The 60,948-nt window shown below is 35.0% G+C and overlaps 2 protein-coding genes and 2 pseudogenes across 2 annotated transcripts; 3 read left to right on the top strand and 1 right to left on the bottom strand.

Annotated features, from left to right (window-relative positions):
* Positions 1–11,266: 11,266 nt before the first annotated feature.
* LOC128173201 (uncharacterized) lies at positions 11,267–12,747 on the bottom strand (annotated as a pseudogene).
* Positions 12,748–14,519: 1,772 nt separating this feature from the next.
* On the top strand, positions 14,520–35,813 carry LOC128174462 (uncharacterized). The gene is made up of 7 exons (XM_052840014.1): positions 14,520–14,535; positions 16,128–16,175; positions 16,256–16,366; positions 17,360–17,417; positions 17,811–18,010; positions 18,311–18,415; positions 33,121–35,813. The coding sequence occupies exons 1-7, from the start codon at positions 14,520–14,522 to the stop codon at positions 35,655–35,657; spliced, it is 3,075 nt and encodes a 1,024-aa protein (XP_052695974.1). The 3' UTR covers positions 35,658–35,813.
* Positions 35,814–46,584: 10,771 nt separating this feature from the next.
* LOC128173188 (integrase/recombinase xerD homolog) lies at positions 46,585–50,873 on the top strand. Its single transcript, XM_052838910.1, has 2 exons — positions 46,585–46,925; positions 49,469–50,873. The coding sequence occupies exons 1-2, from the start codon at positions 46,594–46,596 to the stop codon at positions 50,487–50,489; spliced, it is 1,353 nt and encodes a 450-aa protein (XP_052694870.1). The 5' UTR covers positions 46,585–46,593; the 3' UTR covers positions 50,490–50,873.
* A 6,258-nt stretch (positions 50,874–57,131) lies between these two features.
* Positions 57,132–58,012, top strand: LOC128174460 (uncharacterized; annotated as a pseudogene).
* The last annotated feature ends 2,936 nt before the right edge of the window (positions 58,013–60,948 follow it).

Genomic DNA, 60,948 nt, shown 5'->3' with positions numbered 1-60,948 from the left:
CTAAAACACAGCTGTTCAGATATCTCCAAAACGTTAAACAATTCGTGAATACATGTGAACAAAATATGTTTTTGTGAGACCTTTTATTTGATATAAAGAAAAAAGGGCTGGCCCCTCCAATTAGGGGCTAAAAGGGCTAGTAAGTCTTTTTATGATAACCTTTTTGTTAAGCGATAATTTGATATCCTTCATTTAGCAAAAACAAAGAAATTTTTTTTATCTTAATCTAACGCTGAAATTCGTTATAAAATCGGACCATGCACTACAGAGAAATTGGGATTCAAAATTTGATTTTTCCGGAAATTTTGATTCCGCGTTCTTGGTTTAAAAAATAGCGTGAAATTAATTCGTACCAAAAATAATCGTGTCAAGTCGTACATGAACACATTCGGGTTTATTTTGTTAAGACATTCTTGGAATCGGAAAGGTTTTTGTTCAGTCATACTTAAAATCATTCGGATTTTGTTAAGTCGTACCAAGAATTATTCGATTTTTTCCTTATTGTTTTAGTTATTCTTGTTCTTGGCTTAAGAACTCTGCTTCTTACAGGTACCTCTAGCCTTTCTCTGGACATTAACGGAAGACCCACTCGTTGCTTTGCAACGAGCTTTGCTCTAGTTATTATTATTTTTCTTTTTTTTCTTACAAATTTTGTGCATGCGATTTCTCAGAAACGACCCGACCGATTTTCATGAAACTTTCAGGTATAATAGATAGTGATCGGAACATTATAGGTTTTTTATTATATTGATGACGTCACTTCCGTTTTAGAGATATTGACGTTTTAGCGTTTTTTAGAGGGGTGGCTTGTTACTCTAACTTCTCCTAAACTATAAAAGATATTGAGTTCAAACTTTCAGGGATAGTAGACAATAGATTGTAGATTTGCAATTTCATTTTCATTTTGATCTGGCTTGAAAGGCGCCGAAGCTCGCCTGGACCTGAAAATTGGTATTAAAAAAACGTCGTAATTTTTTGTGGTTTTCCTTAATTATCTCTTTTCTGAAAAATATTTTGTTAAGACATGTAACGTAAAAATAGTTTCTATTTACCAGACCTTTCTTTTAAAATCAAGCAAAAGGGGCTGGCCCCTCAAATAAGGGGACCAAAGGGCTCTAAACTCTTTAATCTGTAGCCCTTTACTGAACGATATTTTGTGAAATGTTATAGAAGCAAATATGTTCATCCCACAGTTATGTATCCAAGTAATGTAATGATTTTATTATGTGTTACGTAATTAAGGGTTTTTAGGGGCCGAAAGTCCAAAATTTTGATCACCCATATCTCAGAAAAGAAAAATATTTTGTAATGCAGTACAGAAGAAAAGTTGTTCAAAATGATGTTCTCAACGATATGCAACCTTCACAATTTCGTTAAACGGCCCCTATAAGGAGATAAGGGATCGGCCCCTTAAATCTTCTTTCTCATATATCTCCAGAACGGTAACAAATTTCTAAACAGTTATTGAACAAAATGTGTTTAGAATTACGTGACCTTTTATTTGATACCAAGAAAAAGGGGCTGGCCCCTTAAATAAGGGAACCAAAGGGCTCTAAAGTATTCTATCTATAGCCCTTTACTGAGGGATATTTTGTGAAATGTTATAGAAGCAAATATGTTTATCTCACAGTTATGTATCTAAGCATTGCAATGATATTATCATGTGTTATGTAATTAGGGGTTTTTAGGGGCCGAAAGTCCAAAACTTCGATCACCCATATCTCAGAAAGGAAAAATATTTTGAAATGCAGTACAGAAGAAAAGTTGTTCAAAAAGATGTTCTCAACAAAATGCAACCTTCAAAATTTCGTTAAACGGCCCCTATAAGGAGATTAGGGAACGGCCCCTAAAATCTTCATTCTCATATATCTCCAGAACGGTAACGAATTTCTAAACACTTGTTGAACAAAATTTGCTTAGAATTAAGTGACCTTTCATTTAATATCAAGAAAAAGGGGCTGGCCCCTCAAATAAGGGGACCAAAGGGCTCTAAAGTCTTTAATCTGTAGCCCTTTACTGAGAGATATTTTGTGAAAGGTTATAGAAGCAAATATGTTTATCTTACAGTTATGTATCCAAGTAATGTAATGATTTTATCATGTGTTATGTAATTAGGGGTTTTTAGGGGCCAAAAGTCCAAACATTTAATTACCCATATCTCAGAAAGGAAAAATATTTTGAAATGCATTACGGATGATAAGTTGTACAAAATGATATTTTTAACACTATGAAACCTTCAAAATTTCGTCAAACGGCCCATATAAGGAGATAAGGGATCGGCCCCTAAAACCTTCTTTCTCATATATCTCCAGAACAGTAGCACATTTTTAAACACTTGTTTACAAAATGTGTTCAGAATTAAATGACCTTTCATTTGATATCAAGAAAAAGGGGCTGGTCCCTTAAATTAGGGGATCAAAGGGCTCTAAAAATTTTTATCTATAGCCCTTTAATGGGAGTCATTTTGTGAATGGTTATTAAAGCTAGATTAGGTATAATACGTTTATATATCCTAACGATATAATGATTTCCTCTTGTGTTACCCAATAAGAGTTTTTAGGGACCAGAGGTGAACATGATTAATCTTTTTCATCTTAATTGGTAGAAATGCAAGTATTTAAAACAGCAATGTAAGAGAACTTATAAAAAGCGATACAATAAAGCATTAGTACTTCACTCCTTTTTCCATATCATGTTTTGTTGTCAAAAATCAAAGTCGATGATGTCATATTTCCTTCTAAAAATCAGACGGAAGACCTCCTCGTTGCTCGCAACGAGATCGTGTCTAGTTATTATTATTTTTTCAATTTTCCAAATTTTGTGCACGCGATTTCTCGAAAACTATTCGACCGATTTTCAACATTTTTTCACAGATGATGAGTCATCATCTGAATTTTATATGTTTTTGAAATTGTTGTTGTCGTCACTTCCGGTACCGATTTATCGACCATTTTGTAGTTTTTTACGACCTATTTTGTGCAGAGCTGATCTCAGAAACTATCAGAGATATGACTATGACATTTTCAGGATAGGTAGTCTATAGTCTGAAGTTGTGCACTATTATTTTGTTTTACGCCAGTGGCGCCATTTCTTGGAGCTCGCCTGGGCACGAAAATTGAGTACGAATTTTCATTCAAAAATTTCAAACGTTTTGATCTGTATCTTTTTATCAGTTGATATTTTGTTAAGATATATATAACAAAAGTGGTAGATAATCATAAGTTCTTTCCAACGAAATCAAGAAAAAGGGATTGGCCCCTTTTTTTAGGGGCCAAGGCACTCGTAAACTCTATTACATATAACTTAAAAACGATAAAGATTTTGTAATGCATTATAGAAGCAAAGTTGTTGACCGTAACAATATCTATCAGGAAAAAATATGACCACGCCCATTTATTACGTAACTAGGGATTTTTAAGGGGCCAAAGTACTGAAACTTTGACGCAATATATCTAGAGAAGGAGACATATTTTGTAAAGCTTTCTAGAAGAGAAAATGCTTGCGTTGATGATTCTAATCGATTCCATCAATCAAAACACCTATGTATGTCCCCATTAAGGATCTAGAGGTCTGGCCCCTAAAATATTCAATAATTTATATCTAAAAAATTATCAACAATTTTAGATAGACGTAAGAGCAAAAAGTGTTAGAATTTGTGAGACCTGTCGATTGAATTTAAGAAAAAGGGACTGGCCCCTTAAATTAGGGGCCAAGACACTCGTAAACTCTAATACAAATAACTTAAAAACGATTAAGATTTTGTTATGCTTTATAGAAGCAAAGTTGTTGATCGTCACAATATCTGTCAGGAAAAATTATTGCCACGCCCATTTGTTACGTAATTAGGGATTTTTAGGGGCCAAAGTACTTATACTTTGACGCAATATATCTAGAGAAGGCGACATATTTTGTTAAGCATTGTAGAAGAGAAAATGCTTGCATTGATGATTCTCATCGATTCCATCAATCAAAATACCAATGTCCGTCCCCATTAGGGATCTAGAGGGCTGGCACCTAAAATATTCGAACATTTGTATCTCAAAAATGATAAACAATTTTAAATAGATGTAAGAACAAAAAATGTTACAATCTGTGAGACCTTTCGATTGAATTCAATAAAAAGGGACTGGCCCCTTAAATTAGGGGCCTGGACACTCGTAAACTCTATTACAGATAACTTGAAAATGATAAAGATTTTGTAATGCATTATAGAAGCAAAGTTGTTGATCGTAACAATATCTATCAGGAAAATCATTGACACGCCAATTTATTACGTTATTAGGGATTCCTAGGGGCCAAAGTACTTAAACTTTGACGAAATATACCTAAAGAGGGGGACAGATTTTATTAAGCTTGTATAGGAGAAAATGCTTGCAGTAAAAATTCTAATCGATTCCATCAATCAAAACACCAATGTCCGTCCCCATTAAGGATCAAGAGGACTGGCCCCTAAAATATTCAATCATCTGTATTAAAAAGAAATGAACAACAATTTCAGATACGTGTAAGAACAAAAAGTGTTAGTATTTGTGGGACCTTTTGAATGAACTCAAGCAAAAGGGGCTGGCCCCTTACATTAGGGGCTTAGCCACTCGTAAAGTCTTTTTCACATACCCTAAAAACAATCAAGATTTTGTAATGCATTACAGAAACAAAGTTGTTAATCATAACAAAATCAGTTTGTAAAACGCATTGCCACACCGAGTGATGACGTAATTATTGATTTTAGGGGACTAAACTCTTAAATCTTTAATATGCAAACTGTGAAAAAGCAAACACTTTGTTACGCATTTTAAAGGATATTGACAATCGTATACATTATCTGAAAGGGAGTGTTTGAGGTGGAATTCTAAAATTTCATTGATATCTTAATCGTATCGTTTAAAAATTGAACGGAAGACCTCCTCGTTACTCGTAACGAGATCGTATCTAGTTATTGATACAAGTATTAGCTGTTATTATTTTGATCAATTTTTAGAATCTTATTCCGAGATTTCAAACCGCATAAATATATACGGTCTATACAAGTCTGAGAAAAAATAGAGACACACGTGACCCTGTTACAGTAACAAGTCTATTTTTAACTGCATATACTATTTTTATCGAATGGACTCTGATCAAGTTAATTATTAAAACGTGTGATTTTAAAAAAATGTCTCCTTAATTGTCAGTAGGTGGCTTTAACATATTTCGATTGTTCAGGATAGCAAAAACAATTTGTAGTTTCTTTTGTTGTGAATTAATTGTCTTTGTCGTGAATTCAGTTTGAAAGAATTAAATTTTTTATTGTTTTATTTTATCAATAACCCAGACAAACAAACGCTAGATGAGTGGTACATGAAGTTGACCCTCAGAAAATTGTTTAATTTTTTTTGGTTAAGTATTTTATAAATAACCGAATAAAAAAGGTCAGATCACATTTTCTGCAGTATCTTTTGAATTAAAGACAGCAAAACTCTATTGTTCAAACAAATATTTAATTTATTCTGCTATCTTAATTGGATTAAGTGTTCTACCTCAATTACATTGAGTGTGGATAAGAAGAAAATAAAACTGTTATGTTAATTATTCATAGTGGTTAACAAGTCTGAAAGAATAATTCAGCTAAACATTTATTCAATAAAAGTATTCCTCTCAATTTCTGAGCATGCTTATCAGGAGAGTGGATAAAATGATATATCAAATCCAACAGGGCGACATCAACCCTTTTCCATAATATGCTTGAAAGATCATTCAAATTGTGATATAACCCATTTTAAACCCACTTCAAGCACCATTCTCATTCAACGTCGGTAGAGCGTACATGTAGTTTTAAAAAGTTCTCAATACTTTGAATTTTGTTCTAAAAATGTTTTACACTTCCTGTTTTGAGAATTTATGACGTGTGATATCTTTAAGCAAAACTGGTTACAAAAAGCATTAGGAATGTTCGGGAAATTCCCTTTTCCTAATCACTGCACACATTGCTGGATAAGGGTAATCTAATACATGATGCTTTTTAATCACATGTTAATAATCAATTTTGAGATTATAAACTGTATTGTCAAAAAAATACCGATTATTTTATAGCTATTATTTTAGACTCTTTACCACTATCACAAACTGTTCCAGGTGAACAACTTATAAAAATAATACTCTGTCCCGAGTTTTTGCTTCCACCACTTTTTGCTTGATATTTCAATAATAGTAAATACCTTTGTGCTCAAATTAAGTTCATCCACTAATATAAAAAATGTCTAGATTATCTGTTTTGAAACGCCCCCTCTACCACTTCAGGTTTCAATACACGTCCCGAAATTGAAAGTCTACGGAGATTTTGCATTGCAACAGCCATTAACAAGCCCGGATGATAACGTTAAAAAATTGCGCGATGTGTTCCGAGTGTATTCCGAATGGAGAAAAGATGTAAACATTCCCCATTATAAATCTCCGTAAGGAATCTGTTTTTTGTTCCTGTGAATTTTTCTGAGTGAAAAGGGATAATTGTTCAATGAATCTATTTTGGATATATTTCCTTTTAACGATTTCAACTGTATTTCTTTCACAGGTATGTGTAATTTTATTAAAAATCATCAAAAAGCGATGGAAGCAATAACTAGGGACATACTTTAATATGTTTGCATTGTAGCAGATCTAGAGGGGGGTTCCCGTCACCGACTCATCCTGAAAAATTCAAACTTATATAAGAACCAGATTTTCATTAAAGATGGTAGGACTCAGACCCCTAACCCCAACCAGATAAACAAGATCAATCATCCCCCGCCCCAATCTCCACTCCACTTCGCATGCAATATTGATTTCATACTACCATGCAGTTTACACTAAAAGTGTACTTAGCATAATCCATTGAAATTCCTAACCCTAGCTACGTTAAAAGTCTTCTAAGCATGAACAATTACAGTTTTTGCGGCGTGCACTAAGAGGACAATCACATTTCTTCATACGAACCTTATTTAGTTTGTCTCTTTGTCCACGAGCTAGGTTTCTACTTTCATCTGTGATTATGTAAAACTTTTATTCAATGTCATTCTTTAAGATATATTGATTTACCATATTCTTTATATAATTATACAAAATGTAATGCGACACGTCTGAGAAAGAAATGATGCGCTTAAATTTTGCGATAAGTGTTGTTATTTTTTTCATTTTAATAATTATAGCGAGCGCAGCTCGCCGGTGCGAAGCGAGCTCTACCGGCAAAGCGTGTGTGAATAGAAAATTCGGACTATTTGCACATTCATTCAACAGATTTTTTTGGCGTCAGTAAATCGGACCAGTAATGCATTGTTTTAATCGTCCCAGTAGTTCCCTGTAATTATGGTTTTCCATTTTCACACTCTCACGAGAACAAGTACATGCATTGTTACTGCTGACCCAACGCAAATTCCATTACATATGACTAACGGAGTTATCGTCCTTTCGAGTGACGTCACAATGGATTTCTTACACATTGATCCGACAGAATTTTTCGGCGTCAGTAAATTTCGACCCACAATGCAAATCCTCAATGTCGGTCGATCTCACTAGACTGGATACCATCTCGCGAGAATCAAAGTAAAACTTTTGAGAAACAGATAAATTGTGTAATTTCCAGAACATCATGCTCTCTTAAGTAAACAAAACAGTATTTTTCGCGTAGTTTTTTTTCAGTGTGCTTTCAAAGAGACAGACGACACTTGACCGACGTGAACTTTGACAATAAGGGGAAACTACTCTAAGTAGTTATTGTAAATCTGCTGAAATATAAATACCAAAATCTTCTCAAAATCTTGCAGAGCTAACGAATCGGGACATTTCTTCAGAGATAGGAAACAGCTGTAACTTGCTCTCATTTGAATGAAAGGGGGCGTGGCAACATCCTTCAAAAAATCTTCACAAGCAAAAAGAAAAAATAAATTCTCAAAATCAGGAAAATTCTAATCGGGGTGAGGAATGGGGAGTGCGTAGTGTGCCTTTAGCTCTTTACCTGCTCAAAGTGTCTTTATTTTCATTACTACATGTATTTATTACATGGTCCCGGGATGTCAATTTTCCTTATATGATCAACATTTTTTTTTATACGTAAATTTGATTTTTTTTTAACGGGGGAGGGGGAACTCTGTGATATGTCAATTTTTATATGTAAGTTTAAAAAAAATGTCTGCTGCGAGAAAAGAGGAAATAAACTGCAATGTACATTATGTTAAAATCTTTATTATTCAACAACATTTTATCTGAGATAAATTCTATACTGGCGTGCGACTAGTATATAAATAAATAAAAAAAAATCTTATGAATAATGAAAATTTACTGGAAAAAAAATAGGTATGTTTATCTTATTTTGCATTCAAATTCATTTACTTTACGTCACTACTTTTATTTTTATTGATTTATCATAATTCATTTTTTGATCACCTGCTGCGCTCGCCCAACGGTCGCACCGCAATACATATTATATATATGTATATATATCCAAATCACAAAAGTTTTTTCTTAGTGTCCGGTGAAAATGTAATAAAAGAAAAAAAGCAACACTAACTGCAAAACATAAGCGCTTTCATTGTTAAAAATCTTCAGACGTTTTACAGTCGTTAAAACTATGACGTAACTACGTTACCTAGGGTGCTTTCCATTTAACCGGCATCGCCGGATATGCCGGTGTTGCCTTCGTTGCCGATTGCTGGAGCGCCGGCGAGCGATTGTGGCAACACAATATACCATTGCCGATTAGGAAACAATATTGCGTCGAGGTTATCATGTTCTACAAAACCAGTATTTCTAAAACCACAATTTGTCCTTCTACATTGAAATACATCAAAACTGCAAATAGCCAAACTTTCTGAATCAAATTGTAAGGGTGCTTTCCATTTAACCGGCATCGCTGGATTTGCCGGTGTTGCCTTCGTCGCCGATTGCTGGAACGCGCGTTGCCGGCGAGCGATTGTGGCAACGCAATATACCGTTGCCGATTAGGAAACAATATGGCGTCGAAGTTATCATATTCTACTAAACCAGTATTTCTAAAACTGCAATTTGTCTTACTATATTGAAAGCATTGAATCTGCAAATAGCCGAAAATTCTGGATCAAATTTTAAGATAGGTATCAGTTTTAAGCTGCAATTGTCATCGTTGGATCAGTGTGACGTTGCTAACCGTTCCATTAACGTCACCGTTTCCCAATAACGTCGCCGGCGAGGCAACGTAAATGGAAAGCGCCCCTAGTGATAACGTCAACAATAATACTATGACGTCATAATGCTTATTGAAGGAGACAATAGAGAGGTTGAGATTTAAAACGTGTACGGGTACGTGTACTGTGTTATAACCACACGTACACGTTTTTGTAATTTATCAGTTGAGATTTCATAACTTGTAGGATATAAACGTGTACGTAAATTTCGAGCACTTTGTTATTGTGACCTCAGAAATGACGTCATTTACGTTCATTGCTTTACGTAAAACATGGCAGATGCTTTAGATATTTAATCTTTATGTGAAGACGACGATTTGATGCTTTTATCTACTCTTTTAAACGAAGACGACGTAAAAGGTCCATGTTTGAATCTTGATGATCTATCTGATGAGCAGTTTTACTCATTTTTCCGCTTTCAAAGGAATGACATTTCTCGTCTTTGCAATGCGTTGTCTCTGCCATTGAAGTTCCTGTGTCCAAATGGTACTCGGGTGACTGCACATGAGGGTATGTTGATTTTGCTCAGACGTTTGTCATATCCAAACAGGTTAGAAGACATGAAACCATTATTTAACCGTTCAAAATCGGAACTGTCGTACATTGCCAACACTGTTCTGGATTACTTGTACATCAAACACTCTGGAAAGTTAAGTACTCTGAATCAGAGTTGGCTGGATGAGGAACACCTGCAACAATACGCAGATGCGATATCGGATATCGGCGGGCCGCTTCAACATTGCTGGGGCTTCATAGACGGGACTGTAAGGCCAATATGTAGACCTTCTGTTAACCAAAAACTCGTCTACAGTGGACACAAACGGGTGCATAGCCTTAAATTCCAATCTGTAGTAATACCAAACGGGTTGATTGCCAATATGTATGGCCCTATAGAGGCAAAACGTCATGATTCTGCAATGTTAAGAATGAGCGAACTTCTGCCTAAACTTGAGCAGTACATGACAATGCCCGACGGCACGGTTTTCTCTCTATATGGCGACCTTGCCTATCCTTTGCGTGTACATCTTATTACGCCATTCAAAGGAGCCATACTCAGCGACCAGGAGAGGATTTTTAACGGTAGAATGTCAAAAGTTCGGTCAAGTGTTGAGTGGACTTTTGGAAAAATTCTCTCTCTGTTTGCTTTTGTTGATTATAAGAAAAACCTAAAGCTGTTCTTACAACCTGTGGCGAAATATTATCTAGTGGCCTCTTCGCTCACCAACTGCCATACTTGTTTGTACGGCAGTGTGACCAGTGAATATTTCTATCTTTCACCCCCTGCACTTGAGGAATACATGTCATGATTTGTATATTTTGCCAATCCGGGGTGTAAGGAGATTTGATGATAGCTTGAATCCAAATTGTTGCAACAATTTTTCATGTTGACTGTAAATGCGTAATAGATACTTTCATTAAAATAAGTGTAATATAAGTAAAAACAATAAACATTGTGAAATTCATTGTCCCTGAACTGGTGTTGAGACACAAAAAAGTAAATTGTTTAAAGCTATACACGCTGCCATTTTACTATATCAAGACAAATTAAAATGTTTAGAAAAAAAAAATATAAAGTTAACACTTTTGGGAAATTTATTCATTTTCGTTCAATTCCGTTTAAATGTAATCGACTTTATATTAAAATAAAAGATGTATCTTTGGACTCCAACAATAAATACCAATTTTAAAAAATGTCGCCCTTCATTCTGTCAAGGGGCATCGGGAAAATCGCAAACGATTGGCCCCACGTCGAGATGTTTGCAGCTATCTTTTTAATTGACTTATAAAATATGGGGGAAAAATTACAGAGTGCTAAAAAATGAATATGCTATATGCTTACAATGCACATAGTCTTCGATTATGTACCTTTAGAAAGCAAAATTAAGCAACACAAAATATACATTGTAATTAAACACAAGGTTTCTACTTAATACGACAATCGATACAAACACGTTTTTTTAATGTAATTATTGTATTAGTAGTTTCATTTTCATTCTATCTCACTATTAAAAAATAATGTGTTTTGGCCGCGTGTATAGCTTTGAAAGTAATTAACTCGCATGTAATTTATTTATTCAGACATTAGGAAAACAGCTCAAACATTAATTTCGACTGCTGTTTTTCCTTTCAAGCTTTTGGAGCCTTTCCTGTTTTTCAATCTCAAACCGCTCTTTTTCTAAATTGAACTGTTCGCGACGAAGCGCAAGCTCATCTTCCTTTGACTGTCTTTCAAGTTCCGCCTTTTCTTTCAAAAATGACATAACTGATGCTGATTTCTTTGGCATTTTCTTCAGGTTTTCGTCTGAAATAACAGTTTTTTTTGTAATTGACTTAAAGCAAAGACAATCAATACAATGTACAAAACCTAGCTCTAGCAAAGATACACCAATATACTAAACTTCTTCATGCATTACGCTGAATGATTAACCATAGAACCTCTTCTTTAATATCTTTTGATTTGTCATTTTTCTCTTTCTCCTCTTCATCATTTGCCAGGTCTAAGATTTCGTCAAGGAGAATTTCCTTTTCCCCATAAATTTCATCTACACCCGACCTGAGTAAATATTTAAAAATGTCATTTTTCTGTTTCACAATCCTTTTTCCTCAAGTTAATTTTTTGTTACATAACAAAATGAGTAGTAACTTTCCGCACCCCCCCCCCCAAAAAAAAATAAAAAATTAAACAAACAAAATCTATTGTAATTCCGATAATTATACTTTTTGAGCGATGAACTATTTGCCTTTCTTCTTTGTTCCATTAGAAGAACGGTCCTCTCCCTCACTCTTCTCGCATCAACACTCATAGGTAAAGCCAACGAATTTCTAGCCATTTCCCTCTGTCCGTAAATGGGTTTCTACTAATGACCTCTCTACAAAGGACGGATAATATTGCTATATGAAAAAAAATCTAATTTCAACATTCAGCAGTAGAGAAAATATTCTGTATAAAGTCGCGATCGCTTAACAACCTCAGGTACTTCTAATCAGACACGGGAGTTCATACATGAATTTAGGTTGAAAAACGTGTAATACTTTGTTATTTTTGATGGAGGTTTTATTTAAAGATTTTTTTGAAATTGTGAATGATCCTAAACGGTTTAAATTTTGACCCATTGTATTGTTTTTAGATGGCAGTAATTAGTTATAAAATAACTATTTAAGTTCGCTTATCATGCGCAAATGTAGGGGGGGGGGGGGTCCGGACCCCCCTGGAAAAAGGAATGTTATTAAATTTACATAGTAAAATTATCGCAAATATGTCTCCCCCCCCCCCCGGAAAAACACATATGTATTGAAAATTGCAGTTATAGGTATAGCAACCCCCCCCCCCCCCCCCGCCCGGATTAGGAATTTCATGATTTGGGGAATTTTTTTTTGGCTTGTCAAGATTTCTGATGATTAGTGTAGCCCCCTACTTTCAATTTGGACGCCCCCCCCCCCCCCCCCCGTGGAAAAACTTTCTGGATCCGCGCATGCTAATATTTACAAATTCTAATGTTCAAATGCATTCTTACCGTAACATTTTTGTGTCGTCCTGTTCAGAAAACTTAAATTGTTATTTTCTCCCAGAATCCATATTCTGCAAAAAATATTTCTAATATTCAAAACAATTAGTTAGTCTTTAAAATGATATCGCGTTTTATTTGATTAATATTTTTTTGTGTCAATTGATATGGTATGACCCTCTGTCCCCCCCCCCCCCACCCCACCCCGCTTTCCAACTACATGTCACACTTTCAAAAATCGCAGATACGAATTCAATCAACATTACAGATACACAATTAATCAAATAATTCATAAATAAAACATTTATTGACTAGGTTCATACAAATGTATTATGATATGAAAGGCGATTGATGATTTTTAAGGCCCCTCGACGCAGTTTTGTGACATGAATTTACTTAAATAACTTGTAAAAAATGGTGAATTTCTACTCAATGTACATGCAAATGAAGATTAAAAATCTATTTAATGCATCACAAGAGCATATTCACTCATCAGTTAGATTATTTTTTATTGTAAAAGCTACAAGTTAGTACTTACGTGTAGTCAGCACTCTACAAGTTTATAGAGAACGCGTAGAAACCATGTCGTCACAAAAACCGATGACGTAATACGCGAAGAATTTAGGTGATTCCCCTAGAACACGTACACGTACCCGTACACGTTTGAAATCTCAACCTCTCTAATCATAGAATAAAGTTATAGGCCCTTTGTTTTCCCTTGGACTGAAATGTCACATTTTCATTGGTTTAAACATAGCACGTGATTGCCTCATATATATCTCTATATTTGCTCTGTGAGAAATAATATTAGGCAATATGGCCGTCATTGGTCGACGCTTCGCTTACTCATTTCGACATTTCATAGTATTTTATACATAAACTGCATGTTGTAAGTTCTTAAAGTATTTGGAGTTGTTGCCCTTTGAAATTCTTTAAAATTAGAGTAGTTGCCCTTAGAATATTGACGTCACATTGTTTTGTCTGGAGCAGAACAAAATGGCAGCGACGAAATTTGCTCAAATCTCTGCAGAGGAAAGGGAGAAAACATTTGAAATTAAATAGCAACAAAACATTGTAAGTAAACATGGGAAAAGCAAAGATTTTGAAAGAGTATTTGAAAGGTGAGATGAAAATTTTGAAGAGTTTAAATGAGTTAAATTGGACGAGATGTAAGGCATCTTGTACATGGCTTTGCGTAGATCATCGCTATTTGTGAATAAATACGTCGCTTGATAGTCCTCGAGAAAACAAAACACTTATTAGGTTAGTTACTGGCTCACTACGGAAATATATTGGATTGATCAATCTCATAGAAGGCTCGGCTTCGCCTCGCCATCTATGAGATTGATCAACCCAATATATTTCCGTAGTGAGTCAGTAACTAACCTAATAAGTAATAATAGCGAGCGCAGCGAGGCGGCGCGAAGCGCCGCTCGCGTAGCGAGCTCCATAGACAACGTGTACGAACGGAGGAAATTCGAGTTGAAATCTGCACATTGTTCAAAGAAAATTTTGTGGACCCGCGTGAAAACGTTCTACTATCCCAGTGATCCTTTGCGGTGCATAGCAACATGGCGGAACAGAAAGCGTTTCTACGGAAAATTCTTACCTCTACATCGCATACATCATTTTCATTTAACAATAAAAAATCCTTTTAAAAACATTAAAGTAAACAACACTTATGCTTACGTAAAAAACTGTACATATGACGTCATTTCCTTCCCGAATTTGTCCGACAATTTACGAAAACTGTCGAGCGCAAAAAGTTAAGTATGACGTCACAGTGATCTCGCGTTTTATATTCCCGCGATACATTTAGAGGTGGATCAAGCATCTGTACTGAATGTTACGTGTAGGAAGTACACAGTAGGGAGTCACCGTTAATACTGATACTGCGCTCACTATTAACGGTGACTCTTTGGCTGATTAGTTTTGTTTTGATGATTTTTTTTTTGCTCAGTAAATACACATGCAAGTTCCATGCTAAATATTTTGTCATATTGATCCAATCATTGTATACGTTAGGTAGGTGACAAAAAATTATTTAAAAAGAAAAGTCTAATCATTATTAGATCTACGTGTAGCCACGTCATTTTGTAATGAATAAATAAAAAAAAAATTAAACTGTTAAAATATCTACATGTATTTGTTATAGTTGCATATGTGGTCAATCCTTTCAATAATATTGGATATCACACACTAAAAAAGGGGGAGGGCACATGTCTACAACGCTTATATAGCGTGCAAAAAAACCCCAAAATTGATGTCACAGAGGAAAATTCAAACACTGGTAACAACAAGGAACAAAATGAGAAATAACACAGACACACAATTTATTGATTTTAATGTTCATTATTAAAAGGTAAAGAAGAGATGAAAAAAAAAACGGCTTTGTGTTTATCAAAATATTTTAATAAGTCTGTTTAACATTTTATTAATGCTCAGTGGTAGTTTTTGGTTTAAGTGTATAAACCTAGGAAGGGACCATTGGAATAAAAGTTTGATATCTTCCGGTTCCTTGCGGTGGTAAAAGTTTTCGAGACAAAGCCAAAGTTTTTTGGTTTGGTTAAGTCCACGGGTTGCAATTAACAATGATGACATATGTGTGACTCCTTCTGCGCTCGCCTGAACGGTCACACCGTAAAACATATTAGTGTAATATAAACTGTTACTATATTGTGACGTCATAGTATTGTTCGTATAACGTCATTGATGTTAACGTCACTAATTTTTTTAAAAATGTATTGTGAAACGTCTATAATCTAATTTTGGTTGTAACGCGCTTTCTGATTGGCTAAAAAATTATTGCATATCGTATAAAGAATGTTGCCTACGTCATAGTAAGACTAACGTCAAAAACGTATCAATACGCATGACGTTATGTTTGAATTTTGTACAATTTTACGTCATTTTAAAGGTCAAATGACCGTTTTTATGCAGTTATGAGACTGTATACTTAAAAAGAATCATGATTTAATGCTTATATTTTCATTAATTTAACTTCATGCATTGTCTGCAAATGTGATTTATACCTTTAAATTCCTATCTTATCCTAGGGGTAAGTTCATATTAATGGAAGAGCCACAGTAACAGCCGCAAGCGTGAACTTTGATTTTCGCTTGTGACGTTAAAGTAAACAGCGTTCAACGTTTGTGACGTCATTATAAAACTCGTCATTTTAACCTTTGAGTACCCTGTGTGCATTACAGTGTTATAACTGCCGTAGCTTTCAACACACTTTACAAGCAAAAAAAATGTGGAATGTAAATATAAAGTTTTGTGTACTAAATTAATTGACATTAATTTCAGAGAAAGCTTGAGGGCTATGAATTCCCGGTATTTTCAACTGAAAGCTGTCCCCGAAATAATGCTGAGTGGAACGAGAGATCTTCTATTATCAACTGTACCCAGAGTAATGGCTATACATGTTAACCTAACGAAAACTTCACAGAGCTGTTAGAGTTTTGCTACGTATATCCTCGGATATTAATTACAAAAGGTAACCCAGCCAAAGAAAGTTAAGCAACACCTTATTTTAATGTAAACTAAATTTTATTTTAAACAATCCTATGTTTTCAGGCATATGCCTTTACCTTTACAAACGATATTCGAGAGTGAATTCATACAACTGCAGTCACTTCAGATATGGATGTCCTGATTCCAATTACTTTACATCTGAAGTATATAATTGTAAGTTCACATTGTTTTTGTTTATTAATAACTGATTCGTAATTCGATCTATCAATTCTTTTTTAATAAAGCAATTATGAAAGAGGAGTTGAATTGCAAGGCAATATCTCTTACGTTATGATGTAAACAATTCAACATATAATATTGCGTTATGCATAAAAGTTTATATTCAGGCACGCACTTTCTAATAAATATCTATTAAGTACATGAACAATATGAATTGTAAACTATTCGACTCCATTACATTTACATGTATAGAAATATGTAGAGGCTATAAAGGACAGTCCTAATTAAAAATAAATTCAATTCATTATCACTTTAATGAATAACAGTAACTGTTACATAACCATACAAAATTCACAATTTGGCAAAAGTTTAATTAATCTTTGTTAAACTACAACTTTTAAAAATTTTATTTTAAAATGAATTCTTTTTTAATCGAACTAAATCACTTTATTACTTGTTTTGGACCGCCTAGGTAGTTTGTCTAAGACACCAAACACCTTTGTGAGATACATTTGAACGGCTGTTGAAAATGGTTTGATATTAAGGCAAAATTGAAATCTAGTGTCAAAATGAAAATGATTTAACCAACAAACTTTGGTGCACACATTCCTCGTCCTAATGGAATAGTTAAATGAACGTATTAATTCATCAAATAATTAATATTCAATCATTATCGATAGATTTCAAGACATAACTAAAGTGGATAAAAAAGAGAAATCTTTCAAATGATATTGTACATTACGAATTGTTTACTTTATTAAAGTCATTTAGATGAAAACATTTTGAAGAATGAATTGATTCTGACAAGTTGAAATGGATATTTTGTATGTTATGCAACATGTTGAACCTAGTAGACGACCAATATATTTTAAAAAAATTCTTAAATTTGAGATATATTCAATTTTATAAATTACATGTACATAAAAACCTACTCATGCATAAGTGACTTGGATAAAACAGTTTAATAGATTAAACTGTTTTTTACAGATCCAACTTGTATATCTATTAAAGATGGATGTTTCCTTGCCGAGCCATCTTGTGAGAGGTAAGATGCATATTAATTCTTAAAGTTATTTAACAATCGCATACTTTTAAGGTAAAATGGTTTAAAAGAGCTGATAATTGCTCGGTCGGTGAATTCTCTTTTATCATAGATTTGCTTTGATATTTGTGTATTTTGTTAATACTAAGGTTTCAATCTGAATATGTTTACATGTTGAAAGTGAACATATAGGGTTTTTAGCTGTACCTACCTTCGCCTTGAGATGTTTATTGTACATACCTACGCATAGATTTGTTAATTGTAACTATCTTTGCATTTACACGGTGTAGCATTTTTGAAGTTATTTGGAAATAATTTTGGAAATAAGCTTATCTCCCTTGTTAATAAAATGTGTAAGTGCAATTTGTTTTATAAGCACGTTTTTTATTTTAAAAGCACAACAATAACTTATCCAGAGGAAACTTACCGGGAATGGAGTGACAGTTCTACTATAATATACAAAGAAACTACGAAACATATACATGTACAGACTGAGCTTTCCAACGACAGATTCATCGAGATTCTTTTAGGAGCAGTTATCTGCATTTTGGTTGTGTCGTTCTCCATCATTTTGTATATCTGCCGTAGAAGAAGAAGTACGATTATTAATGAATTCACATTCCCCTCTGTTAACTAAGCTCAATTTAATTATGAATTTTGATGAAATTGGGATCTGTATTGATCAATGAGGGTTTAATAATTAAAAAAAATAACTGGATTATTAGAAATTTGGTGACTATTATCGAAATGATCCAATTCTATCTCGTAAATACATATTAAGTGAGATATTTGTATATCAAACCAATCCTATAGTAACACAGTTTATTGGAAGAATTGGCTCTGCAATGCAAGATATTTGTTATTATATTTTTTGTCGTTCTTTTTTGTCTTCGCAGATTTCTCAAAGGTGGAAAAAGAGACTGATATAGAGAATAATAACGACAAAAAAACTCCATTGATAGAAAACCCAAAGCTATATAATGTGGATACAACCAAGGAAGGTTTGGCATCAAATTCTCTAACACTGTATATATCATCGTTAATGGGTCAGAAGTTTAATTTCCAAATACTATATTTACATCGACTGAAAATTAAAATATGAGTCGAAAACTGAAAAATGAATAGAGGGACAATTCTGGCCTTGCATTTGATGCCATTGCAAATAATGCTAGAACTATTTCTCGTAATGTGAGCCATGAGTTTTCATACAGTACGCGTAGGGCAAAAACATTTGAATTTACTGTACGCGTATTTTTGTAAAGTATTGTGAAGTTTAGTTTCGGTGAGTTTCAGATGGTGGGTTAACTCATCAGAATTACCATTGTATGAATTATTTCTTTTAAATATTTTTTCAATTATAAAAAGCAAAATATTTTTTTTTGCAGATCATTGCAAAAAAAGTTTTCCATCCCGTTAACGCGGATTATGTATTTTTATACAGATCGCTACTTTTATATCCCGTATGAATCAGTATAGAAAGCATGTAATTGTTTAAATAAAACTATTACAGGAATTTTAACGGAATAAAGCGCTTCCCGAAAGTGTGTACGTTGCATGCAACGCCCCATAGTAAATCACTTATTTTCCCGTAGAGCGCTGCAAATAACAGTAGTATATACAAGTACATAGAGTGACGACTCATACTTTTAAGCGATTTATCAACTGAAGATAAAATCGGTTCAAAAGGGGAGGGGAAGTTTGCATAGACGGTTTTGGGAAGGGGGAGGGGGCTTTAATTTCAGAAAAAAATGGGAATACGTTTCTTCTGAGGGCAAATTAAAATAAAACAGAAATTTTAACAAAGTAAAGCATTTTTTTAAAGTTCTTGTGTTCAGATTTATATTGTTAAATAAAATTCGTATAAAAAAAAAGATTTTTTTTTGCAGTAGAATTGTTAATAGCTATAAAATGTGTATGGATATGGTCTTGTCAAAAAAATAATAAGTGCGATTATTGTAACTAAAGCAGAAAAAGGTACTTATGTTACATAGATGAATTGTGATATTAAGAACTACATGTATGTACAGTATCAGTCATTTTTTTCCCCTGTTTTAAAACGAATGTTTCAAATTTCACAACAAATTTAAATGTAACATTTCTTTAAACAAGATTACATCAAATCTTAAACTCAGCATTTTTCTAACGACGTCTCAAAAAGTGCATTTGCTGTACTTTACATAAAAATGAGCAGAAGACACCAATTGTTCGGTAGTTTTTGTTTTTAATAGAAAACTACTTCCGCAGCCATCGCTCACAATGAAATTTTACCTCTTAAAAAGCTGTGAGAAAATGTGCAACTATAAATCACTACAGTATAAGACTACAATAAGACTACATCTTAGATATACACGTAGGACATAACTAGATGCTATCCTGCGCTTTACACATTAAAGGGGCATGGTCACGATTTTGGTCAAATTTTATTTTTTATGTTTTATTATTTACAATGCTTCAAGAATGCATGATCAAATGAAATATGAGAGTCAGTCATTGAGTTGTAAGCAAGATACAGGGCTCACAGTTCTTTGTCATGTAAACAAGGCTCGTGCCCTGTTTTTGTGTACATAGGTTCAATTTACCAGTAAAAAATCTTTTTCAAGCTGATTTGTCCATCTGTTTATTCATTTTAAGCATAAATAAACAGTTCCTAACGGTTAACACATTTATTTTAGGTCTAAAACTTGAAATTTCACTTCCACATTCCAAATGAAAACAGAAGTTTTGTTTACATAGCAAAGAATTGTAAACTCTGTAACTCGCTTATAATTCAACAAAGGACACTCAAATTTTGGTTGCCTATTTAAAATGCCTTACTAAAGCATTGTGAATATTAAAAATAGATTTTGACCTAAATCGTGACTATGCCCCTTTAATGACACAATGTTGAAATGTTGAACCATACTTTTTTTCATTTTCGTAGATACTATGTCCGATTTTTTTCTTAATTGTTGTCTTAATATATTCTTTAAAATTGGAAAAAACAAAACAAAAAACTGCATTGCTGGATATTTAACTGAGGAGGAGAAAATCTAAATCTAAACTAAATAGGATGATATATTTATGCTCATGGCCTTAATTCTTTTTGTTGCAGTTAAGTGGAAAATGATAACAATTAGTTTTTTAAACCAGTGAGTAGGTATTCAGGGCACCAAATTTTACTAAAATTTTTACCACTGACCCAAATGAAAATTTCAGATAAAGGACTGAATTGAAAAAAAAAATTGGGGAGGGTGCCCCCCCCCCCTTCAATTGAACTTCCTCGTTTAATGCATTAAAACTTAAATCGCGCATTCAAGAAACGAATTGTCTTATTTTATTTATTCAGCATTTGTCAAATCTTAACTTTTTGTTAAAGGGGAACAGGACACATATCACGTGATTAATAAATTGATTATAAAAAGTAAGTAAAATTCACTAAATTACTGTTAATGTACATAGGTACCTAACGTTAGTTAAAAGAAACATCCAAGTCGTCTACTGTGAGACTTGGAGTCTGACATCATCATGATGATTTCGTGCAGTGCGTGTTTTTCCTTTGATCTCTAAATTTCAATTAATTGATCAACAGGGCGTGTGGATTTCAGTCCTGTCAGTTTCCTGTCAGTTTCAGCCGCTGTAGATTTCGACCAATCGATAAACGGGGCTTGTAGATTTCAGTCTAGCTGTTTCTATAGAGCTATGAATAAGCTACAATTTCCCGTAAGAAATAGAGGGAATCATATTTGATAGATGTAAATATAATAATATGCGTTAATTTACAATGTAATAACACCACAATTATCATTTTAAACCTAAAGTTTTATGCTGAGATTCCGATGAGTTCACTACATTCTCTAGTGTTGTTAAATTATACAGAATATACTAAATTGCCAAAAGTATTATAAGATTAGACATTTAACAGTATGCTTGTAGTGTTGTGGTGTCATATTTCTTTTTAATGGACTATATTTAATGTGGTCAAATATCTACCACCAATTTTAAGTATTTTAAATAGCATCACATGAATATAAAATCTTCTTAAATCATAATACAGAGGGTGCCTGTCACTTTATTCTTGATATTTGTTATCAATGTCCTATAGCTGTGCTGTTTATCTACATGTATGACGTTATCTAAACGAGCGTATTCCGCAATTTTTCAATGAAAATATTGCCATTTTTTGGTTTATATAATCCATTTAGAAGCATAAAGCGCAGGTCTGCTTAAGTACGATTTTTACATATGTTTTCTTTCTTATTTTTATTTATATTTCTATTTTTTACTGTTTATCTATCACTTTGGTGATAACCTTTTACACACTTTTTTACGATTTCAACTATCTTCCATTTTTTAAGCTCTTATTAAACTTAAATGGGGGGAGGGGGGGGGGGGGCGAAAAGCAGAATACAGTATATAGTCAGTTTACGATGAGCAGTCTTATAGTAGTGAACAATGATTCCCCAAATCATTACAATGTATATATTAGATTAACATTATCTTAAAATATGTTTGATGACTGGCATTACGGAAAAAGTCCTTGTTTTAACACAAAAACTAATATATAATATGCGTAGTGCATTGGTGAAAAAAGTTTTCCGGTTATTTTTTTTCTTTGATACGTTGTTCAAAAGAAAAATTATTAAATTCATTTCTAATCATTTTATCAAACATTTTCAAATCATTAAACGTAGAGTGTCATTGACCAAAATTGAAAATAATGTAATTGAAACGGCGGGTAGGAATACACTGCAAGAACCGAAAGATTGAATGTGCCTTCAACTGATGCTGAGGTACCGACAGAATTTAATGGATCAAATAAACAAGAATTAAAGTTGTAATCTTAACGGCTGATTCGAATAAGAAAAGGCAAAATATATGCGATGACTTTTAATTCTTTCCCTGTGCAGCGAATTTCGTTATCAGGCCTATTAAACTTGATACAGTGTCAATGAGTTGGACCGATGGAATATGCAACTGGGCATAAACGTGATACAAGGAGACAGTGGACGCGATCGTGGACGAACAAAATTGATATGTCGACTAAAATAATATGTTTGTGCGACTTTTATGAATTTCCTGGTTATTCGATAGACATAGTGATACTGATATATCTGCATTCGAACACGCTGAGTTAAGGATCGAGAGGGTATACAAGCTATAACGACGCTATAATAAGTATTCTGAATTTCAATATACGATAATCTAAAACTCCTAATCGTTATAAACTTGATGTAAGCCTTCTGTCTTACAGGATCCTATTGAGGGTCAGCTCAAGCTTATAGATGACAAGTCCAGTACTTCTTTCTCAAGCGGTTTTATTAAGCGTGATCGTATAGTTACAATAACATCAGCTAATAGCAGCCCAAATCAGGAGTCTGCACAATCTCATTTCATATGGGTATATATAAGGTTTTACTTATGATGGACAGTTTTGACTAGTTCGGCCCATATACGACGATCATGAGTGAACATTTAGTGTTCAAAATTAAGATTAATATTTTATTCCTAAATAAAGTAACAAAACCGTCAAAACTGCCAATCAAAGAGTCTGGATGCAGGATGTGGGTCTCCGAGTCCTGGGTCTCGGAGCCCCCCCCCCCCCCCCCCCACCTAGTATGAGGCATCACTTACTCACAATACGTTCATTCATACATGGCATAAAAGGTTACAAAGGTTAATATATAGAATACACAATACATGACTCAATATAGAATACTAGAGCATTCGTTGCAGACACAGAATCGCCAAATAGGTCACATGTTGTTAAACTCTCCATTTGGATATTATTCTGCCCGTATTATGACCTGGTTTCATAACATCATTTAGGAATACTACGCATTGCTACAAGAGTCACAGAGTTCATTCTGTCAATTATTATTAACACCATTCAGTGCGCAGCATCTAGGTACACATAAATATCATAGTGACCATTATGTAATACTAGCAATTCAAGGTCATAGCATGGCTATCTGTTTACATACGTCCCCCAAACAAAAGAAATATCCCGAAGGGAGATTTCTCATGCCTGGCGCCCGGAATAGGAAAGCGTCCTTGATCTACCCTTGATCAGACGAACTTCCTAGTGACATACCAGTCAGAACATCTATGTTAAGAGATAGTAACAAGTGACATGTTTCCACCTCCGGCATGAACACCATTCATCTATAAAAACAAATCTATACCCAGGATGTATACATGTTCATAAAATCATATAGCTTGATTATATCGCATTACAATCATGAAAACAATAATGAATAAAGTATGATAATAATGACCAAGATGAAATAACCATAGTTGAATATAATCGTAATTCATCATCAAAGTAATACTAAGTATGATTAAGCTTGATGTCACATATATATAAAAAGTCAGTGCATGCTTATAAGTTCACAAAAATATCTCTTCCTTCCTAGGGGCGAGGTTCGCGTCATAAGTTCGGAGTCCATCGGTTTCTTCCTGAATTTCTCCAGAGTGAATCAACAAATACAAGATTTACATTAGCACAAGATAACGCACATTTCTACTTTACACATTTCACATTTTTTTAACTTTCGCTCAATTTCACAATCCTTTCATAAGGAATACACAACTTCTTCGCGGCTGTAGCTCAATTATTCATCCATCATCGGCACCCGTGGATAGAGGGTCGGCGCGGATGGCGAGGCGACTTCTCGCGGAGCGTCTCCTGCGTTCCTCTGTTGCGTAGACATCGCGGCCTTCTCTTCCAGGTATTTACGTGCCAGCTCTGGGTCCGGTCGATAGTATTTGGTCCATGGATAGTCTTCATTGTCCTCCTCTCCACGAAATTGTTGTGCTAGTTTAGTCGAAATGGTCCCCGTGTTACTGGCCAATTTGTGAGTTCCGATTCCTCCGCTTCGTCGGGGTTTCTCTTGGATCCTAGTGACTTTCAGGATTGGTTCAAGTTCAATAATGTCGCTAGAGGTCCTTTTGTCTGGATTCTCACAACAAAATACAGTGTCTTTGGAAGAACCTTTCTTATCTCCGTCACTACCCCTTTTTCGACAACCTGTCCAGCAACCACTACAGCATATACCACCCCACTTTTTAATAGTTTTACGTTTTTTAATACAAAGTCCTATCGTTATTGTTACTGCCAAAGTTAAACACACATAAAACCAGGGACTTCCCACCCAAGACGAGGATTTCATGGGTTGCAAATTAATTACTGGCAATTCCGCCATTAGTGCATTCATAGGGAAAATTTTAATATGTTTTAATTTGTCAGGAATTTTTATTTGACTAATTTCGGGGTGTCGGGTGTTTAGAGGGTCCCAAAGGATGCATGTATCGATCTCATTGATAAATTTTTGGAAAGAATTGGTCATGTTGAACTGACTTTCTCTATTATAAAATGGTGGTAATAATAATGAACCGTGAAAACCCGAGCAACCTTGTCCCAAACTCAGAATGTCTATCGGGCTCTTAACCTTTGTACTTTGTGTATTTTGTCCACATTTTAAATTTATTTCTAATGGCTTTGAAGAAGTGATTAACCACTTTCCTTCACGCAAGTTGACCGCATTTGGATCAAGTAACTTATTTTCCACTAATACCGAACAATGTTTTTCTATTTCTGGCAGATTATTTATAAATATTTTTACTATGCATAAATCGCTCGAGCTTACGGGGTAAAAGGGTTTATTTATAGAACAAAAGTTCCCGTGTTGTCTTTTACATGCGTTGGTTTCTATTTGAGATAAGGTAGTGTATGTTCCCCGAACATCATCTATAGCGATTGCTTCAGTTTCGATATCATATCTAGCCAACAGATTTGATTGATTTGTTTTTAAATTCGGCACCGGGAGGTTATGGACCTTGAATAACTCAAATCGTTTGTTTGTATCTAACAGGGGTATAGTCATTGCAATTATGAGACTTTCCTCCCCAATTAATGTCGCACATGGTAAAATCCTATAATAAGACCAAAGGTCGGTGGTTATATCATAAGGTAATTTAAGATACGAAGGTAACTGATCTGAGATTTCTAACAACAGGCGCCTGAGATCTCCTGGGGGGATAACGGTCGGAGAGAGATGTCCTAAAGAAAGCATATTGAGACGTAAACGAAGTTGTTGTAAATGATTTCTAGTTACTGAGACGATTTCGGATAAACTACTTAATGTCCTGTCGAAACGTATGTAAATGTCATTAAATCTTTGCTTGTCATGCAATTCTCTGCCCAGTGTTGATTGTTCTGTCATTGATTCCTTAAGACTAGTAATAATTTCATTTATTGTCCTGCGGTTGTCCATTATATTTTGCTGATTATCTTTAACAAAAGTCATACTTTCGGTTAATACATGTTTTATTTGCTGTTGATTATTGGCAAGCTGCCTAACATTGCTTCTAATACTGTTTAAATCTTCTTCGTCTAATGTACCGAAAAGAAAAGATAGGACTTTCCCTACAATTGGTATTACAGCTCTAGTATTTCTACGGTGCATAAAACGAATTTCTTGTACCTCTTGTTCCAAATATCTTCTGTTTACCTTAAAATTGTTTATCTCAACTGAAAACCTTTCGCTCATTTGATAAAGCCGAAAGATGGGCGTCATGCGAATAGTTTGATTAGTATCAGTGACTGATAGTTTCTTTGATTCATCCCCAATGGCTTGAACTAAAGTATTTTTGACAGTTACTAATTCCGTTTGTAACAAATTAAGAATGGTATAATAAGGATTTAAGCTTATTGTCGTGATTGCTGTCCATTTTCCTTGCACCAGAGAAATATCCTTAACTTTTTCAAAAATTACATTTTTCCTGACGATATTGTTTGCGAAAGGTATCCCAAACACTCCAGCTAGGAGGAATACTGTCAAGACCCACTTCATCCTGCAATTAATAATTGAAACTTCTAATACAAGGGTGTTTGCAGAAAGTTCTTTCAAATTGGTACATCCAGCCAATTACATTCCTTCTCGTTTCTGACATTTCTATCATTTTTGAATGAGTTTCTACTAAATCAAGTGGAAAGTGTTTTTTCATAAATTTGATGAAAGAGGGGTATAGCAGCAGCGTTTCATTATTTCCTATCACTATGGCTTGTAGGGTTACTATTCTTTGAAATTCTGAATTTATCTTAAGCCTAGTAGGGCGATTTTGTTCCGCGATTCTCTGATACTTCATTATTTGCGCCTTAACCAATTCGGGTAAATCACGGATCAATTCACAGATTTTACTTAATGGTATATCTTCATCGTCAGAGGTCATTGGGACTAATGCCTGAGGAATTTCTACCTTAGGATGTGAAACTCTTGGAAGTTTTACAAATTTATTTCTTTCTAAGCCAGGTTGTAAGGAGCCCAAATTAGAGTGTAATTGTTGTGAGTTAGTATTTGTTCCCTGCTTCGGCATTTCTAGCTTCATTGACCATTCACGTTTTGGGTCGGGTCTAAGTCTTGATTTGTCTGAAAATTTCTTCCCCGATTGTGAAAATGATGTAAGTGAGCGGGGCGACGGTCGTGGATCGGACATCTGAAAAGAACGTTCGATATATTAAGACCTTGGATTAACCCAACCTAAAAGGTTCACCATTTATGTCAAGAAGTACTAATTCGTTTTCGATTGGATTGAAATCCATTACCACCCCATTTTCACCTACTCTAAACGAGTCTGGGACGACCTCGTTTGCTAGGATGAATTGTAAATACCTAGTCTCTTCGTGACCAATAGTATCAAAAAGATGATAAATTTCATAGAATTTTTTCTTAATTTTCAATAACCTGTTTATGTTCGTTATGAAAGTTGGACTAAATTTTCTAAAAAATGCATCAGCATATTCATCCATTCTCTTTAACTCTAACAAAACTGTTCTCTTTGGTTCGATTTCCGCGTTTGCCAAGCGATGGTATGTCATGATTTTATCCAAGATTAATGGGGGCAAATCTGGATAAATATCTTCTCCAGTGAATAATTCCCTGGGAGTTTTCTGACTTTCGGCCATTTCTGTAAAATAAATGAATTATTACCTTATTTAGTACATAAGTTTAATAAGGCTCCCCATTTAATGTGGTTCATTAAGATCTCTGAACTGCATATTCAACCCTGCTGCGTCATTTTGAATACTCCCCATATCAACTAGATCTAGGACCATTGCCGACAGATACTCTAATTCTTCAGGTCCTAAGCGTTCACAATCCCTTAGAATTCTCATCATCAATTTTAGGTTTCGAATAAAGCTAGGTCTCAGTGTTTCCGGACTTAACCTCCTATTTAGGTACTTAGAATATACGTTAAATCGCCTTAACTCTACATTGACATATTTCTTTGGGGTCAATTCCGCGTTTGCTAGACGGTGATACTTCATAATTTGATCGATAACAGGATAAGGTAGCTGGTCAGGGTAAATGTTCCCAGGGGTATATAATGAGTTGATCCTCATAGCTCTTTCCTCAAGGTTGTCAATGCTTTCCATTTCCTCTTCCTCTCTCCCTGATGGATGTTCCGATCTTGCACTTGCCATTTTCTGCAAGAAATGCAAGACATCAGGAACATCCACCCATGAACAAGAGAAAAGCTAAATTGCTATATCCCTATTTTTTTTTTTTTTTTTAATTATTAATAAGCATGATATATGTACAAAGCAAAGCTTATTCGAGATTATTTACATCTACATTCGGTTTCGAGTGACCCCCTCCCTCCTAACGCTCGCGGAGGTGATTTCTCCTCTAATGATTAGCATAACCATATCAGAGTATGGCTCTGTAGCTGTATATGTTCAAGGTTGCTGTCAATGTGACTCCTCCAAACTTTATTTTGATATAAAGTTCACTAGGGGGCGTCAATCTCAGTTCCAATAACTCAGATTCTGACATCTGAAAATAAAGGATACTTTATCTACCCTATTACTAACTGTTTTAAGACAACTAAACAATCCTCTTTAAATTTTTGTTTATTAGATTTACGGGGTGTAGGGATTGGTTTGAAGCCTAGACCTACTTTAGGGGCTATTTCATCTATTTCCATATTTTCTTCTAAGGGTACATTTGGGTTATCTAAGGGTATTTCATAGTCTTGACCACTATTTTCACCACATTGATTTGACTCATGGGTCTCATCCGATTCTGAATCTACGGTCTGATCATTCTCGTGTTTATACTGCTGATCATCCATGATCGTCTTAGCTCTTATACGTCTTTGAAGTTCTGCTAGGGGAATATCCTCTTCGTCTGAAGATCCTTCTCTTTCCCATTGTTTGGACTGTATAGCTCTTTCCAATGGTTCTGGTTGCATGTCTTCGTCTTCATTTTCTGACGACGATTCATCTTCCGGTGGCACCACATAGTTAGTTTTTCTTAGAGTTCTTCCACCATCTTCAGTAGTTTGTGAAAGGGGCCAGTGCGAAATATCTGCCAGTCTTAATTGTCGTGCATGGCATTTGGTGGTTAATCCAGTCAATTGATCTCTCACCACGAAACTAACTGGTCCTTTCTGCTCTATGATTCGATAATACGGTAGCCACTTTTTATCTAACTTATTTTGTCTTCTGTTGTTCTTAAGGTAGACAGGGTCACCTACCTGAAAATTTTCATCTTTGCTTCTCTTATCGGCCTGAGCTTTCTGTTTCTTCTTGGCTTCCTTCATATTACGATGTACTAGCAGGAAAGCTTTATGCTGTTCTTGAAGAGCGATCTTGTGTTGATCTTCTCCCGCGTATCTCCTTCGAGGTTTCATCAACGTATCAAGAGGTAATACGACATCTCTGTTGTACATAAGGTAATATGGAGAAAACTTTGACGAATCGTTAGGATGGAAACGAATGGCTGCCAACGTCTGATTAAGATGAATATCCCATGTTTGAGCGTTGTCTGTTGTTTTCTTAGCCATCACGTCATGTAGAGTTCTATGAAATCGTTCTACTTTACCATTACCTTGAGGACTGTAATAAGATGTTTTGATATGGTTGATATTCAATTCTTTTAAAGTTTCTTCCACTTTCTTATTCACATTTTCTGTTCCGTTGTCTGTGAGGATTTGAAGAGGACAGCCATATCTTGGATATATTTCTTCTAAGATAAGATGTACTATGTTGTCAGCTGACTTATCAGGAACGGGAAAAGCCTCTGGCCAACCAGAGTAGATGTCAATAAAAGAAACTATGTACTTGTTTCCCGACAAGGATGTTGGATATGGTCCTGATAGATCAAGTCCTACTTTAGCCATTGGAAAAGGTGGTATATCTGTCTCTTGAAGTGGAGGTTTTCGTAAGAGAGAAAAACTGATTTTAGTGATTTTTTAATAGAAATTAATGTATAGAATGGGTGCTTTAAAAAGCTTATAAAAATGTAATTTGATAGGCAAATGATATTTTAAAAACATATTCTGAAACCCAAGTATCATATCATTAGTTCACATTAGTAAAAAAAAATCCAACATTAATGTTAATGTTTTTAAAAAGCTAAAACAGACTCATTATTCTGCAGCAATTCTGAATTGCGAAATACGTGATATTTATGTGCTACAACATTATATCATATAATGCAATATAATATAATACAATATCGTATACAATTGTTTATATAACAATATCATATGATACATTGTCAATTATCATATCATAAAAAACAAAATGTTTTTACAATAGTAAATTGTATCATATAATTGTTTTTACAATGTTATATTATTACTTATTAGGTTTACAAAAATTTATGGGGTCGGTTACCGACCCCACAAATTTTGTAAACAGTCAGTAACAAACCTAATAAGTGTTTTGTTCTCTCGAGGACCTAAAGTTTGATAGGTAAACAAACAAAATATAATATATAACAATTAAATTCATAGCTTAATTCTTTATTTTTTAAACTTCCTTGTCAGTCGTCTGTGCAAATCTGGATGCCAATGTAGAATCGTTTGATTACGTCACAGGCAAAGAGGGGTGGGGTCACTCTTAATATTTTGGGGCTTAAAAATTAAAGGTATGGTTGAACATTTGTGTAAAAATTCAGCTCAAATAACGTTACGTCCGCCATGTTGCCGTATAAATTTTGACGCCTGTCGTGTAAAGAAATTTATAAGGCAAGCTCGTGACGCGATTCATCCAATGACGTCGTGACATTTTATTCCGAGGCAAAACAATATATGATATGAAATTGTATCATTTAATACTTTTAAAGTCTATAATATGATAAAATTTATATTATGAAATGTATTATAAAAACCATGCTATATCATTTAATAAAAACACATCTAACAAGCAAGTTTGAGTAAGATAGGATTTTTTAGCATCCTTGGTAATGAAGATCAGGCTCTGTATCTGAAACTACCTCTGAAATTTATTCATATTATTGTTAAATAAACCATGAAAGTTTAAACTAGTACGATTATCTATTAGAAAATAAACCTCCTCAAGCATTCAAAACCTATGGCTCTGACTCAGCATCCTGCCCATGTAGTGCATCAGAATCACAAGATGATGCATCCAGGTTCAATCTATATCAAATTAAAATAGATGATGCATCTACTTTGATTTGATATAGATTGAACCTTGAATAACTTAGAAGATTTGTCTATCAAACTGAAAGGGCGCCTTCACTAAAAACTTTGATCAGCTCAAAAACCTTAATATCATCCGGTATCCAAAACATATGTCTTAGATTCCGCATTCAAGCCTGTCAAGTGCATACATGTAAGTACCATAAGACGCACCATCCATTCAAGTCTAGCGAAGTTAGGGCCAGTAATAACTATGATATAATCATCAGAGTACAGGGCACCTGCTTCAAAAACTTTAACCAGCATTAAAATAAAACATTAACCTCATTCAGCATCCAAAACCTGTGGCTCAGATTCAGCATTCAAGCCTGTCAAGTGCATTAGTATCATAAGATGCCCCATCCATGCAAGTTTGGTGAAGTAAAGGCTAGTATTAACTTAGAAATTGCTATCAAAGGACACCTGCAGTAAAAACTTACACTGCTCCAAAAACCTTAACCACCTCTAGTATCTGAAAGTCATGGCCCATTCACTGTCAAGTCCATAAGTAGGTCAAGATACAATGATCCATGCAAGTTTAGAGCAGATAGGGCAGGTAATATCTTACATGCATGACCTTTAGCAGGTCCGGACGCCAACACCGATGCCGATGGTATAGTATTAGCTACCCCAGACTTTGTCTCGGTGAGCTAAAAATGAAACCATGCATATTAACATGTACCAAGTAAACATTATTACTTATACTTTAACTGAAGACAAATACACGCTGCAAACTTTAAAGTATGCAATTTGAACACGCTGACAAATAGAAATAATACAGTAGTTTAAAGTAAACGTTATAGCTGAACATTATTTCGAGTATAAAAAATGAATAAGATAAACAGGAGATTCAGTTTAACTTAACAGTTAAAACATACTCCTCCAGTGAGCCACACCAGCGGCGTTTTCAGCAGAGCGAGTGCTCGTTCTGATGAACACGCCTCTGCAACACAAATTTTGGCAAGCGCTCGCTAGCACCCGCTCTGTCGATTTAATTACTGCATGTGGCATGTGCACATGCATATAATGTGCACACACGATACACCCTTGGTGGGACTTATTAAATTACCGCCATTTATGATAAACTGTACATTTATTAGTATCTAGTTTACGCTTTATTATAAACTGGTTCGCGGTTTATAAAGCGTAAACTGCCCCAAAGCACTTTATATCGTATAACACAAATAAATATTGAATTCATTCCTTCAATATATATAATTATTGAAAATTATTATTATTTTAAAAAAAAGTTTTAATAAAATAACCGGATGAACACATTCACGTAGTTTTGAATCCGGTTCAATAAAAATATTAATTAAAATTTATGAAAGCAATTTATTGGAGCGGCGTTGATTACGGCTATCTGTGTTCAATAAAAGAAAAATGTGGTATATCTATAGATACCTGATTTGCATAGTTTGTGTTGGCAATTTTAAAAACCACCTAGATCTCGCCACCCTTTCCCCATTTCCTTGGAAATTTAAATGGAAATGCACTAGTTAACCATTTTATACATTAATGTTTTTAATTTCAAATCGTGTCTAGGTCCCTTAGAAGTAAAATTAAATTTAAACCGTTTACAGGGTCAAAACAGCAAATACTTGTTTATAACTTGGATGATAAAATAGAGACATTTCCCTAACAGTTATTTTAAGGTTCTGAGTTTAACTTACATTAGACTTTGACCCGTGCGTGCACTCTCCTAACAAATATAATGTAACTTTTTTGAATGTAATCAAATTTTTTTGTCATCACGAAGACAAAAGTAAGTACTTAGTTGAAATGTATATTTTTTTTATACTTTCTCTCATAAGAAATCATTAATATATATAAACAGAATATATAGCAAAAGTCCAATGAAAATTATCCGTATTTGTATTATCATTTCTGAGTTTATTCATGCAGACGTGATATTGTGGAAACATAAACTAAAGATCCCGTAAGCGTGAATGAATTGCGCAAGCGCAAGATTGTAAATTCCAAAACTTCCAGGTGATTTCCGGGATTTTTTGAGGAATTTCGTTGATTATTAATTAGCGAAGCTTAACTGAGAAAAAATAAAAACAAATTGGTAATCTTCAAGTATCAATGATGTTTAAAACATATAAAACAAAAGACAGTATTCGTCCGATGTCTCGGTATTAAAGACCAACAATTTGAGTCTATTATTTTAATATAGTAGTATAGATATACATTAAACAGGCGTTATTATAGCAGCACATGTTATTTTTTTCAGTATTACGCTTTGAAAATGCAGTTCTTGATCAATGGAGAGAGGACGACACCTTCTTCATTTCAACAAGAGCATGTAAAGAAGTCGAGAGCAAATTAGAAAACCAAAATCTGGTGGTTGTGACAGGACACTCCGGATCCGGAAAATCTGCTATTATTCAACATATTGCACTCAAGTACAAGGATCAGGGCTGGATTGTGAAATCATTTAAAGATGTGAGGGAAATGATAAAATACATTTTAGAACCAGAATGTTATTTGAACTCAACTATATTAGTACTTAACGATCCTATTGGAAAAGATACATTCGATAAGTCATCCTATCTTTTTTGGGAAGAACCTGTACAAGCGATATCAACCTTTTTAAAACAGGGAAAAATGCTTATTTCCTGTAGGAATTATATTCTTTTTGATGATAAAGTGAAAGGAGTTTTACAGGAAAAAACAAATATTGTAGATATCGAAGATGGCAGGTATAAATTAACCAATGAAGAAAAACGAAGCATTTGGAACAAATATATGCCAAATGACAAATTATCTAAGGAGGATTTTACTGAAATTCTAAATATTGAAGCGTATTTTCCGTTATTGTGTAAACTTTTTTCTTCTGACATAAAATATCAAAGTGACGGATATAGATTTTTTAAAGAGCCCGTAAAGGTCGTTGAAGAGCAAATAAGATGTTTTAGAAAGAAGGACAGAGGGAAGTACTGCGCCCTTGTTCTCCTTGTTCTTTTTAATAATAACTTCTGCTGTGATGATGCAGTGAGGAATGAGGACAAATTTAAACGTGCATTGACCATGTGTGGATTACCGCAGGATACCCCACCTTATGATATTGGTGACAATCTTGACCTCCTAAAGGGATTGTTTGTCAAAAAAATCGGCGACGCTTATGAGTTTTATCACGATTTTGTTATGGAGGTGACATGTTTTATTCTTGGAAAGGATTATCCAGCAAAATTAATACAATATGCCGATATTAGGTTCCTTCTTAGACGAGTAACCTTAGACAATGGGATTGAACAGAATCGACCGTTTACCATATATTTAAGTGATATAAGGAATATAGTCATACTTGGAGAGAGATGTTTTAAGGCCCTTTTCGAAGAATGTTATATAGAAGTTATACTTCATCCTGCTTTAAGGGATAAAAGATTAATAAAAGTACTACAAAAAGAATTCGAAAGAGACCCAGAAAAGCTACAAGGGTTACTTCAAACCAAAAAGAGTATGTATGACTATCATAAACAGTATTGGCCGATTACAGATGACACATTGTCGAAACTTGGCCTCGTGGCTTTGGAAAAAAAAATTTCGCCTCTCTGTGCGCTGGTGGCATTTTGTCATACTGATTTGTCCTTACATTGTTTTCATGCTCTTCGTCAATTAAAAACTGAATTGATTGGAATTAGTATTGTATCTGCAGTATGTTGCAATGGCTCAAAAGATTTTTTTAAATTGTTGCCGAATGATTACATTAAAGACTCTTTGACAGAAACGTTTGGGGGCTTATTTCCAATTCATATTGCAGCATTGCTTTATAATTTTGAAATTCTGGAAGAGTTGATTCATTTAGGTGCTGAGGTGAATGTGAAAACAAAGGATGAAAAAAGCTGGACTCCCTTAATGTTTGCTGCAAGTCGATTCGAAACCGATCCTCAAGACAATAAATATAATATGGAAACTTCAATACGACGTGATCAAACTGTTCAAATGTTGATAGATAACGCAGCAGACGTCAACTTATGTGCGGGAGACGGTGTTAGTTCTCTCTTTTTAGCTTGTCAAAACGGTCATACCAGTATGGTGGAAATTTTACTCAGAAAAGGGGCGGACATTAATTCAAGCACCGCCGAAGACGAAGTTAGTCCTCTTTACATTGCTTGCGAAAATGAACATCTCAGCACTGTACAATCTTTAGTTGACCACGGTGCTGACCTTAATTTATGTACCAGTTCTGGAGCTAACCCATTATTCATAGCATGTCAAAAAGGATATAACAATGATGTTCAAATTTTGTTAAGCAAAGGTGCAGCTGTTAACATGTGCAAGTATAATGGCGCTAGTCCCCTCTACATAGCTTGCCAAAACGACCATATTAGCACGGTTAAACTTTTGCTTGATAATGAAGCAGATGTCAATTTATGTAGAAAAGACAAAACCACTCCTCTCTTTATATCATGCGAAAATGGAAACGAAAACTTGGTACAACTTTTACTTGATAACGAAGCAGACATTAATATCTGTGACGAAGGTGGAGCCAGTCCTCTTTTAAGAGCTTGCCAGAAAGGATATAATAAAATTGTACAGCTTCTACTGACCAACGGCGCAAATATCAATTTATGCAAACTTGAGGGTTTTAGCCCTCTCTTTGTAGCTTGTCAGAACGGACATGAGGAAACTGTACGAACTTTGCTCGAAAACGGAGCCAATATCAATATACGTACAATAAAAGGAACTGCGAAAGATATTGCACTTCAATACGGACATGAAATCATTGTTCAAATGTTAAAAGGAACAATATTGCAAAAAAAATAATTTATTGCAAGGAAAACGGAGACCATCTGAATCCCAGAGTATGCTAAAATCGATGAAACAACATTCATAACTTCAAACCTATGTTTGATTGGATATATGTTCACGAAAAAGTTTATTCAAACAGTGGGAAAAATCAAATGAAATCTGTTAAGCATTGCTTTCTTCCTCAAAATGTGAAGAACGAACAATTATTTTTTTTATTTGAAGCAGCGTTCATGTACAGCACTGGTATTAAGTTTTTTTTACAAATGAAATATGATGCTTACGCTTATAAGAATACTTTTTTATGTTCATAAATGCAGATTAAAAACGGATTGGCAGGGATCTATACCACGTGACAAAAAAGTATTAATATAGAAAGGTTAATTTTGATGGGGTGTTAAATACTATATACGATGGTTGTCTAAAAAAGATCCTGGACAATCGCAGTTTTTTTGGTGTCAATTTAAATGGGTTCATATATTTACATATTTCATACCTATATGTTGTCATAAACTTCTGAATTAAACTGTATTAATTTTGAATTTTTCTTTTAAAATTTAACTTAATTTTTACTGTATCAAAAGGTAGCGGGAATAACGCAGCGCACTGCCCAGTGTAAGAATCGTCTAAACATCGTACATGTAATTGAGTTTTTTAAAATAAATATGTACTGTTTTTTTCAGCATGTACGCTCATAATAATCTTCGATAATAATAATCTGTAGCTAAAATGTCGTCATTTTAATACGTCATTTGAAGCCATTTTAAACAAGCTGAATCTGATGATATTTAAAAATGATTAGGGCAAAACATGTCAATAAAAACGAAGCGAAAGCGAAGTCGGCTGACGGCTTGGAACAGCGCGGCCTCATAGAATTACAAATGACGGAGGTAAAAGGAAAACACATTGGGGTAATATTTCGAGATCACCTATCTACAAGTGACAGAGACGATTTCCTTATGGAGTGTGCGGTTGCACCCTCTGGCCAAATGGTGAATACGACAAATTCTCAGGTAAAACAAGGACTATGACGTTATTAATGAAAATCATGTTCTTCTCATATCTAAAAGTTGATTCTCGATCATCCGGACTACATTTTCTCCGAAAAAATTCATAAAACTGAACATTGACCGTCAACCTCCTCCACACCCCTGGAAAAACTTCTGCATCTGAGCTGGTCAATGTATTCTATGCTTGTTTGGCTTAATCATTTCATCAAATGATTTTGTAAGTCATATCAAAATTTGGCACAGCGTTCCCACCCTCCATATAAAAAATATCACTTAGAACAGTTTCAATATATGCAGTATCTCGTTTACATCCTTAAATATTGTTTAAAAAAATGCTCTCCCTAGAATGAGACGGTGTTGCTTAGTAGAAAAGTGAATGAATATGAAATTTTCACAGCACAGCTTTATAAACCCCTTGCACATACCCGAAACTGTCCATTAAGTGAACAACAGAAAGTTCTATCAAAAACTAGCTTTATTGTTCAAAGATAAAATTACCGATACCGTCCATTCTTAAAACAAAGATGGTAATGTTTTATGTTCGATATTAGCTTCAAACTGTCCATTCTGTACTAGTGTTCTATGGGCCTCGATCACTTCTTTCTGTCACAGAATGGACAGTTTTCGGCTTATATCCTTTACTTAGAAATAACTCAACATCTGTATCGGTCATTCTGGGCCGTTTGGCCTTTTTAGGTAATGTATATACATGTATAATGATAACTCCAAACAAAGAATTTTTAACATACATGTGTACATTATTATAGTTTATATAAAAATATTATAATACTTAATCGAAAATGGCGTCGATATTTAGAATGAAACAACATGCGTTCACGAACTTGTTAAGCAACATTGCTTTATAATATTTCTCGAAATACATCAGTGGTACAGGAGGTACAAATCAAAATTGTTTACAAATGTATACTTAGATACAAGGTCTAGTACAAAAAGTTGAATCACTTTACGTAAAGCAAACTAATAAAGATAGCGCTTTCAATATTATTGAATGGATAACTCCAAGACTCACTCGATTCCAGTTTGTAAGTAGAATTTGTTGAATGTAAGGTTTGAAATAAAATTATTTAAACAAATAAGATGCCTAAAATTGATAATTCCACTTGAAAATAAAACTACATGTATATTGCTTTTGTTAATAAAATTATAAACTACTTTTGTACATTTTTATTCAACAAAATACATATAAAAAGTAGAGAGGGACAACATCTACTTGTCACAACATTTCTCTTCAATGACACACATTTCAAAAATCTTGAAATACTGGAAATAAAGCTATTGTACTGCATTACACATAATCATTCTTAAAGTACTTTTTAAAACTTTGGTTGAATCATATTTTTTAATATACATGTAAAAAGTAGCCGCCACTATGTAATATTCCGTGCAAGCGCTGGAAATTACACATGTAAGTAATAAGATCACCGGGATATGAAGTTGGTTGGTACGTTATCAAATCTACTGAGAAGCGCTTCGGACTTCAAAGATTTGATTACGTGACAAACCAACTTCATATCCCGAAGAACTTTTTAAATTGCTGTTTATTTCTTAAAATTAAACCAGATTTTTTTGTATATACTGAGTCCGAGGTTTATTTACTTTATTGCATTATCTTAACCTACAGTACTGTATTTTATAGATTTAAAATTAAACAAGAGGCCCATGGGGCCACATCGCTCACCTGAGCAACAATGGGCGTTCAAAAGATATTGTGCCGTATAGTCCCTCGGTAGAATAACAAAAAATAAATATTGTAAAGTATTCGAATTTTACACTTATTTTTGCATACACCTAATCTTTGACGTTGTACCTTCATGAAATACTATTTTTACCAGAATAAGAAAATCCTACGCAAGATATAAAACTAAACATTTGGTAGGAGTACACTGTTAAGTTGTTAACTTCCAATTCCCTATATTTTCGTTCTGCCCCCCCCCCCCCCTCCTCCCTCCCCCCCCCCCCCCCCACACTTTGTAAATCAATCAAAATATATGAAAGCATATAGGTACATTTTTTTTCATCAACTACTTACTAGTTATTGTATTTTTTTTAAAAAAATATAATAGTTATTGTTTTTTATTCTTAAAATCCTACATGTATAGATGTGAAGAAGAAAATTGTACCTCAATGTGCTCAATTCCTCAAATAAAAAACATTCAAAAATTTTATTTGTCTTCTCCATTACAATTAAATGACTGTTATTTACTTCGCGTACAAACCAGGATAATTTTTCGCTGTGATATTTTCTTAGGAATAGCGATAATTACTTTATCCCCGCAACAGAAATGTGTCAGAACTATAAACTGTTTGAAAGATGTCGTTTTTATTTACCCGTGTCTGAAAAACTATCAAAATTGATGTAGATTTCACATTATTTATTGTATAAAGAGGGGGCCCCAGAGAGTAGGTTTATACAGAATATCATTCTTTATTTTGTTTGTACAAGTATTTAACATACTCTTATTCATATAGAATTTCTAATATTCTACCAAAATTTCAGCGTCAATCGTAGAATTATAAGCACGATACAGAGCTCGCAGTTCGCCTAGGTTTGAGTCATATTTTGTTCACATGAGTTTGTTACATTCAGCTTAAGATTTTTAACTTGGTATTTCCTATTCAGCATTTAAAATAGAAAAAAAAAGAAGGGCCTAAGATTTTCAATTCTTTTATTCACTCAAGACCTGTTCACTGGTATTTGAGGTTCAAAATCAGCTTATACAAATGTACACAAACACAGTCAAGGATCACATGTACATTAGGAGTAATAATGACGAAAAAAGGTTAAGTTTACAATACAATAAGTTGTTAAAGTTGGTTTCTGGAAGAACAGACTTTGAAAATTTTCTTAATAAATGTTGACATTTTTTTTTTTACTTTTTTAATCTTTAGTTTTTAAGATCTGTGTACAAACATAGAATTTTGAGCAAATCTCTGTATCTTGCTTATAATTCGAAGCTTAACACTCAAATATGGCTAGTAAATAGAAATTGTAAACAATTAAAGTCTGTCCCAAGATATTTATGCTGCACATTTGGACGATTTTTGATAAAAATACACTTACCTGTGAAAGAAGTGCAATTGAAATAGTTGAAAGGGATATTTTCCAAGATAATATCATTGACACATTATCATCTTTTACTCGGAAAAATTCACAGGAACAAAAACAGATTCCTTACGGAGATTTACAATGGGGAATGTTTACATCTTTTCTCCATTCGGAATACACTCGGAATACATCGCGCAATATTTCAACGTTATCATCCGGGCTTGCTGCAATGCAAAATCTCCGTAGACATCACATTTTTTAGCATTGTATTGAAACCTGATAAGCTAACAAGGGCGTTTTGACTGAGAAATCTTGGAATTTTTTTTATACTTTTGAATGAACATCATTTGAATCCTGAGGTATTTATAAATATCAAACAATTAAGCCAAACGTGAATCCAACATATCTTGGGACAGAGTATAAACACAAGAAACATGCACTATAACAAATAAAGAACACGATTTATTTCTTGGAAATGAATCATATATATACATGTACATACCTACATATTTCCGACAGCGATATCAAACTCTATTTAAACTGAATAAACTCGAGAAAATGCCGAGCATCTCAACAAAAGCTATTGAATTAATCTACCATTACGCAAAAGATAATGCCGAGTTACCGATAGAATGAATTGTATTTCAGTACTCTTTCGATACATCAGATTTTGCTTAATTTGCGCAGGTAAACAGTTAACTGTTTGATTTACCGAAGTCTCTGTTTGATTTGATACGTAAAAATCACGAAATACAGACGATAGTTCCCAGGTTACAAAGCCTAAATAATGAAAACGAAACGAAAATCAGAACAAGCTAACACCAACGTCATGTGTAAAAACTGTCAACGCATTAAAATATTTAGCCTCAATTTACTTCACAAAATCGGCACCAATATATTTTACATGTTTCAAAAATTTCCCTTCATTCGCCAACTGTTGCACAACAAGCAAATTCATCATAGTCAGATCGACCCTTTTTCGTATAATGTCATGGCATCTTTAAACAAAGAACCTCGTTTTAGAAGTATGGAATACGAGTCTTGGTAAAATGGGTATGCAAACCCGGGCCGTGGCAAAATAAAAGCCGGGGCAGATCGTCTATCGTCAATTCCAAATACGCATTATTATGCAGAAATATTTACAGCAAATACAAATATACCGGTCCATCAAATATCCTGAAATTTTAATGAGATTGGCAGATTAATAACTGCCAATCTTTTGTTTTGCCCAGGCCAAGTGTTGTCTACCCATTTTACCGGATGCCGATCCCGAAGCTATTAAACTGATTGAAAAACGCCTTTCCTTTATTATTAGCTCACCTGAGCTGAAAGCTCAAGTGAGCTATTCTGATCACATTTTGTCTGTCGTCCGTCTGTCTGTCCGTCCGTCTGTCCGTCTGTCTGTCTGTCCGTAAACTTTTCACATTTTCAACATCTTCTCAAGAACTACTGGGCCAATTTCAACCAAACTTGGCACAAATCATCCTTAGGCAAAGGGGATTCAAAGTTGTGAAAATTAAGGGTCACACTCGTTTTCAAGGGGAGATAATTAGAAATTAATTAAAAATTTCGAGAAATTTTCAAAAATCTTCTTCTCAAGAACCAGAAAGCCAGGAAAGCTGAAACTTGTGTGGAAGCATCCTCAGGTAGTGTAGAATAAAAGTTGTGAAATTCATGACCCCCGGGGGTAGGGTGGGGCCACAATGGGGGGTCAAAGTTTTACATAGGAATATATAGAGTAATTCTTTAAAAATCTTCTTCTCAGAAACTAATCAGCCAGGAAAGCTGACACTTGTGTGGAAGCATCCTCAGGTAGTGCAGATTCAAAGTTGTGAAAATCATGACCCCCTGGGGTTGGGTTGGGCCACAATGGGGTGGTCAAAGTTTTACATAGGAATATATAGAGTAAATCTTTAAAAATCTTCTTCTCAGAAACTAATCAGCCAGGAAAGCTGACACTTGTGTGGAAGCATCCTCAGGTAGTGTAGATTCAAAGTTGTGAAAATCATGACCCCCAGGGGTTGGGTGGGGCCACAATGGGGGGTCGAAGTTTTACATAGGAATATATAGAGTAAATCTTTAAAAATCTTCTTCTCAGAAACTAATCAGCCAGGAAAGCTGAAACTTGTGTGGAAGTATCCTCAGGTAGTGTAGATTCAAAGTTGTGAAAATCATGACCCCCTGGGGTTGGGTGTGGCCACAATGGGGTTGTCGAAGTTTGACATAGGAATATATAGAGTAAATCTTTAAAAATCTTCTTCTCAGAAACTAATCAGCCAGGAAAGCTGACACTTGTGTGGAAGCATCCTCAGATAGTGTAGATTCAAAGTTGTGAAAATCATGACCCCCAGGGGTAGGGTGGGGCCACAATGGGGGGGTCAAAGTTTTACATAGGAATTTATATATAGAGTAAATCTTTAAAATCTTCTTCTCAGAAACTAATCAGCCAGGAAAGCTGACACTTGTGCGGAAGCATCCTCAGGTAGTGCAGATTCAAAGTTGTGTAAATCATGATCCCTGGGGGTAGGGTGGGGCACAATGGAGGGTCGAAGTTTTACATAGGAATATATAGAGTAAATCTTTAAAATTCTTCTTCTCAGAAACTAATCAGCCAGGAAAGCTGAAACTTGTGTGGAAGTATCCTCAGGCAGTGTAGATTCAAAGTTGTGAAAATCATGATCCCTGGGGGTAGGGTGGGGCCAAAATGGGGGGGGGGGGGGTGTTAAAGTTTTACATTGGAATAAATAGTAAATCTTTAAAAATCTTCTTCTCAGAAACTAATCAGCCAGGAAAGCTGACACTTGTTTGGAAGCATCCTCAGGTAGTGTAGATTCAAAGTTGTGAAAATCATGACCCCCAGGGGTAGGGTGGGGCCACAATGGGGGGGGTTGAAGTTTTACATAGGAATATATAGAGTAAATCTTTGAAAATCTTCTTCTCAGAAACTAATCAGCCAGGAAAGCTGACACTTGTGTGGAAGCATCCTCAGGTAGTGTAGATTCAAAGTTGTGAAAATCATGACCCCCAGGGGTAGGGTGGGGCCACAATGGGGGGGGGGTTGAAGTTTTATATAGGAATATATAGAGTAAATCTTTGAAAATCTTCTTCTCAGAAACTAATCAGCCAGGAAAGCTGACACTTGTGTGGAAGCATCCTCAGATAGTGTAGATTCAAAGTTGTGAAAATCATGATCCCTGAGGGTAGGGTGCCGAACAATGGGGGGTCGAAGTTTTACATAGGAATTTATAGAGTAAATATTTAAACATCTTCTCAGAAACTAATCTTCCAGGAAAGCTGAAACTTGTGTGGAAGTATCCTCAGGTAGTGTAGATTCACAGTTGTGAAAACATGATCCCTGGGGGTAGGGTGAGGCCACATTTTGGGGGGTGGGGGGGGTTGTTAAAGTTTTACATAGGAATATATAGAGTAAATCTTTTAAAATCTTCTTCTCAGAAACTAATCAGCCAGATGATTCTTTATAATTGTTAAGACTTTTGCTCCAGGACAATTCTTCGGCCTCACAAGAAGGTTTAGAGATTGATGTAGCTTAATATCCCATATATAAACAATTGTAAAGGATCTTTTTGAGGACTGCAATACTCAACATGTGATATGACTATAAAATCATCCTGTTAGAAAAGGGACTAATGATTATAAACATAAGAATATCCAGCGGGGAAAATGGATTTATTTATACAGGATCTACATGTATTATTGTACATTGTCCAGATTGTTTGTATTATGACTTCATTAAGCTGATTTTATCATACCTATTGTTCCTCAGGTGAGCGATGTGGCCCATGGGCCTCTTGTTATTTTCGTAATAACTCAGATTTGAAACAGAATTATTCCTTAATTTTTGCAATTTATATTTTCCTTCCCATAAGGATAATTTATGCTAAACTACGTTGAATTGGAATCAGTAGTTATGGAGAAGAAGATTTTTAAAAATGCACCCCCCTTTTTCTACAGTTTCAAGGTTTTCTCCGCTTTGACTACAGATCGGACTTTTATTTCTGCAATTTATATTCGCCCTCCCATAAGGATGCTTTGTGCCAAATTTGGTTGAAATTGGATAAGCGGTTTTAGAGAAGAAGTTCAAAATGTAAAAAGTTTACAGACGGACGGACAGACGGACGGACAGACAGACGGACAGACGGACAGACGGACGACGGACAAAAGGTGATCAGAAAAGCTCACTTGAGCTTTCAGCTCAGGTGAGCTAAAAAACTGGCTGGATAGAAGCAGACAGGGATGTAAAACGTCTAAACTGAAATTGATTATACATGCATGTAGTCTAATTTTTTTTTCTTTGAAGTCCAAACATATTTCCGGGTGGGGGATGCATTTTTTTAGTAAATTTACTGTAAGAATTTATAAATGTGAATTTTTCACTGAAGGGGACGCACTGTCAGCTGACTGGTAATTTACCAACTTTTCGGGCTCTATATGACTTAATTTCGTAGTTTCTTCTTGCATCTGGAAATAATTTCATATTTTGCAATATCTATTGTCAACAATTAATCGCATATACATGTGTTAGGATTTTTATTTCAAAACGTAGAAGGTATAAAGTGCGTGGTAACTATTTTTCAAACTTTTGTCCTTTTGGTTAACTTTCACCATAATTTTAAACACTGTCCCAAATTCGAATTCCTAATAGCTTGTTTAAAAAAAAGGGGGGGTGGTCAATTTTACCTGAAGCAACGTCCCTGTTTTACGCGTACTTCATTTATTCCTATAGACGTAGTGATAACACATTCAAGGTTTAATACTAATCTGTCAGTGATCTAAAAATGTATGTAATAAATAAATGCGAGTGCATGTATATTTTGTATATTTAAAGCAAAGTTTTTAAATCCAAGGCATCTGCTCGACTCATGATGAACTTTTCCTAGGCTTTTTGCCATAACGTTTACAAGTGTTCTTGATTACCCCTTTCTGGAAAGTTCTCTCCATCAAAACTAAAATCGCGCATTCAAGAAAATAATTAGCTCATTTTATTTATTCATCTTATTTGTATAATTGAAACCAAAGTTGTCCAAATTTTTCATAAAAATCTAATAATCAACGCTGATGATCTTTACTACTTTGATTATATCGATGATAGCACCTTCTATGGAAAAAAGAGAAACAACTATAGAATCATGCTTATATATTATGAATCAGGGAAAATCACGATATGGAGAAATAGAATAAACAATTAAATACAGATATACATGAGGAGAAATGATTATCTCTAAAGGGAATAAGAATGGCAAAAAAGCAAGGTCAATAACAAGGTCAAAAGCAAGGTCACGTACAATAACATGTGGGTTGAACTACAAACTACTTTTGTAACCGAGAATCGTAATCGTATCTACTAAATAATTAAAAGTGTTAATGTCAGGGATGGTATAATTATATATAATTAATTTTAGGAAGGAAGTCATCAATTTGCATTTAATATAAAATAATTTTGATTTCATAAATCACCAATAAAATAAATACAACTGATGTCCAACTTCAACATGATACCACAATAACCAGAATGATTACTATATATTATCAAAACCGATTTGGTTTGACTTTTCCTATAGCGTCACGATCATTTCTGTCAGCTACGTCATGCATAAATTATACACGCCGCCGGTGTGAAAACTATATGATTGGTTAACTCCTATTTTTAGGCCGAGTTATCAGTATACGCTTATGCAATGCCAGAGCTGAAGGATTTCTCAGAACAGTTTATTTCCCCCCAATATTATTCATTCAAAATCGACTATCCCGTATGTTTAAATTCTGTGCTAAACTCTCTCTCTCTCTCTCTCTCTCTCTCTCTCTCTCTCTCTCTCTCTCTCTCTCTCTCTGTGTGTGTGTGTGTGTGTGTGTGTGTGTAAACGGGCGTTAAACCATAGCCCCAAGCTACGGTCCAGAGTACGGCGTTATAAAAAATATAATGTTTAAAAGTTGCATGTGCTAAGCGTTCATTTCATGTAAATACCGTAAATGTATTACCTACTAACTTGCCAGTCAAAGTGATAGGTATGAATTCCTCGATTTCTACACCTTTCGATCGGCAATCGACAGTCAATAAAAGTATTGAACGATGGTGTGAAAGAACGAGACGGAAGTGGAGAGTGCAAGGAGGTTTGTACATGTGCGTCTTCATTAGGCAAGTGTCCGATTCGTTTCTCTTCTGTTGCCCTATCACTTTCGGTGTAAATATATATACTAAGATATCCACAAACCATTTACTGCAGATTTCTCTGAACCCCGGATCACCCGCTCCATACATGAACACTGGTTTGTTTACATACATAAAAAAAACATATATTTATAAAAGTTACTGAAAACACGTGTGTTTGTTTTGAATTAAGTGGGCGTGTCGATATTACATATCGATTGGCTGTTTACGGGTGTTTACGGGTGAATAGGGTGAATTATTCCGTGCTACGCATGAATTGTACACATGTAAAGTAGAATTCGGGTTTTTTTAAGTTATTCGAAGTTCGATGCCACTTTGCAACAGACTACGAGAATCTAACTCTATGGCGTCGAGGCAGACTACAGATTTCCTAGCTGAAATTAGAGACCAGCCTATGGACGACTCTATTCTTGATGAGCCCTCCACTCTTACGGCACCAGGAATTTCAAATACAGCGCCCAGCAGACCAGAGGCCACGTCGGATATTGCTGACACATTTAACCTGTTCAAATCCTATTTGGATTCCAAACTTGAGAACCTGAAGGACCAGCTTTCCACTGAAACGTTTATCTGTTAAAGATTCGTCATCGGCCAGTATTGTTTCTTCTATCATAACAAAGTTGTCTAGGAGAAACAAACTCATTCGCATTGCTGACAAGTCTCCGGCCGTTTGAACAACAGTGCGGGAATATGAAAGTGACGACCTCGCCTCTGACTCGGACGATGAGAAGCGCATGCGACAAGCTGAAAACCGTGCACTCCGCACGCTCAGAGAGAGACGGCGCTATCGTCCTTACAAGAAACCCTCTGCAACTGTCTCTACTCCTTCTGACGATCGCAGTCCTGCTCATACGTCCTTTCAGCGTTCCTTTCGTCCCTACACAAAGCAACGTAGACAACCCTCGCTATACGATATCTGCTACAATTGCCGAAAATACGGACACTGGAAATCCCAGTGCACAGCGCCTTCAGTCCAGTCCAGCGCCTCCAGTGTTGGCGTTAACAAATAGATCTGTAGAGAAGTATGTTGATCAAAATCAATCGCTTTTGGATAATCAAATAAACTTGTTTTTGAAGCATATTGCTTACTTTGAAAATAGCTCTGTTTGCAGCAAAGGCGTCAAAGGCAGTCTGGCGAAAAATGTCCAGTATTGGCAGAGTATTGGAGCTAGCGAGTTCGTAATTGATATTATAAAAAATGGATACGTTGTTCCTTTTCAGAGACCTCCTCCTCCTATGAATTTCAAGAACAACAAATCTGCTCTTGACAATGTTGAATTTGTAGAACAATCTATAAAAGATCTTTTGGAAAGCGGTTGTATAGAAAAAGTTCCTTTTCAGCCTTTTGTTGTCAGTCCACTCAGTGTTGCACATAACAAAGGTTCAGGTAAAAAGAGACTAATATTAGATTTGAGTGAATTAAACAAATTTGTAGATGAGAAAAAAGTTAAGTTTGAAGACTGGAATGTTGCTTTAAATTTTTTCAACAAAGATTGTTTTTTATTCAAATTTGACTTAAAATCTGGTTACCATGCATCACATCGATATTTGCAGAAAACAACTTACTTATTTTGCTTTTTATTGGAAGGGTCAGTATTATTGTTTCAACGTTTTAGTTTTTGGCTTGACTTCAGCTCCGTATATTTTTACAAAATGCTTAAGGCCATTGGTTAAACACTGGAGAACCCACGGCATAGATATTGTTTTATATCTAGACGATGGGCTGGGGTTCGGTAAAAATTATGAAATCACACGGAAAGCTTCAAACTTTGTTCACAATTCTCTAATGCAAGCTGGGTTATTGATAAATATAGAAAAGTCAAATTTTCAGCCCGTGCAGTCCATAGAGTGGCTTGGTTTGCTGTGGGACTCAAAGAGTTATTCTTTATTCATTCCGAACAGAAGAGTAGAAGAAGTTCAGTCGACTTTGAATTTCCTGATTAATTCTTTTCCTAATTTTACAGCTCGAGAACTAGCAAAGTTTGCCGGACAGATTATTTCATTATCGCCTGTTTATGGTTGTGTTTGAAGCTTAATGACGAGAAATATATATTTAGCTGTAGAGAGCCGTGGTCATTGGGATTATGTAATAAATCTTGCATTTCCAGATTTGGTGAAAACAGAGTTAGAATTCTGGACAAATAACTTGGTAAAAATGAACTATAAACGTTTAATTGCAGAATCTTTGCCTTCTGTGTTAGTGTTTTCAGATGCTAGCAATGTTGCAGCAGGAGCATATACGGTTGAAGTAGACGAAAAAATCGTACACCATACATGGTCAGAATCTGAGTCATTGATGAGTTCTACGTGGAGAGAGTTAAAAGCGATTGATTTAGCATTAAATTACTCTGCAGCTTCTTTATCAGGAAAAGCAGGACGATGGCACACAGATAACCAAAACTGTGTCACAATTGTTCAAAAAGGTAGCACAAAGCCGCATTTACAGAGTTTAGCTTTTAATATATTCTCGAAGTGTGTCGAATTTGCTATTTCATTAAGCATAGTTTGGATTCCTAGAGAGGACAATACAAAAGCTGATTATTTATCAAATGTTATTGATTTTGATGATTGGCAAACTACTGATGAGTTTTTTTAAATTTATAGACGGCATGTGGGGTCCACATACAGTGGATCGATTTGCTAACGCTCAAAATGCTAAATTACAGAGATTTAATTCATTGTTTTGGTATCCAAATTCTGAAGCTGTCGATGCATTTTCACAGTCTTGGCATTTTGAAAATAATTGGTTAGTTCCTCCAATTAATTTAGTTAGCAAAGTGATCAAGCATATATTACACTGCAGAGCTATTGGAACTCTTATTGTGCCGAAGTGGCCTTCCGCTCCTTTTTGGACACTGCTGTTCGATGCAGAAATGAAATGTAGAGAGTATGTTACTGATGTATTAGAATTTGCGCCATACCAAAACGTGTTTTGTCATGGAGTTAATAATAAAAATGGTTTATTCGGTTCAGATAATTTCAACTCTAAAGTTTTGGCAATAAGGCTTTGCGCTGAGCAGTTGTAGACGAGGCCCTTTCAAGATGTCTATCTTGAAGAAGCAGGCGCGGTCTATTATGATTGTTTTACATCTGATGCTGTGAAGAAACTGTATTATTTATCATTGTGATTGCTGATATGGTCCTTTCAAGACTTGTGTCTTGATGAAGCTGACATGGTCTAGTATTTTTGTATTTAGACATGGCCTTTTCAAGATATGTATCTTGATGAAGATGGCATGGTCTAGTATGTATTCAGACATGGCCCTTTCAAGATTATTTATATTCTTGATAAAGCTGGCACGGTCTGGGTTTGTTTATGTACAGATGAACTATTTAAGATTTGTAATTGTCTTGTAAAATTATGATTACACAGTTGATCATTCTTTTCTTTTTTTATATATCCGATTACATCGTTATTATACTGTAGATGTTACGGAAAACTAAGTACACAGTTAAAAACGGACTAGTACTGTTCAATTTATTCAGCGATTTGAATGAAAAATGGGATGTAGAGACCTGACGATTATAATTGAAGCTATCTTATTTGATTGGTTTTATCTTCAAGTTTTTCAGATATCTTTAATCAAGGAAAATGGACTACTTCCTGGGCGTGCGCGGAACCTTCTTTAGAGCCATTGGCTAGCAGACTTCCGGAAACTTGTTTAAAATCAAAAGCTGAGAATACACGCACAAAGTACAGCGGAGCATTCAATAGATTCTGTAAATGGTGTTCACGTTATAACATCTCTTCACTACCAGCCTCAGACTATAACGTTTCCCTATATTTGATTCATCTCAGCGATACATGTAACTCAGTAGCTACAATAGATGAAGCTTTTTATGCTATAAGTTGGCCACATAAATTGTGTGGATTTCCCGATCCTTGTACTTCATTCCTTCCTATTTCAACAAGGGAAGGATGCCACAGATCTATTGGACACCGAGGGAGAAACAAAAAGGAACCTATTTCTCCAGACATTCTTAAAAATATTTGTCTATTGTATGGTAACAACAGCTGTAATTTACTTGATCTTAGAATTGCCTGTATGTGCGTTCTTAGTTTTTCCGGATTTTTAAGGTTTTCAGAGCTTGTTAATCTTAGAAGGTCAGACATTCAGATTTTTGATGATTATTTGACTCTTAATGTTCAGAAAAGTAAAACTGATCGATACAAGAAAGGTACTACTGTTTACATTTCCGGTACTGGGCAGATTACATGTCCCATTATGATCACAAAGAGGTATTTGGAAAAAGCTAATATTAGTGAATGTTCAGATGAGTTCATATTCAGATCTGTTTGTTTTTGTAAAAGCTCTCAATCATATATTCTGAAGGGTCACAAAAGTTTGTCTTATACAAGAGCTAGAGAAATTCTTTTGTCTACACTTGAATCTATCGGACTGGATAAACGTCAGTTCGGATTACATAGTCTTCGAGCCGGCGGCGCTACTGCAGCGGCAAATGCTGGTATTTGTGATAGGCTGTTCAAAAAACACGGTCGCTGGCGTTCAGAATCAGCTAAAGATGGCTATGTTAAAGAAAATTTAGAGCAACATTTAATTGTAACTAAACATATTGGGATATAGGGGTGGGTTGTTTATATCATTGACAATTTTTTGCTTTCTTTATTGTCGAAGTCTGTTGCATTCGCGCATGCGAGTTTATCCTATAAATTATGTGTTTGTGTTTTATTTTATAAATAATTTGTGTTCGGTTGAACTGGTGAATAAGAACATAAATATATTTATAAAAGTTACTGAAAACACGTGTGTTTGTTTTGAATTAAGTGGGCGTGTCGATATTACATATCGATTGGCTGTTTACGGGTGTTTACGGGTGAATAGGGTGAATTATTCCGTGCTACGCATGAATTGTACACATATAAAGTAGAATTCGGGGTTTTTTAAGTTATTCGAAGTTCGATGCCACTTTGCAACAGACTATCCCCACCCACCCCTCCCAAATGATAACATTGAATTTCTGTCAGTTTTTTGTTTCTACATGATTTTTTCTTCTTTTGTAGAATGAGTATGCTTGTACTTGTTTATGAAAGTAAAGAGACTGAGAGCCGTTTACTTTGTACTATACTTTAAATTATACGATTATTAAAGTCTGTTGCATTCGCACATGCGAGCTTATCCTATAAATTATGTGTTTGTGTTTTATTTTATAAATAATTTATGTTCGGTTGAACTGGTGAATAAGAACATAAAGTTCTTGATCCGCTTTCCGAGTACGGTTAAAGGTTGTTTGATAGGAGAAAGTTTGGGGCGGGTAAAGCTACAATTATTAACAGTAGTAAACTAAATGAAGAATTATTTAAATGGATTATTTGCACAAAATGTGGTATGGTATGATGTAAATATTTTTAAAAAATAGTGTTATTTTTATACGCAGCAAATTGCCGTAAAGTTTTTTTGTACATGTAAGTATTGTATGCACTGTAGCTTTATATTTTCTAACCCAAAATTTATACACAGAGCTACAGCTATATATGTTATGTACCGTATGTATTGTTTTATCACAAGTGTACACTTTCGAAAAATAATTTCGACAGTCACGAGTACCCATGTGAATTTTTCATTCTCTGATATGTTGTTGTTCTGTCCGTGCATAATATTTAGTCTTAGTTAACCAGCAGGCAATCAGCGGTAAGCTGAATCCACCAATAAAAAAACTGTGGTTAAGGTGCGGGTATTGTTTATGTATGACGTAGCTGAAAAAGTTGAACGCGACGCGATCGGAAAAGTCAAACCAAATCGGTTTTAGTAATAACATTATCCGTGAATATGCATACGTTAATAGGGAACTTCTATACTACTATATTAAAATAATAGACTCGAATTTTTGGACTTTAATACCAAGTAATCGAAAGAATACTGTCTTTTGTTTTATATATTTTAAACATTATTTGTACTTGAAGATAATCAATTTGTTGTTTTTTTCTCAATCAAGCTTCGCTAATTAATAATCAACGAAAATTCCTTTAAAAAATCCGGAAATCATCTGGATTTTTTTGGATTTTACAATCTTGCGCATGCGCATTACATTCACGGAAGGCTCTTTAGTTTATGTTTCCAAAATACCACATTTGCATGGATAAACCCAGAAACGATAAAACAAATATGTGTAAATTTTCATTGAAAAAAATTGCTATATCATATTCTGTTCATCAAAAAAAATACGTGAAATAACTCTAATTCAGTACACCAAAATTTTATTTTATGGATCGTTAGAGTATCGTTTCTGAAGCAAGATTGCGTTGTTCAAAGAAGGATATATGCCCTTATTTTTTTTATATGAATTTTTTGGTATTTTTTTCGAAAAAGTAAAAAATCTATTTTGGTTGCAAGTAACGCACTGTAAAGTTTAAAATTAGATGTGAATAAATGCATAGTATAAATATCTAATATACCATAACCAGTAATGTCAACAAGATGTTTCAAATTTTTTAATAAAAAAATATTAATGTAAATAAAAAGCATCTTTTGTTCATGTTTTAAAAACCTACGGATAAAATCTTTTAAAGAGACGTGGAATTTCTTACTCGAATTGCACATTTTTATCAACTTCGTCTCGAAAATATCCAATTAATATCGAGCCAAGCGTAGTAGGGATTTTGGAAAACTTGCTTACGCACGGTGTCGGCCACCACCGCGTATTTGGAATGTTGAGTCGTGGTGTATTCTGGAACCACTCTATTCGGGTGGTTTTTGGGATAACCTGGAACGTTATAGACAGATCTGACGTCATTAAGGAGTCTGAAGGGCCAGAAGTCAGTCCGATTTGTCAGGTAAATCATGGTGTTGTTGACACGGTCAGATCGCAGCCTTTCCATCAACTCTTTGAACTCCTCTGAATCTGTATACACCACCAGTTGATTCAACAGATACTTGAATACGGTCGCCCATTTGAAGTACGTCTTTGTTGAGAAATGCATGTTTCAGGAGCCTTTCCGGAACGTTCCAAGATTCCAGTAGGCCGTTACTATAGTCAGGTTTGAGGGCAGGTGTCTGGATCGCTGGACATCCGATTGGTTCCTCGAAGGATTGGTGACGACATCGTCAACCGTATTTTCTACGTGTTTGTTATGCTTTGTGTTATAGAAGGAACTGTTTCTTGTAGAAATCGCAGTTTTCACTGGATGGAAATACGAAAATCGCCCCATGTCTGTAACAGGGTACAAGATACAATGTAATAACGATTAAATTAAAAAAAAAACCAATGTTGCAGTTAAATCATTTCAGATTATCACGAATTAAATTTTCATGATTTCGCGTTCTGTCTTTTTTCGCCAATTATATGAAACTTTTTAGGAAATACGAATGTCATATTACTAGTATACGCGCTATTAATAGTGTTAATACATAGGCGTCATTTTTTTTTCTAAATAATATTATAAGAAAGGAGTGTGTTTTTATAGTGAAAAATAAAATTATAGCTTGAGATGCGTGTGCAGTTAAACATGGTTTTACAGGACCAACGTTGTCGTTTCTTTTAATATCCAAACCAAAGGTTATAAAAAATTAAACCTTCCATTTCCAAGATCCTTTCATTTAAGATAATACAATGTAATCGCATGTACCTCATCTTTTACACCCTGGCACTGCAACTGCCAATACCTTTTTTTCCGTTATGCTATAAGACACGCCAATTTTGTGTCACTCATGTTTTATAAAGTTATTGGGTTATAGGGTTCGAAATTGATTCGTAATGTTATCACAGACAAAGACAGTTGAAAATGTAAAATAAGTTCATATCTACAATTTACACGGTAGGAACGTTTCAGTAAGAGGTATTTTACAGCAGCATAGACCAGACGCCAGAACTTTGATAACTTACGTAATAGGCAGTTAGTCCTAAGGACATCAGGCATAAAATTTTAAACAGTGGGGATCGCCTCTTTTCCATCCGTCAACAGTGCAGCAGTCTCGTTTTATGCGAAACTATTTACGAGAAAATATACAAGTTACTTGAGTGGGCGACAGGTGAAACGAGGAATTATGTCTCAGGTTTAAAATTGACCAGGCGGTCAATTTTCAATGTTGAATTCTTAGACAAATGTGTTGAATAAAGACCCCAGTCCGTTGAAAATTGACTCTGATCGTAGAAATTTGATCATGAAACCTGTTCTAAATTAAACAGCAAACAAACACATATTAAAGAATTGATATCATTAATATGTTTCAATTCAATAAAAAAAAATCACAGTTTATTTATACTTGTTCTTTAGATTATTGTGTTTAAACATGAGCATTTTCAGTTCTAAATATTAAACACTCATGAAAACATGAAAAGTTTCACTGATTAGGGCTCGGAATATCAGATTAACCCTATTGTATGTAACTATATATTTTTAAATACAGGTGATATTTATTTTTTTAAAAATAGATTATGCCTCGAGGTTGTATTGGACACCTCCATGTTGTGACGTACTTCCTATCGAACTTCCTCCAGAATAACTCCTTTCATATATTTCCTGAAAATTTTCTAGGGCCAAGAAATTCACAATTTTGGAAGAGACATTTTTCCTCTTCATAAGTATGTACTTAGTTCATGGGCTTTATGACCAGGAGCAGAGAAGATTTTTGAAGAATCAGTGCATTTTCACTATAATCATTATCGCCCCACCCAATCGCCAGAATCCCTGACCAAGGGGTCATGAATTTGCCAGTTTGGTAGAAAGCTCGATGCTGTTAACAATCATGCCGGTGTAATGTAGAATAATGACCCACGTAGAATAATGACTGGGGTCATTTTTCGACGTAGAATAGTTACCCTTTTGCCTGAAGAATAAGTGTCATTTCATAAAAATAAGCATACTCTACATGAAGAAAAGTGACCCCCGTAGAATAATGACCCCCTTACAGATTAAAGTTTTTCAGTATATTTTTTTATTATTTGTGAAATAGTCTTTACAATATTGTAATTTTTACTGCAGCTTACAGAAAGTAACGAAAATTATAACTCATATTCAATTAAACTTAAAGTGAAAGAAGGGGGTATATCTTAGAAAATAAAAATCCTTACGTTATAACATGATGCTGACGTATTGTATAGGGGTATGGTTGTCATCTTAATGAGTTATATTTACATGTATATATTTCTCATTATAACGAGTGACAAACATTAAAATTATTTTGAGATACAAGACACTATAAAACAAAATTCTGTTTATTGGCGATAAAAGAGTAGACTCGATATTGTTCATGAATTATACTTATATTGACGATTTTCCCCTCACACAGACTACTGGGGATGTAAGTGCATCACCCAGAATTAATAATGAAACCAAAATTATGAAAAGTTTACTCCAATGTTCGGCATTATAACCATGCTGAAGTTATAGCAGCCACTTACAGCAGCCATTCAATAAGGAAAATCGTCAAAGTACTCACAGTACTCGAACAGAAAATATATTTTACTTTATCATCAGCATATCTTAATTAATCTCAAGATGATTAATACATCAATTGTTTGTGGGAGCATTGGCAACTTCGGAGGCAGTTAAGCCATCAGACCCTTGTTATAAATATTAAGAAAATTCCTCTACATAACGCGTGTGTTTCTAAATTCGTGTGATCAAAATCAAGGGGGATTTACTAGTAAACCTTCAAAATGAGCCCTTAACCCCTTATTAACTTTTATTGCGCCCCCCCCCCCCCTCCCCTGAAAAGTTGGGATTCAGTTCGTTCCGTTAAAATTACATCTTTTAATATTTGAATTAAAATGAATGTCGCATTCCAGCATAAAATGGGACCGAGTACGTACCGCCTCCCTTGTTGATTGTTGTCATTGTTGCCTTAATATTTATGAGTTATCAGAAACAAAGTGAGAGTATTTTCTACAGAAGTTATCTCTCTTATCAGAGGGACATTCCGCCTTAAAAATCCCTTTCCTCCGGCAAGAAAATATATATAATTATCATTCTTTGTTTGACAATTCATTCACCAATGAATATTGCTTATATTATTACAACAATTATTCTTTCATGATTGTTGTTCGTTAATTATCACAAAATTTAATTCCTCAATGTATATAAATAGCAAGATAAGGTATTGACAATATTTGGCCTCAAAATTTACGATACTTTCAACGTCTTTGTCTGCGTTATTGAAGTTGTGCGTTATGTTATTTGCAAAATCTTACAGGCACTAAAATGACGTCATTTTTCATTAGAGCTCGCTTCGCTCGCTATAAGATCGTGTACGTAGTAGTCTGAACAGTTTACATAGCGCGAAGAATTATAACGGTAGAACATATATTGTATCCCGTAATATTTTCTCTCCTCGAACTCTATTCAACGAAATCAAATCTAAGGGCTGATGGGAAAAAATTGTATTTTCTCAAAAAGAATAATATAGTTTTATATTTTTTTTTTTAAATTCCATTCTTTCCTCTATAATACATGTTTGTGATGTACATGCACATGTCACAGTGTAGGAACGTAAGTGTACAGTTTTAGGTAGTGATGTTTGTCGAAGCGAGAGAACAAGTAGCGCTGCGAACAGTATTTTGATCGTACAATGTACATTGTAGATGGAAAATACGTAAATAACTAATATCTGGAGGGACAGTATCGCGATTTTTATACGGTAGTTACATTGTAACTACAATAAGTTAAACTTTATGCTCGTCATTTCAATCTTAAAATCTTAAAATTTCTCTACGGAAAATATTATCAAAACAGCGCAAACATTCAATAAGTTTGATTAAAATTTCTAGAGAAGTGTTTCTCATTTCTTTCACAAAACATGTTGTTTCTTGTTTTGAAAATATTTCCCCAATACGATATCTTTCAGACAAAAAGACCCCATATGAAGGAAGCAATGCATTCTTTGAATTTGAAGGTTTTGGGGTGAAGGTTGTTTTTTTTTGTTTTTTTTGTTGTTTTTTTTTTTATCATGCCTCGATATTGCTTACTTTACACGTAGCTCTTGTAAATATGTACGGGTAGGTTTGATTTGCAGATGAACATCTGTATGCGTAGCTTCGAACATTACAATGAGCTAAAATACTTATGTTGACTGAAATTACGTTTTTTAAGACTCTTTTTTTTTTGAAAATGTTAAAAAAACTAATTAAGAAAAAAATGGACACAAATACATTTTTTATATTACAGGTTTTGATATCAATTGCGTATACTGTAAGTATATTATATATAAAGTTTCTGGTTTCACTTGTCAATATAGATACTATTTACATCCAATTCTTTATGTATTGGATAGTGTTATCGAAGAAAGGGCCGACACCATTATCTCCCCTTTGTTACGCACTTTATTACTAGAGTTAACTCCCCATTGAATATATAAATGAAAGCCCAAGCCCCGTAATCTTTCTTTCGAATTCCTGTTGCTGAGAAGAAAGATTGCAAATTATCAACTGATTGAAATGCCACCACGGCGGTCCAAACGGATGAGAATTGAGACGACAAGGGCGAGCGAAAGTAGAACGGCAAGGACCAGGGAGCAGCGACCCAATGGTATAATGGATGATGGCCCATCAGAACCGGTGCAAACCAATTCGGAGGTCACACAACCATTAAGGACAACGGCGTCATCTTCACATGCCATATGCATAGACGGTATTCCTCCAGCAGTCACATCGGTTCACAACATGCTAGGTTTGCACGTTAGAAACGCAATTAAACAAAAAATTACAGAAGGGCAGTATATTGATCTGGCCTCTCTCTGGGGATGTAAAGAAATTAATCGTAAATAATATGGGGGAAATAATATCCAAGGATCCTTACCACAAAAAGGTTGATACCACAGAACAGTGGACTGATCTCATGTTTATATTTGCCGGGATTTAACTTAGTGGCCACCCTGCTAAATCCACAGAGCTTTTGAAATACATGCAGTGTGTTGGGATGGGGGCTAATAGGGGAGCAGGGGGATGGAAAGAATACGATGTTCAGTATAGGTTACGTAAGGCTCATAATCCAGCATCATCATGGTGGGGGGGGGGAGTGGTAACAATCAACCCAGGACACAACAATCGCATTACAGGGGACCCCAGAACTCCAACAACCTGCGCCCCCGTTTTAGATTTACAAACCCACAAGGTGTGGGGCCTCGGCAAAACCCTATTAAACTCCCTGCACTAAACAAAAAGTATTTGTCAGTTTATCCAAAAACTCAGACTGCGAACAAAATATTGTTAGGATTTTCACAGGGTTTTCAAATATATTACACGGGCCCAAGAATTCATATTCAATCAAAAAATTTGATATCTGTGTATGAACATCACAACGAGCTTCAAGAAAAAATAATGAAGGAAGTAGAATTAGGACGGGTCGGGGGGCCATTTCGGTATCTACCAATTTCAAACCTCCGCATATCTCATATCGGAGTGGTGCCAAAGGGGGACAACTCTGGTTGGAGATTAATAACACACCTCTCATTTCCTAAATTCAATAGCGTTAATTTTTTCATAGAGCCAGAGGAAAACTTAGTTAAATATACTTCGTTTGACTTGGTTATACACATGATTGCTAAAATTGGTCAGGGGGCATTTATAAGAAAATGCGATATAAAATCAGCTTTTAGACTTTTGCCTTATGTCCAGGGGATTTTGACCTACTTGATTTTCTGTTTGATGATATGTACTACATTGATAAGTGTTTACCAATGGGGTGTTCTGTGTCATGTAAGGTCTTTGAAGAATTTGCAACATTTTTAAACTGGTTGGCAATAAAAAAAAATCTAATGTAGGCACAATAGACCACTATTTGGACGACTTCTTATTTGTGGGTCACAATGCTTCTGTTTGTAAGGACACCATGTCTGCATTTCATAGTATTTGTCATGATCTAGGGGTACCTTTAGCTGAGGATAAAACTGTAGGTCCTACCACTTGCTTAACATTTTTAGGTTTGGAAATTGGCACTATTGAAATGCTGGTTAGAGTACCTCATCCAAAATGTATTGAACTCCAAAATCATTTAAAACAATTGTTACCACTCAAGAAAGTCACACTTAAGCAGTTGCAATCATTGCTGGGAAAACTTAATTTCTTTACAAGGGCAATTCGGCCAGGCCGTGCATTTGTTCAGCGCCTGTATGACGCCACCATCGGTGTCACGCAACCACATCATTACCTAAGAGTTACTCAATCGATGCGAGAGGACATTTTTATGTGGTGTACGTTTTTGGAGGGTTTTAAAGGCGTGGTTTATTTCTTAGAAGAAGAATGGCATTCAGATCAAAATCTCAATTTGTTTACCGATAGCTCAGCATCTACTCAACTAGGATGTGGGGCGTATTTGAATGGGGAATGGTAATTCTTTAGTTGGCCCAAAAATTGGAAATATATCGATGGGCATCACGACATGACCCTATTAGAGTTTATCCCCGTGGTTTTATCTGTCATCATTTCGACATTTCACGTAGACAATCAGACATTGGTTGCAGTTTTGAACAAACTAACCTCTAAATCTGAGCTTGTCATGGTATTAGTTAGAACATTTGTCTTAAAATGCATGCGACACAACATTTTATTTTGCGCAGAATATATTTCAACCAAATCTAATAATATTGCTGATGCCATTTCTCGTACACAGTTGACCAGGTTTCGCCAGGCTGCACCAAACGCAAGGAGGGACCCCAAACCCATCCCCCAGATATTTCACAACATTATTTCAAGTTTGAATTTGATCGGCTGTTAGAAGCTGCAATATCAGATAACACACATAGGGTTCAAGAAGTCGGTTTACTGTCGTATCAAAAATTTTGTCATCAGTTTGCACTTGCATGTTGCATCTATCAACATCTGGTCTTGCTTTTTCAACGGTGTGTTCGTATTTGTCTGCAATTTCTCATCACTGCAAGTTACAAGGAATAGGGGACCCAACTTCTCAATTTTTAGTTACAAAGCTTTTGCAGGGCATGAAACGGTTAAATCACAATTCTGATACAAGACTGCCTATAACTAAAGACTTGCTTGAAAAAATAATTTTGGTTTTACCCACTACATGCACTAATTCTTATGAAACAAGTCTTTTCTCGGCAGCATTTTCACTGGCATTTCATGGTTTATTTCGTGTCGGTGAATTGACTGTTCATTGTAAAATTCCGAACAATATTGTACTTTGTATGGACAATCTAGCTCTAGACCCTGATAAACAGCTATTGTTTATCAATCTCAAACATTCGAAGACTGACCAGGTAGGAAAAGGTACAATTTTGCAAATTAGTAAATCTTAGGGAGTTGCGTGTTCATTCAAGCTTGTTAAGAAATATTTAAGTGTCCGTCCGTTGACTGCAGGGCCTCTTTTTTGTCACTTTGATAAGACCCCACTCACAAGATACCAGCTTACGGCAGTACTCTCAAAAGCATCAGTTCGTCTTACGTTACCGGAGAACACAAGATACAAATCTCATTCTTTTCGGATTGGAGCTAGCACTGAATTAGCATTGCAAGGTTTTTCTGCGGAAACAATTCAGAAATGTGGAAGATGGAAATCTTCGTGTTATAAGTCATACATTCGCATACCGAAATTTTAACTCAGAGGCTTTGCTTATCTATTGTATACAAACAAAAAGTGTGGTTAGTGGGGTCCTTAATACTTAATCATGCTCAATTAGAAGCATTTTTAAGACCTGGAGGTCTTCACCTGAACTTGAAAAGGCTAAATATGTCATTATGGTGGCAGGGGTACAGTGGCCTGAAATTGTCTCAAGTAGAGCAGAAGCTTAAAACCCTTGCAAAGGTAGGTCCTGCACCTAATTTCATTTTAATACACTGTGGGGGAAATGACTTAGGGGAGACTTCAATTCGAAAACTCAGGCTAGTTTGCATGAAGCTTTTTCAATTTATTCAAACCAACTTCCCACATTCTAAGGTCATTTGGTCTTGCATTTTTCCACGCATACAATGGCGTTATTCTCAAAACTCTCGTGCTATGGAATCACAACGTAAACGCCTTAATTCTTGGCCTTGCAGTATGACAGCACAATTATCCGCCATCCTGATATAAAGCGTGACTCCTTGTTTTTTTTTTGTGATGGAGTACATTGGTCAAAATTGGCTAATGCTGTTTTC

Source organism: Crassostrea angulata, chromosome 2 (genome assembly GCF_025612915.1).
Source record: "Crassostrea angulata isolate pt1a10 chromosome 2, ASM2561291v2, whole genome shotgun sequence".
Classification (NCBI taxonomy): Eukaryota; Metazoa; Mollusca; class Bivalvia; order Ostreida; family Ostreidae; genus Magallana; species Magallana angulata.
Note: the sequence above shows the minus strand (reverse complement) of the source record. Positions and strands in the feature narration are given on the sequence as shown.

Coding starts and splice junctions, on each gene's coding strand:
- LOC128173188 (XM_052838910.1), top strand. CDS start 46,594: ATGAAAGTGACGACCTCGCCTCTGACTCGGACGATGAGAAGCGCATGC. Junction 46,926..49,468: donor ACAAATAGATCTGTAGAGAA/GTATGTTGATCA, acceptor TTTATCTTCAAG/TTTTTCAGATATCTTTAATC.
- LOC128174462 (XM_052840014.1), top strand. Junction 16,176..16,255: donor TCGGATATTAATTACAAAAG/GTAACCCAGCCA, acceptor CTATGTTTTCAG/GCATATGCCTTTACCTTTAC. Junction 17,418..17,810: donor GCCGAGCCATCTTGTGAGAG/GTAAGATGCATA, acceptor TTATTTTAAAAG/CACAACAATAACTTATCCAG.